The sequence below is a fragment of the Oncorhynchus mykiss genome, chromosome 27 (assembly GCF_013265735.2).
Source record: "Oncorhynchus mykiss isolate Arlee chromosome 27, USDA_OmykA_1.1, whole genome shotgun sequence".
Taxonomy (NCBI): Eukaryota; Metazoa; Chordata; class Actinopteri; order Salmoniformes; family Salmonidae; genus Oncorhynchus; species Oncorhynchus mykiss.
This window is the reverse complement of record NC_048591.1, coordinates 7942461-8014549: the sequence shown is the minus strand read 5'-3', so window position 1 is coordinate 8014549 and position 72089 is coordinate 7942461.

Here is a 72089-nt window from a genome sequence, read left to right as displayed (position 1 = left end):
CAGCCCTAGAATGTTTGGAAAAGGTCTACCTTCTATTCACGTGTCACTCAAAAGTCAGTGAACGATGATAAAATATACACCCAACACAATGTATTTGACATTTGGCGAAAACAAAAGCTGATAGGAATCCCACGGCCAATGATGTGGTTGCGGTGAGAAAGCCAGGTTGGTCTCCCCAGTGCCCTAAACTAATTAGAGAGGAGAGGAGTTCTGCCAGGGGCGGGCCTTCCCTATTTATTTACATATTTAGGGAGCCTGTTTCAAGGCTGTGCGGGGGAGACAATAGATTTATGACGTTTGGGTCCTCCAAAATATTATATCCAAATAACCTTGACGCAGAGCTTACAAACCAATCACTGTTGCGAAGGGAGAGAGGAATCCTGCAGTCTGATACTAGTTGGACATTATTCAGTGGATTATGCAGGTGGGAGGCAACAACAATGCACAGCAGTTTATCATAATCGTCAAATTGCATTGTTTCTCTCCATATAGTCAACAAGGGAGAACGCGGGACATAGATCAACTGGTGACAGAATCAGTGACACCCCTCCCAACATTGAAAGGAAACCTGGCTATTACTAATTGTGCTGTTGTGTGACCAGAATATTGGTGCTCAGATAGGGTGTGTTAGGCAGAGGGTTTAATTCTGTGATTTATCGTTGAGCTGGGTCATCGCTCATTGTGTGGCCGTAGCCACTAAACTGAATGGATTTGTTTCTCATGCTCTGCAGTTGGGTTCACTTTAAATGGAACATTGGCGATGAGCCTTGGCAGCAGGTTCTGACAAAAAACATGGCTGCCAACATAATCTGGATTTGATCCAAGGGAGCTGTTTGTCCGCACTGTTCTCTATTCTTTTGAAAGTGCACAAATATACATGGAGCATAGCTGGAGTAATGAACACAGATTACTTAACGTCTGCAGTAACTGTTGGTGCAGAGAGGTAGAGCAACTGATTCAAACTCAAGACAATGATTTGGTGAAGTCAATGCACTTGCAAAGGCCTTGATTCAACAAGATTGATCTGGACTGAATGAGCATAACAGTCCTGCCGGCAGATACTTACAAGAATCTGTTTAATTGAGAGATAATAAGCACCATGTCACTATATATTGAAGTAGTTGGGATTAGACAATGAGTGAAGACCAGACTGAAAAGGGGATGAAGGTGTAATTTTTCCAACTGTTAGCTGCCTTAAAATCAGTGTTTCCTATACTTTTTCAGTGGTTCTCTATGCTTTGAATCAATAGTTTGGTTTAAATTCCAATTGGCGAATGATTTTGATGAGAATATTCAAAATTCTGAATAAAAAAACGTGCATTTACATCAAACGGACTTGTTGCGGATACAATAGTGTGCGTAATAACATAATGCACATCAAAAGCATTTTTGGGCTTAAGTTTCCGTGTACCAAATAGGAGCAGAAGTGCAACGTTATTCCATCACATTTTCAACTCTATCCAATAGTTTGTTCAGAAAAACTGTTGCGATAAATAGTCAACTTTCCCAATCTGGTTTTGTTGCATATTCTCTAGACAACAGTTTGCTGATAAAGTGGACAAGGTAGGTTATATGATGAGATAAGGATAAGAGCAATATCATTTTATTTGATAATTGGCAGCCATGCATCGATCATAGTATTGATCATTATGTCACCGCCATTCAAATAAAACCCTAGATATTTATTGGATATTTGCGTCAAGCTCATCACCATCCATCATGAAGTTCATCATAACTTATTTTATCTGCCTTTAAACTCTTAATACTTCTCCACGCAGTAGTGGTAGTACAATGTAGCATATCGTCTCGTATCATATATCATAGCATATGATGGTTTATTATCAATATTTGTGCATCAAGGAGTTTCCAGTGCAATTGTCGCATAATTCATTTTTTCCAACGCAAAAAAAAATCCCACCATGTCGAACAATCAAATTGTCGTTGGAAATTTATGGAATTGTACTGGCACTTCATGTTTCCATCAAACCTGTCGTCATTTTCTTTTTATTCGACATGCCTCGCAATAAAACTGTGGATGGAATTGTGGTTACTGTGTACTTCAGCTACATACAGAATACAGTACAACTCCTACTGCTCCTTAGCGATTACCTTCTCAATATTTACTTCAGTTACTGTTCTTTGAAGTGGTGTTTACAAACCCTCCCCCTATGGAAGCAGAATCTAGGAATGAGCTTGAGATGTACTGCATTTCCTGCTCTTGTGGGTGGAGGGTTTGAGAGGAGAGTGTGGAGAGAGAGAGAGAGAGAGGTAGAGGATGAGAAAAAAGCATATCATCCATCATACTGACTGCTACCAGCATGTTGTCACAAAGCTCCTGATTTTATCTAGCCTTCCTCCATTGTACGGCACTGGGTGTGAATGGTAGCACGAGGGTGGTTTATTAAGGGGTTGTAGAGACTTACCAAATAAGCTACAGAGTATTGACGAATGTGCAAAATCCTTTGTGTTTTTGCAATGCATATATGTAGGTAACTCTATTTCACAAGCTTGCCTCTCCTCAATATTGTTCTGCCTGATTATATTATAGTGTGGTAGAAAAGGATCCAACAGTGTTGGTTCTAGTAGTGGTCTGTCGGCACATCATTATATCTCACCAGTCACAGTCAGGCAGCTTTGTTGTCTGTAAAGTCCAACACCATTACTCCCTCCTGATATGTGATGCATGGGTCTAACAAGTAATTTGAGGTTGTACAGCACTTGTCTGCCTAGCAAACCATTTTATAAGATGGGCCTGTAGACGTCAACAGTGGAAGTCTTGTGACTGTTTTATGATGTGCAGTTAAGCATTTAATTGTCCCTGCTTTCTTTATCAGGGGGTTATTTGGCTGAGAGAGAATTAGCCCTGTAGTCTCTCTACGTGGATTGGCTGTTCCAGTCTGAATACATAGCTAAACTAAGTGAGTTGCAAAAATCCACTCCCCGACAGCGATGTTAGCATAGACCTTGGAGATGGTGGTCCATGCTGCATTGCATGCACTAGCTGACGCAGAGTGATAACTCCTGTAAACTGAGCTGCCCAAACATGAATCGGGTGGTGTTTTTTTTAAGCCTCTTGATAGTGGCAGAGCCTGTTTTGCTTTCCCTATAAGAGATAACTGAATGTCGGAATAGCACTCCAAAAGTTCAACAAAAACAGCATGCACTTTGAGCAGTGGTGGATTTTTGGGGGCGGAAATTTGCATTTGCCACATTGATTATTCTTTCACACCATATCATTATGGGGTGAATTATTGGTCAGGAGAAATGTTTGTTTGATGGTTCCTGACCTGAGATCATTGTCAGACAGCATACTTTTTTTTCAGAGGTGATGGGACCTTGGCCTGTGAGCTGGCTTCAAACTACATCACCTCTCCCTTCAAGTAGCTGGAGGTGGTGTTTCTACCAGGTTAACTCCAGGTCTTATGGGGCAATGCCACATTAATGGAATGGCGTTGGGACTCCAATTTTTCACTTAAAATGTTTGCCAAACTGAATAAATGTATTTCAAAGTTTACCAAACCATACATCTCAATGCACAAGGACCACTTTTTACACTGAACATTTGACAACAAAAAAAAACTGTTTAAACATCTGCTCTGAACTAAGAAGCAAAGATGTCTACAGAAAGAATGGGCTGTCAGCTATGACATGACACCTTGAGTTTGAAAATCTCTGTTGGTTATGGAACTACAGTAAGTGAAGGGCATTTACAGGCGGTCACAGAATTGCAGTAATGTCATTTCATCCTAGGTCCCTGATCTGTACTACAAAGAAATGCTTACTTATGGATATGATTGTAATTGGCTTCATGGTGATATATCCTAAATAGGTACACCGATGGTAGAAATATGAATGATCATCCTTTGCATATTTGGGTATTATTCTGCACACTTGCTATTATTTTGCTACAGTGGAGGCAGAATAATGGGCAGTCGTTAGGGGATATAGAGAGCAGTTGTTGCTTTGTGAGGTAGCTCTACCTGAAAATACATGATCTAAGTCATTGACAGTTGGTATTCAGCAGTCATAAGAGTATGCCTTTATTTACCTTGAAGAACTTCAAAATGGGGATTTTTATCAGACAGCATATGCAGCAGCTCTATAGAGATGAGATGATGACTTGGAATGAAATAATAAAGTCATACATTAAAACAAATGTAATACACACAACAACTAAAATACTTAATTAAAATATGTATAAATTATTGTTAAAGTGATAAGCATTATTGGGCAGTCACTACCATGTTATTAATTGTTTTATTCCATGTTACACCATTCAACCCAAATAATAGAAATCCAAAAACATATATGTTTTTTATAATAATCAAACTGATACCAAACCGACCACAAAAATCACTAATCGCTTAGCACTAACAGTAGAGTACAGCAAGGCATTATGATTTCCCAATGTATGCAATTCTGTTACCAATTTGGTAATATAATTTTTTGTTTTAATCACTTAATAATTAATTTTAAAAAAATGTATATCATCAAAAACAATAACTTATTGATAGGTGTACCTTTACTTGTTACCTCATGAGGGAGCCAAATTAGAACATATCTTAAAGCTATGTGGGTTTTTAGTAACGGAGTTTCAAGGCACAAGGCAATGTTCCTTAAACTTACAGAAGGCAGATAAAAATGATCCTAAATTAAATACAAGTGTTGATATTAGTTGGCAGGGTTCTTTACTTCAACATTATTGTGTTTTGATGTATTTCTAATATCTGTTAATACTTTTTCTGGTTGTTGTGAAAATAGGCCTTGAGGCTCAGCATTACCCCCTTCTTTATATTCATAAATTAATTTTCTAAGATTTTTCAGAATACACATGTTCACTTACACAATATTTTGCAGATGCAAGCAACTCTCCAAGATGATTTTAAAACCAAAAATGTTTTCTAGAAAATAATTTGGTTTAAAATCAAACTATGTCCGATATCATTCTGTTTGGTACAAGGCAAAGAACAAACTCCATTTGTGAATTAATGGAACAATGCTTGAAAGTGTTGATTGTTTAAAATATCTGTGTTTGAAGATATATTCAGAATTATATTAAGGATTTTTTTTTACTATAATCTTGGCTTACTATTTAGATCTAAGAATTTTTTGCTGTATCTATTAGAAAGACCTTAGTAACTCAATTCCTGCTTCCTATCATAGACTATGGTGACATCATATATCAAAACACAACCAAGACCTTACTTGAATTAGATTTCATTTATAACAATATTTGCAGATTTGCTCTTGGATGCCATTATAAGACACTTCATTGCACAATGTAGGAACCACTAATTTGGCTGTCACTCCCAAACATAAAACATCTTCATTGGTACCAATTTATTTTAAAATGTATCAACTAAAGCCTAAATACGTTCAGGACTAAAATAAAGACACATAATAAGTTGCATGGACTCACTCTGCAATAATAGTGTTTAACATGATTGTTGAATGACTACATCCTCTCTGTACCCTACACATACAATGATTTGTAAGATCCCTCGGTAAAGTAGTGAATTTCAAACACAGATTCAACCACAAAGACCAGGGAGGTTTTCCAATGCCTCGCAAACAAAGGCACCTATTTAATGCCTCGCAAACTGACATTGAAAATCCATTTGAGCATGTTGAAGTTAATAATTACACTGAGTGGTGTATCAATACACTACACCCAGTCAAAACAAAGATAAAAGGCGCCCTTCCTAACTCAGTTGCCCGGGAGGAAGGAAAGCGCTCAGTGATTTCAACATGAGGCCAATGATGACTTTAAAACAGTTAGAGTTTAATGGCTGTGATAGGAGAAAACTGAGAATGGATCAACAACATTGTAGTTACACCACAACTTAATTGACAGAGTGAAAATTAGGAAGCATGCACAGAATAAAAATATTCCAAAACGTGCATCCTGTTTGCAACAAGTCACTAATGTACTACAGCAAAAATGTGGCAAAGCAATTAACTTTTTATCCTGAATACAAAGTGTTATGTTTGGAGTAAATCTAATACAATACATTACTGAATATCACTTTCCATATTTTCAAGCATAGTGGTGGCTGCATCATGTATGGGGTCTTCTTGTAATAGTTAGGGACTGGGGAGTTTTTCCAGATAAAAATAAATGGAATGGAGCTAAGCACAGGCAAAATCATAAAGTAAAAGTTGGTTCATTCTGCTTTCCACCAGACACTGAGAGATGAATGCAGCTTTCAGCAGGATAATAACCTAAAACAGAAAGGCCAAATCTACACTGGAGTTGCTTACCAAGAAGACAGTAAATATTCCTGAGTGGCCGAGTTACAGTTTTGACTTAAATCTACTTGATGTATGGCAAGACCTGAAAAGGGTTGTCTAGCAATGCTCAACAACTAATTTGACAGAGCTTTATACTTTTTCAAAGGATAATGGGCAAATGTTGCACTATCCAGGTGTGGAAAGCTCTTAGAGTCTTACCCAGAAAGACTCACACTAAAATCGCTGTATTGGCTCAGGGGTATGAGTACTTATGTAAATGAGATATTTATGTTATTTCTTGTCAATACATTTTCAAAAATGTCTAAAAATATGTTTTCACTTTGTGATTATGGGGCATTATGTGTAGGAGGGTGAGAAACAAAGTACATTTCATCAATATTGAATTCAGATTGTAACACAATAACATTTTCAATAAGTCAAGGGCTATGCATACAGTGCCTTGCAAATGTACTCACCCCCTTAGCGTTTTTCCTATTTTGTTGCATTACAACCTGTAATTTAATTTAATTATTATTTGGATTTCATGTAATGGACAAACACAAAATAGTCCAAATTGGTGAAGTAAAATTTTAAAAATGACTTTTTTCATAAAAGTATTATTATAATTTATTTGAAAGTGGTTCACCCCCTTTGCAATGAAGCCCCTAAATAACATCAGGGGCAACCAATTACCTTCAGAAGTCGCATAAATAGTTAAATAAAGTGTGCAATCTCAGTGTCACATGATCTCAGTATATATATACACCTGTTCTGAAAGGCCCCAGAGTCTGCAACACCACTAAGCAAGGGGCACCACCAAGCAAGCGGCACCATCAAGGAGCTCTCTACCCAGGTCAGGGACAAAGTTGTGGAGAAGGACAGATCAGGGTTGGGTTATAAAAAAAATATACAAAACTTTTAACATCCTTTGCAGCACCATTAAATCCATTATTAAAACATGGAAAGAATATGTCACCACGACAAACCTGCCAAGAGAGGGCCACACACCAAAAATCAGGGACTAGGCAAGGAGGGCATTATTCTGAGAGGCAAGAAGGAGCTGCAAAGCTCCACAGTGTGATTGAGTATCTGTCCGTAGGACTACTTTAAGCCATACACCACAGAGCTGAGCTTTATGGAAGAATGGCCAGAAGAAAGCAATTTCTTAAAGAAAAAAATAAGCAAACACATTTGGTGTTCACCAAAAGACATGTGGGTAACTCCCCAAAAATATGGAAGAAGGTACTCTGGTCAGATGAGATTAAAATTTAGATTTTTGGCCATCAAGGAAAAACTATGTCTGGCACAAACCCAACACCTCTCATCACCCCGAGAACACCATCCCCACAGTGAAGCAAGGTGGTGGCAGCATCATGCTTTGGGGATGTTTTTCATTGGCAGGGACTGGGAAACTGGTCAGAATTGAAGGAATGATGGATGCCGCTAACTGCAGGTATATTCTTGAGGAAAACCTGTTTCAGTCTTCCAGAGATTTGGGACTGGGACGGAGGTTCACCTTCCAGCAGAACAATGACCCTAAGCATACTGCTAAAGCAACACTCGACTGGTTTAAGGGGAAACATTAAAATGCCTTGGAATGGCCTAGTCAACGTCCAGACCGCAATCCAATCGAGATTCTTTTGTATGATTTAAAGATTGCTGTACACCAGTGGAACCCATCCAACTTGGAGGATCTGGAGCAGTTCTGCCTTGATGAATGGGCAAAAATCCCAATGGCTAGATGTGCCAAGCTTATGGAGACATACCTGAAGTGACTTGCAGCTGTAGTTGCTGCAAAAGGTGTCTCTACAAAATATTAACTTTGGGGGAGGGGGGGGGGGGGGGGGGGGGATAGTTATGCATGCTCAAGTTCTGTTTTTTTTGTCTTATTTCAAAATAAATCATATTTAGAATTTTCAAAGTGGTAGGCATGTTGTGTAAATCAAATGATTCGAACCCCCAAAAATCTATTTTAATTCTAGGTTGAACGGCCACAAAATAGCAAAAATGCCAAAGGGGGTGAATACTTTCGCATGCTACAATATGTTATCCCTGAAAGTAATTATTTATCATGAGATGACCATGAACAATAACTAGTAATGCTATATACTCCAAGAAAGGTTAAAATCTCACCTTTCTGGTAAAAAATAGTTATACAGTTGAAGTCAGAAGTTTACATACACCTTAGCCAAAAACATTTAAACTCAGTTTTCACAATTCCTGACATTTAATTATAGTAAAAATTCATTGTCTTAGGTCAGTTAGGATCACCACTTTATTTTAAGAATGTGAAATATCAGAATAATACCAGAGGGAATGATTTATTTCAGCTTTTATTTCTTTAATCACATTCCCAGTGGGTCAGAAGTTTACATACACTCAATTAATATTTGGTAGCATTGCCTTTAAATTGTTTCACTTGGGTCAAACGTAGCCTTCCACAAGCTTCCACAATAAGTTTGGTGAATTTTGGCCCATTCCTTCTGACAGCTGGTGTAACTGAGTCAGGTTTGTAGGCCTCCTTGCTTGCACACACCTTTTCGGTTCTGCCCACACATTTTCTATAGGATTGAGGTTAGGGCTTTGTGATGGCCACTCCAATACCTTGACATTGTTGTCCTTAAGCCATTTTGCCACAACTTTGGAAGTATGCTTGGGGTCATTGTCCATTTGGAAGACCCATTTGTAAGCAAGCTTTAACTTCCTGACTGATGTATTGAGATGTTGCTTCAATATATCCACATAATTTTCCTTCCTCATGATACTATCTATTTTGTGAAGTGCACAAGTCCCTCCTGCAGCAAAGCACCCCCACAACATGATGCTGCCACAACCGTGCTTCATGGTTGGGATGGTGTTCTTCAACTTGCAAGCTTCCCCCTTTTTCCTCCAAACATAACGATGGTCATTATGGCCAAACGGTTCTATTTTTGTTTCATCAGACCTGAGGACATTTCTCAAAAAGTAAGATTTCTTTCCCCCATGTGAAGTTGCAAACCGTAGTCAGGCTTTTTTTATGGCGGTTTTGGAGCAGTGGCTTATTCCATGCTGAGCGGCCTTTCATGTTATGTTGATATAGGACTCGTTTTACTGTGGATATAGATACAGGAAATTGCTCCCAAGGATGGACCAGACTTGTGGAGCTCTACAATTTTTTTTCTGAGGTCTTGGCTGATTTCTTTTGATTTTCTCATGATGTCAAGCAAAGAGGCACAGAGTTTGATGGTAGGCCTTGAAATACATCCACAGGTTCACCTCCATTTGACTCAAATGATGTAATTTAGCCTATCAGAAACTAAAGCCATGAAATAATTGCTGTCTAAAGGCACAGTCAACTTAGTGTATGTACACTTCTGACCCACTGGAATTGTGATACAGTGAATTTTAAGTGAAATAGTTTGTCTGTAAACAATTGTTGGAAAAATTACTTGTGTCATGCAGAAAGTTGATGTCCTAACCGACTTGCTAAAACTTTAGTTTGATAACAAGAAGTTTGTGCAGTGGTTAAAAAACGAGTTTTAATGACTCCTACCTAAGTGTATGTAAAGTTACGACTTCAACTGCGCATTGCTGAGATGTTGTCACTTTCGAGGACACAAGCTCAAGTACACAGTACAAATATGAAAATATGATGTATTTCCTACTCAACAAAACTTTATGAATAAAGTTGAAATGACTGAATGCTTTCTAATTGAATGATTTCTAATTATTTTTCTAACAATTGTCATACATTCACACGACAATGCCAAAAAGTCTACCTACTATATTGACCAGAAAGTTCCTCAGGTAATTCAACTTTATTACATCTTAAGGAAGCTTTTTCGGTAAAGGAGAGAGGATGATGCCATCGGACAGGGGCCTCTGATGCACTGTCCTCGGGCAGATGGAGGAGCTTGACTACAAACGAAGGCACTTAAAATAACAAAATGAAGATGATGACCAAACGCATGGCTGCATGTGGCCGGAAGGTGACCAAATAGCATCTCTGTTAGCTCATGCAGCAACCTGCTCCTGCAAATGGAGGGGTTGTTGTGGTAAAATCAGAGCAGAGCAAGATGTTAGCGAGAGCTTTTCTGATAGCTCTAAAACTACAGGCCTGCCGTCGGGACTGCTAAAAACAATCTGTTCAAAACATACCATGAGGAAGAAGGAATAGAGGAGTGAGACAAAAACAGCAACCTCTCTAGAGTGCCGGACTTAAAGAACCAGTTCAAGGGTTTTGATTGAGGTGGGACTCCCTTGACATGCTACTAGTTGAAATCATTTTGTGCCATGCATTTAAGAGGGGAGCCCTAGCAGCACTGCAGGCTGAGGGAATAACAAGGAGTATGACATTAAAGAGCCCTTTTAAATGAACGGTTACCTGGAGGTCTCAAAGCCTGAATGCATAGCCAATAGTGGACATCATGGTAATCACATACACATTGGCCATAAGGCCATAAAGAATGAAAGGTCTTCCATACCGAGTTTGAGCGATGGGTTAATGGGGAGGTCTGAGGAACCACACAATGAAAGCTTTGCTATTTGTTGTCTGTTGTCGCTGTGTAGTTACAATGCTGTCACTGTTGTATATTACTATTGTGTATTACACAGGTATAAGAACAAGTCTTACTAAATAAAGGAATGTGCTAGAATTAGTAAACATATACAGTGCCTTCGGTAAATATTCAGACCCCTTGACTTTTTCCACATTTTGTTACGTTACAGTCTTGTATAAACAAACTACACACAATAACCGATAATGACAAAGCAAAAACAGGATTTTAGAAATATTTGCTAATGTATTACAAATAAAACACAGATACCTTATTTACACAAGTATTCAGGCCCAAGCCATGAGGTTGAAGGAATTATCTGTAGTGGTCTGAGACAGGATTGTGTAGAGACATAGATCTGGGGAACGGTACCAAAACATTTCTGCAGCATTGAAGGTCCCCAAGAAGACAGCGGCCTCCATCATTCTTAAATGGAAAAAGTTTGGAAACACCAAGACTCCTCCTAGAGCTGGAGGTGACCAAGAACCCGATGGTCACTCTGGCAGAGCTCTAGAGTTCCTCTGTGGAGATGGGACAACCTTCCAGAAGGACAACCAACTCTGCTGCACTCCACCAATGGGGCCTTTATGGTAGCGTGGCCAGACTGAAAACAATCTTCAGTAAAAGGCACATGACAGTCCGAGTTTTCCAGAAGACATCTAAAGACTCTCAGACCAGGAGAAACAAAATTCTCTGGTCTGATGAAACCAATATTGAACTCTCGAGCCTGAATGCCAATCATCACGTCTGGAAGAAACCTGGCACCATCCCTACGGTGAAGCATGGTGGTGGCAGCATCATGCTGTGGGGATGTTTTTCAGTGGAAGGGACTGGGACACTACTCAGGATCTAGGGAAAGATTAACAGAGCAAAGTAAGACTGTGGTAAAAGTTTACCTTCCAACAGGTCAGCGACCCTAAGCACACAGCTAAAGACAATGCTGGAGTAGCTTCAGGACAAGTCTCTGGATGTCCTTGAGTGGGCCAGCCAGAAACCGGACTTGAACCCGGTCGAACATCTCTGGAGAGACCGGAAAATAGCTGAGCAGCAACACTCCCCATCCAACCTGACAGAGCTTAAGAGGATCTGTAGAGATGAATGGGAGAAACTCCCGAAATTCAGGTGTGCTAAGCTTGTAGCGTAATACCCAAGAAGACTAAAATCAAATCAAACTTTATTTGTCACACGTGCCGAATACAACAGGTGTAAACCTTATCGTGAAATGCTTACTCACAAGCCCTTAACCAACACTGCAGTTCAAAAAAGAGTTAAGAAAATATTTACCAATTAAACTAAAGTTTAAATAATTATAAAATATAGCACAATAAAATAACAATAATGAGGCTATATGAAGGGGGTACCGGTTCCCGAGTCAATGTGCGAGGGCACAGGTTAGTCAAGGTCATGTGTACATGTAGGTGGGGTGAAGTGACTATGCGTAGACAATAAACAGCAAGTAGCAGCAGTGTAAAAAACAAATGGAGGGGGGGGTCAATGTAAATAGTCCGGTGGCCATTTGATTAATTGTTCAGCAGTCTTATGGCTTTGGGGTAGAAGCTTTTAAGGAGCCTTTTGGTCCTAGACTTGGCGCTATGGTATCACTTGCTGTGTGTTAGCAGAGAGAACAGTGTATGATTTGGGTGACTGGAGACTTGGACAATTTTTGGGCTTTCCTCGGACACAGTGGTGATGTGTCAGAGGAAAGGCGGTGATGCAACCGGTCAGGATGCTATTAATGGGGCAGCTGTAGAACTTTTTGAGGATCTGGCGACACATGCTAAATCTCCTGATGGGGAAAAGGTGTTGTCTTGGTGTGTTTGGACCATGATAGTTTGTTGGTGATGTGGACACCAAGGAACTTGAAACTCTCGACCCGCTCCAACAGCTCCGTAGATGTTAGTGGGGGCCTGTTCGGCCCACCTTCTCCTGTAGTCCACAATCAGCTAATTTGTCTTCCTCACATTGAGTGAGAGGTTGTTGTCCTGGCACCACACTTCCAGGTCTCTGACCTCCTCCATATATGCTGTCTCATCGTTGTCGATGATCAGGCCTACCGCTGTTGTGTCGTTAGCAAACTTAATGATGGTGTTGGAGTCATGTTTGGCCACGCAGTCGTGGGTGAACAGGGAGTACAGGAGGGGACTAACCACTGAGGAGCCCCAGTATTGAGGATCAGCGTCGCAGACGTGTTGTTGCCTACCATTACCACCTGGGGGCGGCCGTCAGGAAGTCCAGGATCCTGTTGCAGAGGTAGGTGTTTAGTCCTAGGGTCATTTGCTTAGTGATGAGCTTTATTGGCACTATGGTGTTGAATGCTGAGCTGTAGTCAATGAACAGCATTCTCACATAGGTGTTCCTTTTGTCCAGGTGGAAAAGGGCAGTGTGGAGTGCGATTGAGATTGCGTCATCTGTTGGGGCGGTATGCGAATATGAATAGGTCTCAGGTATCCGGGATGATGCTGTTTATGTGAGCCATGACCAGCCTTTCAAAGCACTTCATGGCTATAAACGTGGGTACCATGGGGCAGTAATTACTTAGGCAGGTTACCTTAACTTCCTTGGGTAAAGGGACTATGGTGGTCTGCTTGAAACATGTAGCTATTACAGACTCAGTCAGGGAGAGGTTGAAAATATCAGTGAAGACACTTGCCAGTTAGTCTGCGCATGCTTTGAGTACATGTCCTGGTAATCCATCTGGCCCCGCGGCTTTGTGAATATTGACCTGTTTAAAGGTCTTGCTAACATCAGCTATCGAGAGCTTTATCACACAGTCGTCCGGAAGAGCTGGTGCTCTCATGCATGCTTCTGTTTTGCTTGCCTCAAAACAAGCATTAAAAGGTGTTTAGCTCATCTGGTAGGCTCGCGTCACTGGACAGCTCGCAGCTGGGTTTCCCTTTGTGGTCCGTAATAGTTTTCAAGCCCTGCCCCAACCGCCGAACGTAAGAGCCGGTATAGTACGATTCAATCTTAATCCTGTGTTGACGCTTTGCCTGTTGGATGGATCGTCTGACGTCATAGCGGGATGTATTATCAGTGTCTGGATTAGTGACCCACTCCTTGAAAGCTCGATGCAGATGTTGCATGTCATCCATGGCTTCTGGTTGGGATATGTACGTACGGTCACTGTGGGGACGACATCGTCAAGGCTTTAAACGCTGCCAACGTTGCTTCATCAAAGTACTGAGTAAAGTGTCTGAATACTTAAGTAAATGTTATATTTAATTTTTTTATATTTAATATATTAGCAACAATTTTGAAAAAACTGTTTTTGCTTTGTCATTATGGGGTATTGTGTGTAGATTGATGAGGGTACAAACATTTTTTTTATCAATTTTAGATTAAAGCTGTAACGTAACAAAATCTGAAAAAAGTCAAGGGTGTGAATACTTTCCGAATGCACTGTATGCTTGCTCATCCCAGACCTAAAATAACCTCACATTTCCTACCTTGTGACAATGTGCAACCCCTTCAAACATGAAGGGAGCAAGAACACAGCGGTGATGACAGCCACATTACATGGAAACAGGTGAAAAGAACTGAGAGGAAGAGGAAAGTGGGTAAAAAAAGAGAGCATAAGGTTCTAAAATCAGAATCAGGGAGATAATTATTCACACTTCTGATTGATGATAATTGGACTTTAATGAAGTGGTTGATACGGAGATGATGGCAGAATCAGGAGACGTTGTGCAAGCTTATGTATTGTAAGGATTGTAATAGTGGCATCTGATGTGCACATGGCCGATTTGACAAGATTGTTTCCTTTGAAATATTTTAGCATGTTTCTAATGATGTCACATCTGTGAAAGGTATTTGTTCAATAAGCAATCAAAAAGCTTGATATGCATTTTGAAGAAGAAAACAATTGTTTTGAGTTCAAATGGGAAATGTGGTATTTTAAAATGAGGATAATGGAGAGTGTATTTAGAATTGGTATAAAACCACATTTCATATCCAATCAGGGTAGATCAGATTGAAGTACATTTTGTCTGATCTGATTTGAATAAGAGCATGCGTTTATCACAACGCACCGCTGGCAGAAACCATGTTTTCTAGAGATGGAACCTTCCTAAAGATTCATCCACCCATGCACCTTCCACAACAACCTCCGACTCCGATTCCATGGTGACACCTCTGAGTGACTCGCCAGCATGACTTCCCCTCTCCTGTCACCCTGTCACTGCTCTCTTATCATCCTCACATCTCCGTACTCCCCACTGGGAAAGACCTTCTTGGAACCATTTCCTTTTGATAAATGTTTCAGGGAAATGTCAGCGTGGGCAGTCTCAACAAGAAAAAAGTTTATGGAAGACAATTTTAAGCACTTCCTTTGGAGGGTAAAGGTCAGGAGAGGAAAGGAGGCATATTCTGCATGCCACTGCTCTTTTTATCACATCCAAGGGTGACAGCAGCTAAGGGTCCATGACAAGAATAACTGTGTTGCCTTTGTCCTGATATCTGGGTATACAGTGCCTTCGGAAAGAATTCCGACCCCTTGACTTTTTACACATTTTGTTAGGTTACAGTCTTATCCTAAAATGTAGTAAATTGTTTTTTTCCTCATCAATCTACACACAATACCCCATCATAAAATGTTTGCTAATTTATTAAAAATAAAGAATGGAAATTTCACATAGGTATTCCGACCCTTTACTCAGTACTTTGTTGAAGCACCTTTGACAGTGATTACAGACTCGAGTATGACGCTACAAGCTTGGCACACCTGTATTTGGGTAGCTTCTCCCATTCTTCTATACAGATCCTCTCAAGCTCTGTCAGGTTGGATGGGGAGCGTTGCTGCACAGCTATTTCAGGTCTCTCCAGAGATGTTTGATCGGGTTCAATTTCGGGCTCTGGCTGTGCCACTCAAGGACATTCAGAGACTTGTCCCGAAGTCACTCCTGTGTTGTCTTGGCTGTGTGCTCAGTGTTTTTGTACTGTTGGGCGCTCTGTAGCAGGTTTTCATCTTTGCCTCAATCCAGACTAGTCTTCCAGTCCCTGCAGCTGAAAAACATCCACACAGCATGATGCTCTCACCATCATGCTTCACCGTAGGGATGGTGCCAGGTTTCCTCTAGATGTGATGCTTGGCATTCAGGCCAAATAGTTCAATCTTGGTTTTACCAGACCAGAGAATCTTGTTTCTCATGGTCTGAGAGTCTTTAGGTACCTCTTGGCAAACTCCAAGTGGGCTGTCCTCTGCCTTTTACTGAGGGGCCACTTCCGTCTGGCCACCATAAAGGCCTGATTGGTGGAGTGCTGCAGAGATGGTTGTCCTTCTGGAAGTTTCTCCCATCTCCAAAGAGGAACTGTAGAGCTCTGTCAGGGTGACCATCGGGTTCTTGGTCACCTCCTTGACCAAGGCCCTTTTCCCTCGATTGCTCAGTTTGGCCGGGCGGACAGCTCAAGGAAGAGTCTGGGTGGTTCCAAACTTTTCCATTTAAGAATGATGGAGGCCACTGTGTTCTTGGCATTCTTCAATGGTGCAGAAATGTTTTGGTACTCTTCCCCAGATCTGTGCCTCGACAGAATCCTGTCTCGGAGCTCTGCGGACAATTCCTTCGACCAAATGGCATGGTTTTGGCTCTGTCAAATGTGGAAAATTATATAGACAGGTGTGTGGCTTTCCAAATCATGTCCAATTTAGCACAGGTTGACGCCTTGACAGGTTGACTCCTTGACTGAAGTTGTAAAAATATCTCAAGGATGATCAATGGAAACAGGATGCACTTGAGCTCAATGTCGAGTCTTACTTAAGGATAAGATATTTCAGTTTTTTTTTTTTATAAATTTGCAAACATTTCTAAAAACCTATTTTTGCTTTTTCATTATGGGGTATTGTGTGTAGATTACTGAGGAATTTGTGTTATTTAATACATTTTTAGAATATGTCTGATTCGTTACAAAATGTGGAAATGTTCTGTATGTTCTGGGGGTTTCCAGGTTGCCCTGTTGTTTTCTGGGTTATGCTTTTTCCAAGCAGAATTGCTCCGCCATTTCCTGGTTGTTTGTCTAATTTCAGTTTGTGACAAAACAAGCAATTATAGTGTAAAGAATAATTGTACCATCTAAACTGCTGTGTAATATCTTTTCCATAACCAAAACATTGTAATTTTAGCCGTTTGAAGCCGGTGTACTAAACTGAACGTAAAAGACAAAAAAACAAAGCTTAAGAACGGGAAGCATAGAAATAGCGCACCTAGAACAGACCTACCGCTTATTAGACTTGTTTTTGTTGAGAATGATAGATCTATAACACACATTTCTATGTGACTTCTGTCTTGTCACCCAAATTTTTATTTTATTTTATTTTTTTACATATTGCAACTTTAAACATCACACAGATCTCGATTCATTTGGGTTTTTGTACACACGGCGATGCGCACGATCAGCTAAAACATCGAATATCCACACATATACTCCATGGAACCATGTAGCCTTAAATACAACTATGAGAAAGATATTTCCACCTAGCCTCTTGATGATATCTATGGACACCTTCCTTTTTAGATCAGAAAGGACTTTTGGTGAACGATGCAACCACATTTTCATAATCTGCTTTCAGATGAGTGTCACAACTTTTTCATGTTCCATTGTCTTCCGACACACCTGGTTTCAATCCCATTCATTACCCGTTGTGTATTTAACCCTCTGGTTCCCCTCATGTCCTTGTTAGAGATTGTTTGTTGTTTGTATTGGTGCACGACGGGTCCTCGTACCCATTTTGTTTTATTGTATTCATGGTTTCCAAGTTATGAAACAACTCCATTCCACTAAGTTTGATTCTCCTGTGCCTGACTTCCCTGCCACCTATCCACACGACACTAACAATGAGACATATCACTTTGGTTTGTGTGGGAAAAAATCCTGCCAAATTTAATAAATGAAACAGAATCTGCAAACCAAGGTGACATTCTCAAGTACGTTAAACAAAAATACAAACGAAACATGTGAAGTGTTGTTCCCATGTTTTATGAGCTTAAAAAAAAGATCCCGGAAATGTTCCATACGCACAGAAATGTTGTGCACAAATGTGTTTACATCCCTGTTAGTGAGCATTTCTCCTTTGCCAAGATAATCCATCCATCTGATAGGTGTGGCATAACAAGAAGCTGTTTAAACAGCACGGTCATTACACAGTTGCACCTTGTTCTGGGGACAATAAAAGCCTAATCGAAAATGTTGCCACAGATGCTCTTGATTCGACATGTCCAACAGCGTGTTCCGGTTCCCGCCAATATCCAGCAACTTCGCACAACCATTGAAGAGGAGTTGGGCAACATTCCACAATCAACAGCCTGATCAACTCTACGCAAAGGAGATGGGTCTCGCTGCAAGAGGCCAACGGTGGTCACACCAGATACTGACTGGGATTCTGATCCATGATCCTACTTTTTTTAAAGGTATCTGTATTCCCAGTCATGTGAAATCCATAGATTAGAGCCAAATTAATGAATTTAAATTGACTGATTTCCTAATATGAACTGTAACTCAGTCAAATCTTTGACATTTTTGCATGTTGCATTTATGTTCAGTGTGTTTGTGAAAACACTTCAAAGCGTAAAAAAATCTAAATTGATTATAAACAAATGAGTGAATATAAGCTGACAAAGGCTTGGGACATTGTTGCTTGTGTCATATGAGGACACCAGTACTAGATTCCCTACCATCCTCATCTCACACTCTGTAGGAAGAGAGCATGGCGATTTATATCAGTCGTCAGGTCACAATTCGGAGAAATCCAATGAGCTCAATCAGAGCGTTCTCATCTGGTGGACACCAAAGAGATAAATGATAACACAATAGAGTCCAGCTTTCTGAATGATTCCCACCTGCAATATATTTTTTTCACAGTTCATTTTTTAAATCACGCTGTGCAATGATTTGGCCTGATGCACGTGACATTTGATTAGAACACTATGACGTAGTCTGCACTGGTATGATCACCCTTGGACAAATAATTGTCTGAGAAAACCGTCACCTTCTGGTCTGAAAGTGGTTGTGATGGGCACCACCGCGCGAGTGATGCGGTACGGACTTCAACAGAGGAAGGTGCCTGCATAAACATGTCACATCTTTTCCCTTTGTCCTCTGATGGCTAGGCCCACACCGTAGCCTGTGTTAAACATAGCCACCAGATAATACTCATCCCTAATCTCAGCCTCTCCCCAGTGTCAACGTAAAGAACCAGCGTCTGATACGTCACTGTCGAGGACTGACCCTCAATTCACTTCCATTCGCTTCCTGACAGACTCTCGACGCCTTCTCAGGGCCTATCTGACCATAGCAGACGTATTCAGGAGCCGGGACGGAAGGCACCAGTCAATTATCTCCAGCGAAAACCTGTTTTTGTGTCCCGGCCTCTCTTTTCATACTCTATGTGACATACATGCAGCATACTGCTGTCTGACACGGCCAGAGACAAAGGGAAATTGGATGGGTTTGCAGTCAATGACAAGGCTCCCAAAGAAATTCACCTATCGCTTTCATGAAAATATCCCTCCAACCGAATGAACACTAATGTAGGGTTGACTTTGATTGCCTCATGTTGGATTCTGGTTCTGTCAAAATACTGGGGGTTTCACCTCTGTTTTGCCAGTTAAACTGCTTAATGTATAAAGTAAGACAGACAGATAGACTTGAAATGCTACATATTCACAATACACCATATCAATACTGGTCGGCAGTAGAGCCATCCACTCTCTCTCTCTCTCTCTCACGACGTGGATTATTTTCCAACAGTAGATAAACATGATCTTTTTTCAACCTGGTCTTTCTGATCCTGACCCCGATTCATTGACTGACTGGCAGCCAAGTCACTAATCTCGTAGGTTTGGCTGTAGTTTTAGAGCATGTCATTGCTTCTCTTATGAGCCATATGGCACAGGTTTGACTCCCACAACCCCAGAATCTTCAGTCTGCCAATGGGGCCAAGTAGGCTGCTTCGACTGCTCTGAGTTGGGCAAAGGGCCACGGGCCTGAGTGATTCTCTGTGTTTCAACCACTGTGGGTAACTGAATTTGTTCCCTTTGACCCCTCGAGGGGACAAGCCACACAGAGTGTATTCTGGCAATCCCTCGCAGACTGATTTGATTGTGTCGCAACATCAGCATGAGTAAATAATGAGTTCCAGTTCTAGGCCATGTTTTACAGGAAAAGCATCCTTATGGGTCATTTTATCCATGCCTAGAAGCATTCCATAAATGTATCAAATTATATACACTTGGTGTACAACGCGCGTGAGAATTTTTGCGGAACAGTTTCATTTATAACGTTTAGTTTCCGCAAATCGTTGGCATGTGTTTAATCCTAAAAATATGAGGAAAAACAGTAAAAATCTAAAAATAAAAATTCAATTAAGGTGAGGGCACAAGCCTCGGCCCTATGGACACTGACACACTGTGATCCATTGGCAGAGTGCACAATAGTAAGCCTAAGAGTGCACAATAGTTAGAATGAGTGCATAATAGTAAGCCTATAACTAAAAAAAAATAAGAATAGAATATATTTCACATTCATCTCTCTTCCCCCACCTGTCTGCCTCCCTTTCTACATGTCTTTACTTGAGCTATTGCTAGTGAAGTGCAACATTATATCAGATCATCAACTGGGTCGGCTGGAAGCTGTCACTAGTGAACTTATAACATATTGACTAGCCTATTCCGGGCCCTCAGAATGTGCTGCGCCAGGACAGGCCGCTGTTTTTTTATGACGTTTCTACTGGATATATGTGTAATGTAGACACTGGGAGTCGGGAAGCATGTGCAGGTGGGGAGTTTATTAATAAACGAAACCATACAAGAACCAAGAGTAGCGTACAGACATGAAATATCAATACTGCCTGGCAAATTAACCTAAGTGAGTGCCAGATATAGGGGAGGTACTGTGTGAGGAATGATTGATGCCATGAGGAGCAGGTGCGCGTAATGATGGTTGCCAGCACCGGTGGTTAGGAAACCGGCGACGTCAAATGCTTTGTTGTCTTACGTTGGGAGGTGAAGGAAATGATACCGAAGAGGGGGAGCAGGAGTAGACATGACAGTACTACCCCCCGATGTGCGGTAGCAGCCGCGAGACAGCCCCGAGGGTGAGGAGCAAGCGAGTCCAGATGGCGAATGAGGAAATCACAAATGATGTTGGTCCACAATGTCCTCCACCAGAACTCAACACTGCTCCTCTGGACCGTACCCCTCCCATTCCACCAGGTACTGGAGCCAACCCCGACGACTTCGGTAGTCCAGGAGGGATCTCACGGCATAGTCGGCACACTCGACGTCCAAGTGAGGCGAAGGGGTGTCTTGGGGGACAGCCTCAGCCAGGTGACCAGGAACCAGCGGCCTAAGAGACATGAAAGGAGGGTGATCTATATGTAACCTCGTTGACCTTCAGGAGAACCTTGAACGGCCCCACAAACTGGGGGCTCAGCTTCTTACAGGGCAGGCAGAGTGGGAGGTTCCTGGTGGAGAGCCAGACGCGCTCACCAGGATGGAGCACAGGCGCCCTACTGCGGTGGCGATCCGCTAGCCCTTTCTGGCGACGGACTGCACGCTGCAGCCTTACAGTGGGGCAAAAAAGTATTTAGTCAGCCACCAATTGTGCAAGTTCTCCCACTTAAAAAGATGAGAGGCCTGTAATTTTCATCATAGGTACACTTCAACTATGACAGACAAATTGAGAAAAAAAATCCAGAAAATCACATCGTACGATTTTTTATGAATTTATTTGCAAATTATGGTGGAAAAAAAGTATTTGGTCAATAACAAAAGTGTATCTCAATACTTTGTTATATACCCTTTGTTGGCAATGACAGAGGTCAAACATTTTCTGTAAGTCTTCACAAGGTTTTCACACACTGTTGCTGGTATTTTGGCCCATTCCTCCATGCAGATCTCCTCTAGAGCAGTGATGTTTTGGGGCTGTTGCTGGGCAACACGGACGGGCCTGGACATGTACTGGCTTAAGCAGGGGGACACGTCTAGCACTGCAGGATTTGAGTCCCTGGCGGCGTAGTGTGTTACTGACAGTAGGCTTTGTTACTTTGGTCCCAGCTCTCTGCAGGTCATTCACTAGGTCCCCCCGTGTGGTTCTGGGATTTTTGCTCACTGTTCTTGTGATCCTTTTGACCCCACGGGGTGAGATCTTGCGTGGAGCCCCAGATCGAGGGAGATTATCAGTGGTCTTGTATGTCTTCCATTTCCTAATAATTGCTCCCATAGTTGATTTCTTCAAACCAAGCTGCTTACCTATTGCAGATTCAGTCTTCCCAGCCTGGTGCAGGTCTACAATTTTGTTTCTGGTGTCCTTTGACAGCTCTTTGTTCTTGGCCATAGTGGAGTTTGGAGTGTGACTGTTTGAGGTGTCTTTTATACTGATAACAAGTTCAAACAGGTGCCATTAATACAGGTAATGAGTGGTAATGAGTGGAGTACAGAGGAGTATTTTTAATGGTTTTATTTAGACAGGAGTAATTGGAGCCTATAATTCTGGCTAAACCTCAATTTACTTTTGCAGAATCCAGCATTCGAACAGTGCACCTACCAACTTTCCTTTCCATTTTGCAAGAGGCTGAAACCAGAGATCTGTATATAACGATGAGATGCCCTAATAATGGGAGTCTTTTCTCAAAAGGTGGGAAGGCAGGAGACGAGCTTAGGTCTGCATATTATGCCTATAGAAACGCATTGGGCTTAATCTTGTCACGACTTCCGCCGAAGTCGTCTCCTCTCCTTGTTCGGGCGGCGTTCGTCGATCAAAGTCACCGGCTTTCTAGCCATCACCACTCCATTTTTCATATATCCATTTGTCTTGTCTTCATACACACTTGGTTTTCATTTCCCCAATTTATTTTTTTTTTATTATATTTTTTTTTTTACCTTTATTTAACCAGGCAAGTCAGTTAAGAACAAATTCTTATTTTCAATGACGGCCTGGGAACAGTGGGTTAACTGCCTGTTCAGGGGCAGAACGACAGATTTGTACCTTGTCAGCTCGGGGGTTTGAACTCACAACCTTCCGGTTACTAGTCCAACGCTCTAACCACTAGGCTACCCTGCCGCCCCCCAATCAATCTACTTGGATTTAACCCTCTGTTTCCCATCTTGTTTTGTGTGTAATTGTTTCATGTTATTGTGGTGTTTCGTTACGCGCTTTACTTGTTATGTTCTGTGTTTTGAGCGCATTTGATTTATGTAGCGCTCTCGTTGTGGAACTAAAATAAAAGTGCGCCTGTTTACATCACTCTACTCTCCTGCACCTGACTTCGCCTCTTATACACCCGTTGACAAATCTGAACAGATTTTTGGCGAGAGTGAGCCTTCTCGCTTCTCCTCTTCCTCCCTGATGAAATTATATCACTGGAGAAAGAATTTAAGAGAGCGAAACAGCTCCCTTACTAAATGTAGCCCATGTATCTGATGCTGTCTGGCCAGAAATAGATCCTTTTCCAGTACATGACACGCTGATGTCACTCGACTCTTGGCCGAGGTAAGAAAGCCATCGCCATCTGCACCCATTCAACAGTCTAGATTTAAGTTTTTTAATACTTTTAAACAAAACGTACAACGATGTTTTGATTCTTGCTTATATCTGGTTGATCTTTGCAAGATAACTTTTCGATGCAGCAGTTGTTAGCTAGAATGCTAACGCTTTATTGATATAGGCTGGAGCAAAAGATAGCCAAAGAGCCATTTTATCGGTAGAAGTTAAATATGCAGTTGATTTGCGAATGATGACACAAATGTTATATTAAGCAGGACATTCATACGAGCCTTGGAATCAAATTATAATCCAAAAGTAGTGTGAAATGCACTCATGAGCAACATGTAAATGCAGGCCTTTCTTTGCTGACGTTCTATAAGAACCCCCCCCTTGTTCTGTCACCATCTTGCGCGCATTGTCCCCTTGCAGCAATGTTTGCATAGTATGACATGCCATACTCTTTTGGTCCAGACAGCATCGTATACATAGTCTATACATCAGTGGAGGCTGTTGAGGGGAGGATGGCTAATAATGATGGCTGGAACGGAGCATTCGGAATGGCATCAAACACATGGAAACCATGTGTTTCGATGTATCGGATACCATTCCACTAATTCCGCTCCAGCCGTTACCTTGAACCCGTTCTCCCCAATTAAGATGCCACCGACCTCCTGTGCTATACATACTGAGACAGAGGAGCGCTGTCACGCTCGGCTCGGATGCTTTAACTGAGATTGATGCATTTTTCTGTAGTCGCCCGTCTCAGTCAAATAAGTTATCAATATTTAAATATTGTATTTGGACAGGCGAGGAGGTGCAGTAGGGCCGCCAATAACACCGGACAAACTTACTGTACATGCATACAAATAGCCTAATGATGTTTTACAGATGCCATTGCATTTCTCGAAAACAATTTCCGGTATATGCATCCACTTAAAATGTAATTATTTGTATGTGCAGTTGATTTAATCATGTTTTATCTGGCTGCACGACCGGTTTAACCCAAACAGATGCAATTCATTCCAGGAGGCACTCAGAAATAGACAGGTGTTATCTCTGTCTGGAGCTTAAGACCTGGCGACCCCTGCTTACAGAACAACGTTCCCCTGAGCTCGCTGTACACATTTGCATTTGGCTGATAGGAAAAATTCATAATCCCCATTGGTCCCAAAAAAATAAGAGGGAACTGAATGTTATTATCAAAACATGGTTTGTGACCGTGCTTAGGGGTATTTAACAGACTGAACAATGTAATGTGTTGATGTGTCCTGAAATAACCACTCCGTGGCTAACTGGTTCTGTAGATAATTCAACAAGCATTGATCATGCACAATGCAAGAACAGTTCATCCATAATCATTAAACTACTGTAAAGCCTCTGTGTTATCCTGACAATCTGACAACTGGAATCATCTAGCCTTTCTCCGTAGGCCCTCTGGTTCAGATGGCTGGAGGACATGCTGCTTCGATCAGCAGATGTCTGTGGATGGATGACATGGCACAGGGATCACAGCGGTGTGTTTATGTCAAGCACTCACCGGAGCAACACTCAACATTGTGTTAATTTAAATCGTTGGCGAGAGATTACTGCGCATATATAAGTAGGCATTTTGTCAAAGAAGTCCCAATGCTGGTTGGAGATGTCTTTACTTTTAGCAGATGAAATATTGATTTCCCTTAGTCGTCTCTGAGGCCTCCATCTTTCTAATTCAGGTGCTGGATGATTGCCAGCTGTAAGCAAGCCTCTAAATACACCTCTGCTTCAACCAGGATCTCAGCGATCTGCCGCATTGCCTGCGTCCGTAATGGGTCCGTGGTCAAACGACCACCCCTCATCACTGTCAAACGCTCCCTGAAACACTTCTGCGTGCAGGTCTTTTCTAATCGACCTGGCTCGGGTATCCTGGAAGGATATTGACCTCATCCCGTCAGCGGAGGATGCCTGGTTATTCTTTAAAAAGTGCTTCGCTCACCATCTTAAATAAGCATGCCCCATTAAAAAATTTTAGAACTAAGAACAGATATAGCCCTTGGTTCACTCCAGACTTGACTGCCCTTGACCAGACCAAAAACACCCTGTGGCGTACTGCATTAGCATCGAATAGCCCCTGCAACTTTACCAGGGAAGTTAGGAACCAAAATACACAGTCAGTTAGGAAAGCAAAGGCTAGTTTTTCGAAGAGAAATGTGCATCCTGTAACACAAAATCAAAGCCTTGGGACAATGTAAAGTCCATGGAGAATAAGAGCACCTCATCCCAGCTGCCCACTGCAATGAGGCTAATAAACACTATCACCACCGATAAATCTACGATAATCAAGTATTTAAAAAAAAATTATACGGCTGGCCATGCTTTCCACCTGGCTACCCCTAACTTGTCAAAGAGTTGGTGGAATGATAAAGTTAGCAGAAAAAAATATTTGTATGAAAGGGGCGTTAGTGAAATTGTGCAAAACATTTTTTGCACTCAACTACCACTGAACAAAAATATAAATGCAACATGTAAGGTGTTGGTCCAACCGGCCTCACAACCACAGACCACGTGTAACCACGCCAGCCCAGGATCCCAACATCCGGTTCTTCACCTGCAGGATCATCTGAGACCAGCCACCCGGACAGCTGAGGAAACTGTGGGTTTGCACAACCGAAGAATGTCTGCACGAACTGTCAGTAATCGTCTCAGGGAAGCTCATCTTGACCTGACTGCAGTTCAACGTCGTAACCGACTTCAACTGGCAAAATACTCACCTTCAATGACCACTGGCATACTGGAAAAGTGTGCTTTTCAAAGATGATGTAACTGACCGATGGCAGACGTGTACGGCGTTGTGTGGGTGAGCGGTTTGCTGATGTCAATGTTGTGAACAGAGTGTCCCGTGGTGGTGGGGGAGTTATGGTATGGGCAGGCATAAGCCAGAGACAACGAACACAATTGCATTTTATCGATGGCAATTTGAATGCACAGAGATACCGTGACGAGATCCTGAGGCCCACTGTCGTGCCCTTCAACTGCCTCCATCACCTCATGTTTCAGCATGATAATGAACAGTCACATGTCACAAGGATCTGTACATAATTCCTGGATGCTGAAAATGTCCCAGTTCTTCCATGACCTGCAAACTCACCAGACATGAGCAAGTTTGGGATGTTCTGGATCAACGTATATGACAGCTTATTCCAATTCCCACCAATATACAACACATTTTCACAGCCATTGAAGAGGAGTGGGACAACATTCCAAAGACCACAATTAACAGCCTGATCAACTCTATGTGAAGGTGATGTGTTGCACTGCATGAGCCAAATGGTTGTCACACCAAATACTAACTGGTTTTCTGATCCACACCCCCTACAGATGCATATGTCTATTCCCAGTCATGTGAAATCTATAGATTAGAGCCTAATGAATGAATTTAAATTGCCAGATTTCCTTATAAATTGTAACCCAGTTAAATCTCTGAAATTGTTGCATGGTGTTTATATTTTTGTTCAGTGTGTTTTTGTCTGACTTTTGACGCGAAAGAATTTGAACGGATGGCAAATGATGGCATAAGGACTACTCTACTTGGCATAAATGTATATTAAGAGTGCTATGGATTTCACAGAGACACCTCTCTCTAGCGCCACCTCAACTTTTAATCTAACACGTCCCACAACTATCAGTCGACAATACTGTAATCATATATATATATATATATATATATATAGAGAGAGAGAGAGTTTTGAGTTTTTATAAAACCTTTATTTTTTACTCAAGTGTTAACATAAATAATGACACACTGTCTTTTCAGAAATGAAACAACAAAATGTAATTCCTAAACAAAAATAAATACATAACATATACATTCAACTTATTTCATCAGCAAAAAATAATTCCCCCTCCTCTACAAAACAAAGCGCTCCTTCATAGGCCCACTTCTCCTCAAATAATAGGAGATCTTTTACAGCTGAAAATAACTCAAAATCTACTTTTATTCTTGCTTTCACTAAACCTTTAAAAACACATCTTACATCCTGCCCATATCCCGTTTCTATCTTATGTTTCCTACTCAGAAAAAATTGACATCTTAGCTTGTCCCAAAATACAATTTAACATTTGACATTTTATTTTCTGTTGTTTACTATATTGAAACCCCAAAATAAAAACAGTGTTATTGAAAAACTCCCCTACAGCTTTAAACAAAGATTCCAGTATTTCCAATAGAGGTTTTATCCTCTCACACTCCATAAATCAGTGAAAAATGGTTTCTCTTATATTACAAAAAGGACATCCATCTCTAACATCTGAGTTAATAACAGATACAAAAGCATTAACTGCAATGATGCCATGTAAAACCCTCCATTGCATATCACCAACTACATTCTTCCACTGAACACCCGGCCGCAGCAGGAATCTTTACCCCATGCCTCCGACTAAGTTTTTCAAACTCTACACTTCCGCGAGTGGCCATTGCAACCAGCCCCACCCGCTGGTTGTGCCCTCGCGAAAAACCAACCTCAAAGATCCCACCACCCCTATACGTGCTTAGTGATAGTTAAACAATATACCCTTAAAACAACTAAACTAATCAATATATATATATACACAGTGCCTTGCGAAAGTATTCGGCCCCCTTGAACTTTGCGACCTTTTGCCACATTTCAGGCTTCAAACATAAAGATATAAAACTGTATTTTTTTGTGAAGAATCAACAACAAGTGGGACACAATCATGAAGTGGAACGACATTTATTGGATATTTCAAACTTTTTTAACAAATAAAAAACTGAAAAATTGGGCGTGCAAAATTATTCAGCCCCTTTACTTTCAGTGCAGCAAACTCTCTCCAGAAGTTCAGTGAGGATCTCTGAATGATCCAATGTTGACCTAAATGACTAATGATGATAAATACAATCCACCTGTGTGTAATCAAGTCTCCGTATAAATGCACCTGCACTGTGAGTGTCTCAGAGGTCCGTTAAAAGCGCAGAGAGCATCATGAAGAACAAGGAACACACCAGGCAGGTCCGAGATACTGTTGTGAAGAAGTTTAAAGCCGTATTTGGATACAAAAAGATTTCCCAAGCTTTAAACATCCCAAGGAGCACTGTGCAAGCGATAATATTGAAATGCAAGGAGTATCAGACCACTGCAAATCTACCAAGACCTGGCCGTCCCTCTAAACTTTCAGCTCATACAAGGAGAAGACTGATCAGAGATGCAGCCAAGAGGCCCATGATCACTCTGGATGAACTGCAGAGATCTACAGCTGAGGTGGGAGACTCTGTCCATAGGACAACAATCAGTCGTATATTGCACAAATCTGGCCTTTATGGAAGAGTGGCAAGAAGAAAGCCATTTCTTAAAGATATCCATAAAAAGTGTTGTTTAAAGTTTGCCACAAGCCACCTGGGAGACACACCAAACATGTGGAAGAAGGTGCTCTGGTCAGATGAAACCAAAATTGAACTTTTTGGCAACAATGCAAAACGTTATGTTTGGTGTAAAAGCAACACAGCTGAACACACCATCCCCACTGTCAAACATGGTGGTGGCAGCATCATGGTTTGGGCCTGCTTTTCTTCAGCAGGGATAGGGAAGATGGTTAAAATTGATGGGAAGATGGATGGCGCCAAATACAGGACCATTCTGGAAGAAAACCTGATGGAGTCTGCAAAAGACCTGAGACTGGGACGGAGATTTGTCTTCCAACAGGACAATGATCCAAAACATAAAGCAAAATCTACAATGGAATGGTTCAAAAATAAACATATCCAGGTGTTAGAATGGCCAAGTCAAAGTCCAGACCTGAATCCAATCGAGAATCTGTGGAAAGAACTGAAAACTGCTGTTCACAAATGCTCTCCATCCAACCTCACTGAGCTCGAGCTGTTTTGCAAGGAGGAATGGGAAAAAATGTCAGTCTCTCGATGTGCAAAACTGATAGAGACATACCCCAAGCGACTTACAGCTGTAATCGCAGCAAAAGGTGGCGCTACAAAGTATTAACTTAAGGGGGCTGAATAATTTTGCACGCCCAATTTTTCAGTTTTTGATTTGTTAAAAAAGTTTGAAATATCCAATAAATGTCGTTCCACTTCATGATTGTGTCCCACTTGTTGTTGATTCTTCACAAAAAAATACAGTTTTATATCTTTATGTTTGAAGCTTGAAATGTGGCAAAAGGTCGCAAAGTTCAAGGGGGCCGAATACTTTCGCAAGGCACTGTATATATATATGTAATACCAAAACCCAATAGAGTGAAAAGAAATTCCATTCGCTCTCACAATCACTCCTGCTTGACGACTCACTCCCAGCATGCACTCCGACGAGAGAGAGAGAGAGAGAGATATGTAAATCTCCCATATATCCAATGTATGATTGTCTAACCGAGAAGACGATGAAACATGAGAAGAGAGAAGGAAAGACAAAAAGGCAGTAGAGGGATGTGGTGTGCCCGTTCGTTGGCAGCTGCTTCGAGGCACAGTTCGCTCCGCTGACACAGCAGCTTCAATTACAGTGCCTGAGAACAGCAGCTCATATCAGAGTGGCCGAGACTGAACACAGATTCGGTCAGAGACGAATAGACAGAGACGGAGAAGTAGAAGGCGAGAAAAGATAGATTAGGGAGACAGGGAGACAGGAAATGAGAAGAGTTAGAAAGGGAAAGAGAAACTGAAAAAAAATGTCTCCGACAGATTCCGCTTTAGAGAAAATCAGAGAAAGAACTCTTGAATCAGACATGGCTGGGCTTGACTGAGAGTATGTTGCATGCTGTCCCCTGGTCATGGTCCTGGCTGTCCCCACGTGAGTCTCTGTCAGCTTCCTGTCAGTCCCTCTTCCCCATGTAGACCTAATGGTCTCCCCCTGTCAGGCCTCACATAACCCCGGCTGACTCACACAGACACTGGCCCTTCAGCCCGCCACCGCACAGAGATATCATTAGAGGACCAAGGAAAAGAGGCAAGTCACAAATACAACTTTACTATAGCGTGGTAAATCTATGACCACTGTGGCTGAACTGTGTGCAGTTAAGCCTACATGTACAGCATATTGATTGAAGTTCATGGTTTCTCTACACTATATAGACAGCAATTATTTACTAGCACAGAGAAAACACCGGCAGCTGAATGAAGGCACCCAGCAGTGGTTCATTAAAGTACATCACCACATCTCCCAATTATGAAACATAACACACATCTAAAGAAGTCACCCAATCCAGGAACAACACGACTGCTGTCTTGACCTATTGTTTTGCAGGAGAAGAACATGGAATGCCTAGCATCTAGGGCTGTGACGATACCAGTATCGTGACACTCATTAGTAAGGTGGCAAGGAAACAAAACACAAAGGGTATTTAACTTGCTAACAAACATCATTATGTTGTCATCCAGAATCACATGTATTTAATTCCCAAGCTGAAGCACATAATGTTTTACATACAGGTGGGTTTTTAAAGGACAAAAGAGTTTGGTCTGCTTCGTGTTTCCAATTTTGTCATTGAAAAATATCGCCAGTGGTGGGAAAAGAAGCCAATTGTCATACTTGAGTAAAAGTAAAGTTAGTTTAATAGAAAATGACTCAAGTGAAAGTGAAATTCACACAGTAAAATACTACTTGAGAAAAAGTCTCAATTTTGGTTTTAAATATATGTAAGTATCAAAAGTAAATGTAATTGCTATAATATACTTAGTAGGGATGATCAGGGATGTTCTCTTGATAAGTGTGTGAAATAGACACTTTTCCTGTCCTGCTAAGCATTCAAAATGTTATGAGTACTTTTGGGTATCAGAGAAAATATATGGAGTAAAAAGTACATTATTTTCTTTAGGAATGTGGTGGAGCAAAAGTAAAAGTTGTAAAGAATATAAATAGTAAATGTAAAGTACGAATACTACTTAAGTAGTATTTAAAAATATTTTTACACCACTGAATATCGTGATATTGTTATCGTCCAGGCCATAATAGCATCACTCCTTTCATTGAGATTCTGCCATTTCAACTAGAGGAAAAGTAAGCGTTCCACTTCATGAGATATCTAAGAAGAAAGTTTGGTTGAAATCTGAGACATACTATTTGTGACATGGAAATTAAACTACAATGATATTCCTGAAAACTATACAATCTCTCCCTCTGGCAGAGGCTTGTTACTATGTTGACAACATCCAGAGAGCTGTACTGTGTGCATGCAATAGATGTTTTTACTTTTCTGTTTTTTTTTTAGAGGTTGAAAGATAAGAAAAAAAGGTTCAGTTATTCAGCCCAACTTGGCTGACCTTACCGCCTGGTGAAGCATGGGAGTGGAAAGGTACCCGGACCTGTCCAGTCACAGAGAGAGCACCGGAGAATCCCAAACATAAAAGGCAGAGATGCCCGTCTGTCACTGCTGCTCTGCAGCCTCTCTGTGTGTCTTCTGGAGCAAAAAGAAAACTCATTCCCCTCATTACCTCCTCTAGCCTCCCCTCTCTGATTCTGGGCCACCCTAGCCAACCACAGACCAGCCTGTGGAGATTCTCATACAGCAATTAGGGAAGGAGAGGAGAGCAGTGGAGCTTAACAGTGGAACTGTCCTGTGTGTGTGTGTGTGCGCATGCATGCGTTGAAGTTTATGGAGTCCGGGTATGCAGGATTAGGTGTGTGTGTCCGCTCAAGAGATAGAGCTCCACGTGAGTTATTCCCTCTGCAATATACAGTCGCATGGAATTGCTAGTGGTTCGCACGGCTGCCCCAGATGTAATTACTGGCCAGTAGTACTGCTCTCTCCCTTTGCACAACAATGCTCCCAGAATATAGAGGACAGCACAGGCTCCGTGTACACAAAAAAAATAGAAAACCGCTGGAGAGGCTTACATGGACATGACTCATCTGGTAGATAAGGGAGCTCAATGTCCTGTTATTACAAAGCACACATCATGTTGTACATCTGTACAATATCATGGAATGATTCAGATAAAGCAAGGTGTTGGTTATCCAAATGTAGGAGACCGGGGTTCGTTGTATCACTCTCACCTTTTCATCAGTTTCTCAAAAATCATTTAGGTTAGTGTATTCAAACAACCTGCACCTGTCCTTTCCAAATTGGTGTGGTTATTATATATGTAAATCAAACTGCAAATGTATGGTGTTGTCTTAAGTACAAGGAGTGAAGTGTTCCAATTTACCCCATGGTCTGGGTTAGTTGTAACAGTGCGCGGGGCGAATTGTAACCGAATGAAAAAAGTGCATAAATCATGACATGCAACTAATTATTGTACGTCTTTATTCAGATCATGAGAGCAACATTGCCATGTTCAAAATGTCTTTTGGCAGAATTAAATATAAATAATAAAATGTTTATTATTTTCCCCTCGACTAAATGGTCTTTCCCAACCAAACAACAACCAGGCTAAACTAAACGCCTGAACGTTCGCGGTGTGTGGCGTGCGCGTGCTTGTCTGTGACTGAATGTTCACATAATCAGAGTTACAGCTGTGACAGTGGTACGGCTGTCCCGGCTTACAGACTTGGTGGGCCCATCATTTGCATTCACAGCACTGCACCCAGACCTCCTTGGACTTGGAATTGTTTTAGTGCTCCATGCACACAACGCGGAAGACTTCCTCGTTGGAGGAATCTGAATCTTCTGGTTCAATGTGCTTTGTTTTGGCTCTTTTCTTTAAGCAGGACAGTTTTTTGTGGTTTTCCTTGGCTTGCTTCTTTTCAGCTGTTTTTTTTTCTTCCAGGCAGGGCAATTTTAATTTTGCCTTCTGAGTGCTTGAATTTTATGCTCTTCCAGTGCATGCTTGACGGGTGTGTCCATCAAAATGTTCCTACCACTTGCTGTAATTGTCCTGGGCCCTGGTTTTTTGGAAAGGGCTTACATCAACTGGGTTGAAATCAGAAGAGTAACCGGGGTGTTTCCCAGCCACAGCCTGATACACTTGGGGAGGTGCCCGGAGAGGTGGGCTGTTATGGCGCACACCTGTCACCGTCGTTACGCGCACCTGTCACCTGGACTCCATCATTTCCCTGATTACTTTCCCTATATACATATATATATATATATATAAGTCACTCCCTTTGGTTCCTTCCCCAGGCGTCCTTGTTTCTGTTTCAGTTTCACATCTGTGTGCCGTGAGTGTTTCTCGTTTTGTATTATGTTCCGTGTGTTTTATTAAAACACTCTCTCCCTGAACTTGCTTCCCGGCTCTCAGCGAATATGGGTTACAGCTACATCATGTGACACTCTTTTCAGAGTGTGGAGAGGCACTCCCCTGTCTGTCTTTCTTTTGCACGATCAAGTGCATGCTGAAAGGAACAGAAAACGCGGACCAAAAACATTCCGTTGTACCCTGGGTTGGTTTTAACATTTTCTCACAAGTTGTTAGAACTCACCATGGCCCTTGCAGCCATTAGCTAGATTACACTTCAGCTAAATGTTAAAACGTTACATCACATATCTCTACATAGACTGGTTCTACATTTGATGTAGGTTTGGTGAACGGAACTACAAAAAACTAATTTGGTCAAAGGAATTACTTTCTGACCTCGATCACATTTCTGTCAATAGAATCTGCAGCGTTTATCACATGGACTTGCTTTTCACACGAGGGTTCAGGACTAAACTGAGCATGTGCTCAGTGAGTCACACCATTCTACCTGGCTTCTGATTGGAGGAATTGCAAGTGTTACAACCAGATATGGAGAAGAAGAAGACAAAAAAGAGGTCAGTTTCCCATAAAACTCAATCTAGGTCAATCACAATGAATTAATTACAGTTCCAAAAGAGGAAACAGACTTGCCCATTATCATGTACAGGTGTTCTCTGAGCAGCTGGAGGTGTCAGACCTAACACTTCGGAGGACACATAGTGGCATTATATACAGACATCTGGGCCTCGACCGTTGTTGATTGTTTGCCCAGCTTCTTAAATGACTGTGTGTCGGTGATCTCTGTAAGTCGGATGCCCTGCGGCGCCAGACGTCCACGAAGCGCCGAAAGCTGCCAAAATGATGCAAAGGTTTGGCCAGAAGAAGCTAATCACAGCGCTTCCCGCCGAGCATCCTCTTTTCAGGTGATATTTTTTCAGCCCTTTGTTGAGGAGCACAATTTGTTCAGTGTAACAGTAATCCTTTGAGAATGCTCTTTGTTTCTCCATTTAAAAAGATGTCAAGCCTGCTCCATAATCGTACACCAACTGGGAGATCATTTCTTCCAGAGGTGGCGGGTAGCCCAGCGGCAAAAAGCTTAGTAACTGAAAGGTTGCTGGTTCAAATCCCAGCGGTGAAAAATGTGCCCTTGCACAAGGCCCTTAACCCTAATTGCTCCTGTGAGTCGCTCCGGATAAGAACTAATCCTAATAGGATTTAACTGTAAAATGAGTCACACTCTGGGAACTTTTCTGCTAATGCGTTTTTAGATGTTTCAGATGAGGCCATGGTCCAGTCCACAAAGGTGAAATCTATGTACAGTATCATATGGACTCATTATCTTGTCATTGTCAACTACTGTAACATACAGTGCCTTGCGAAAGTATTCGGCCCCCTTGAACTTTGCGACCTTTTGCCACATTTCAGGCTTCAAACATAAAGATATAAAACTGTATTTTTTTGTGAAGAATCAACAACAAGTGGGACACAATCATGAAGTGGAACGACATTTATTGGTTATTTCAAACTTTTTTAACAAATCAAAAACTGAAAAATTGGGCGTGCAAAATTATTCAGCCCCCTTAAATTAATACTTTGTAGCACCACCTTTTGCTGCGATTACAGCTCTAAGTCGCTTGGGGTATGTCTCTATCAGTTTTGCACATCGAGAGACTGAAATTTTTTCCCATTCCTCCTTGCAAAACAGCTCGAGCTCAGTGAGGTTGGATGGAGAGCATTTGTGAACAGCAGTTTTCAGTTCTTTCCACAGATTCTCGATTGTATTCAGGTCTGGACTTTGACTTGGCCATTCTAACACCTGGATATGTTTATTTTTGAACCATTCCATTGTAGATTTTGCTTTATGTTTTGGATCATTGTCTTGTTGGAAGACAAATCTCTGTCCCAGTCTCAGGTCTTTTGCAGACTCCATCAGGTTTTCTTCCAGAATGGTCCTGTATTTGGCTCCATCCATCTTCCCATCAATTTTAACCATCTTCCCTGTCCCTGCTGAAGAAAAGCAGGCCCAAACCATGATGCTGCCACCACCATGTTTGACAGTGGGGATGGTGTGTTCAGCTGTGTTGCTTTTATACCAAACATAACATTTTGCATTGTTGCCAAAAAGTTCAATTTTGGTTTCATCTGACCAGAGCACCTTCTTCCACATGTTTGGTGTGTCTCCCAGGTGGCTTGTGGCAAACTTTAAACTACACTTTTTATGGATATCTTTAAGAAATGGCTTTCTTCTTGCCACTCTTCCATAAAGGCCAGATTTGTGCAATATACGACTGATTGTTGTCCTATGGACAGAGTCTCCCACCTCAGCTGTAGATCTCTGCAGTTCATCCAGAGTGATCATGGGCCTCTTGGCTGCATCTCTGATCAGTCTTCTCCTTGTATGAGCTGAAAGTTTAGAGGGACGGCCAGGTCATGGTAGATTTGCAGTGATCTGATACTCCTTCCATTTCAATATTATCGCTTGCGCAGTGCTCCTTGGGATGTTTAAAGCTTGGGAAATCTTTTTGTATCCAAATCCGGCTTTAAACTTCTTCACAACAGTATCTCGGACCTGCCTGGTGTGTTCCTTGTTCTTCATGATGCTCTCTGCGCTTTTGACGGACCTCTGAGACTATCACAGTGCAGGTGCATTTATACGGAGACTTGATTACACACAGGTGGATTGTATTTATCATCATTAGTCATTTAGGTCAACATTGGATCATTCAGAGATCCTCACTGAACTTCTGGAGAGAGTTTGCTGTACTGAAAGTAAAGGGGCTGAATAATTTTGCACGCCCAATTTTTCAGTTTTTGATTTGTTAAAAAAGTTTGAAATAATGCAATAAATGTCGTTCCACTTCATGATTGTGTCCCACTTGTTGTTGATTCTTTACAAAAAAATACAGTTTTATATCTTTATGTTTGAAGCCTGAAATGTGGCAAAAGGTCGCAAAGTTCAAGGTGGCCGAATACTTTCGCAAGGCACTGTAATAATGTTTGTCTTTTGTTTTGATGGAAGCGCTAGACAGTGTTTTGACCAGGGCAGAAAGCAGTGGTAGACGGGGCCTGGAAAACAACTGTTAGACAGAGAGAAGGCTGACGGCAGGTGATGAGGAGAGGGAGGTGGGGACAGAGTGGGAAGTTTAGCTACAAAATAATATTGAGTTGACATGATATTTTCTCTTAGAGCCTACTGGTGGCCTCTCATCCACCACAGCTTCCGTTCATGCTTTATCTAAGACATTGGAGTGGTGCAGTGTGAGGCAGCTGAGCTGGTAGCTCTGGTATCCAAGTGCTTCAACACAATACAGACATGATAATACTAAAACTACTACTACTAATAATAATAATAATAACCATAATAATTGATATGACTTTTATAGAGCTATTCATTAAATAAAGACATCTCAAAGCGCTGAAAGCAACAACAACAAAAACAAGCAAATTAAAAACGACAGTATCAATCATTATGAGAAGGTTGAGAATGTTCATTGCTTGACTGAGGTCAACAGAGGAGGTGATCAATGGGGAGAGCTAAGAGCAGGCAGGCAACACGTCGTCATCACTGTGTCTCGCCGTCCACGTCGTCTGTGGCTTCGTTGTGTAGGAATAAGTCTTGGTGAAGTTAGAGTTCCGTACTAGCCACTGGATTTCACTACTACCAAAATCACGTTCCAGAAAGCCAAGCTCACTTCAATAGTGATTCAGGGGTGGCCTTATAACTTAGCCATGGTCATCTGTCATCACTGTACACCTCTGTATTCGGGCTTCTCTCCATCACCAACCTCGGGACAATTGTACGCTAGCCAGCTTAACGTTAGCTAGCCAAAAAAACAACCGGCAACAGTTCAAGGCTGAAACCGTCAGTCTTGAAAATGTGCTGGATTCAAGCTAATCAGACTATAATAAGTTAAACCACATTCATTCATAAAACCAACATTTTGTTCGGAAAAAATGCAATAACAATTTATTATTGCAAATGTTTACTAAATGTACAAAATGTAAAGGCACTATGGTGACCTCATGATATAGATATATAAAAAAAAGAGACACATATGGCACAGAAACGGACACAAACACAGACACATATTAAGCACATGTTCAAATTCAAGGAACGTATATAAAGGCTATCAGTATGCTCTATCATCACCCCCCATGATCCTTGAGAATGTGTCTTGCACAGAAATCATGAAGAGACTATGCCAGACCGTGATTGCTAGTTTGATTGAGCATGCTTTCTTCAGCAGTGGCTGTGGAATACATTGACTGAGCTGATTGCTTTCAATAATTAAAATGCATATTGCGCTGTGACAATGACTGAATTAAGTGACATTATTCCTTTTGTCTGCACCACAAGTGTGAGTGTGACCAATCTTTTAAGATAATAGAACATTCCTAATTGCCTCTTTAGATTAATCTCACATAAATTACTGTTCCAACATATAGAATAGTGTTTGCACTTCAATTTGACTAATGCATAAAATGAAAGATGATAGATTGCATAATGTACCATGAGGTTATGCTGAGACCTCTACATGATGGGACTTAATAAATGGGCAAATAAGTAGAAATGCTTCACGCTGGGCAATATGTGGATACATTACATGGTACAGCAAGAGTATGACATAGTCTTTTCCATCACAATAACTTATTCTTCATGTCACTTGGAAAGTGACCTATGCTTGGTTTCGTCAATTATTTCATTAGTGTCTTTACTTATTGTTCAGTTGCTAAGAGACACACTTTCCTGTTGCCCCAAAACAAAACAATTTCTCCCGAGTTTGGTCTTAGAAGGGTACTGTAGCACTCTCTCATCTCTCGACTTCGATTTGGATTTTCGGGATATACTTGTCGTGACTTAGGAGGAAGAATTCTTCTGAGTCTGACTAAGACAATACTTCCTGTCTGCTGCGACATTGACTCCTAACTCTTAGAATTTATGAAACTCCAGCCTTCATCTCTTTCACAGCCTATTGATCGAAAGAGATAACTGTCTGTGTCGTGATGTACTGAGCTTCTTCCTAGAAGGACATTTGAGTGATCACATCTGGCTTTGTATTCAAGTTACACAGTGCATATCTATCACTGGTAGGAGGCTAGATAGAGTATATCAAATGTCTGTGGATTATCACAACTTTTATTGTACAGCCGGCTGGTCATAGCTACAACACACTCCGACCTTTACCTGTATTCTGGAGGTGAAAGGGGTTTAAACATTGACAAAGACGAAACACTGGTGAACTTGATCTGCAAATGCTCGTCCACACAATACAGTGAGTTGATGTCAGCCCAGAGCAGCTGATGGGGGAGGACCGAAGGCAACATCTTCAAGGGTTAGAGGTTAAACAGAGAGAGCTCTGGAAGGAGAAAAAGCTTCAGTGGCCCTCATTTTCCTCTCAAACGCATTGGCCAAACCTGACACCCGACACAAGCAAGCTTGACAGCCTCTAACCAGGGCCCTGCAATCCAAATGCCTGCTAATCCCTCTCCACTTCATCTGGTGGGGAGGAAGTTTCCCATGGGGACAGGCACTCTACAGCAAATTTTCAACAATGTTCTCTAAGCGTTTTACAAGCATATCCTCAAATGACCAACCAGAGCCAGGTGGGTTAATGTGTTTCTGTTGCTGGTTTTCCTCCTCCCACTGCCGCACACAATCTCGAGTGAAAAGCCTAGATTCAACATATGTGTATGCAATGTACTTGCTTAACCAGTTGCCAGTATTACTGGGATTACTTTCACAGAATGCTTGCCATTTGTAGGTGGTGCTGCAGAATTTAAACCTGATCTGTGGATTACGTTAAATTTATTAACCATAAGTTTGAATGGTAACCACTGAGCGTTGCATGCAAACTTGATCATACATATCTGGCAAATGCAGACAATGTAACGTGCTTGATTGTGTGCATAATGTTGATCATATAGATTTCCATATGAAACCATAAGTGACTACACAATGTTAAAATGAAGTGCTTTGCCACACCAAAACTAAGTGCGTTGCCACCAACTTGAAGGAGATGAAACCTTAACACTTGCTGGAGTTTTGAAACATTACACGGTGTGTTTGTAACACCACAGAATGGGAACACTAACAGCAAAGTTTGAAAACACTATCTTGGTGTTTCGAGTCCTGTTTAGTGCAGAATTAGTGACCTTCTCTTTTGGTGTCGCTTCCTCTCTCTCTAAAGCTTCTAAACACTAACGATGTGCAGTTCACGTTAATTATTTTTGAACAAATCTTTTTACTGAGAGTCATGATTTGTTTTTTTCTGGAGTGACTCGTTCATTTTAGTAGTTCGTTTGACCTGCGGGTGTTGGCCACAATGAGTCCTGCAGCGGTATTGATACACACTCCTCCGGCTCAGCGGCTACAGAGATGTGCTCCGACCACCAACCCGTCTGTCGTATGCACTCGGGAAATCAGATCATGAGCATAGACAAGAAAAATACATGTTTAGAACAGATAATTGATCGCATGGTATAAGAATGACTGCAGTTAATGAATTATTGTTGAATGTTGCGATGGACAACTTTGTAGAACCAAAACATACATAGCCTTTGCTCAACAAACTCGAACTCGGGAACAAATTGGGGGGGGGGGGGGGGGGCTGGAGTTCGTGAACGACTGTGTTTATCACCTTGCCTGGCTACCCAGACACACCCGCAGACCTTAGTTTCTCCTCCTCAATAAAGTGTTTAGCAAATGAGCAGTGGAAGAATTTAGTGCGAGTCATCAGGCCACTTATCACCCTCGCGGCAGTCAAGCAATGCCTTCCCAAATCTTGTCCGGTTGCGGCCACAACTAGACATCGTTTTCAAATGTATCAAGAAATGATCTTATTTGTATGCCTAGCGATCAACAAATGTTCATTGTTTAAAGCCCACATTTACAAGTCTCAGTCACAAATGAAAGCTCCAATAAGCCCCCTAATGGTGTTCCAGATATAAACGAGAGGCTCGTAGAATCATGCCTCTTTCAAGTTTTCAGGTGATAATTGGCCAGTAGGGGATCATGCGTGTTCTGGGCATTACTGACTCGAATGAATTAAATGAGTCGAAACATACATTATTTTGAGGTAAAGAGTCAAAGATCAGAGTCAGCAGAAAGACCCGAACTTCCCATCACTACTAAACATCATTAGGATGTTTTCAATCCTGACTAGTGTAGAATTAGATCATTTTTCTGCAATGTCTTAATGTTAAACATTGTTTTATGTATTTAATCATTTGTCATTTTATACTGTTTTGGCGTGCATGGTCAAGCATCTTACTGTGCCTTACACTTACTATTATTGTCTCTATTACTCCTGTAATCTCTGCCTTGTTTCCTGAAATATCCAGAACAGCTGCTTGTTTGATTTTAGGCCCTATAGTCCCTAATACTCTGTTTGCGACTGATTCTACAGGCTATCATATCAGTACATCATTTTGCCACCATAATCTCCATTATTCATTCATACTGTACATTCATTGCTTTAACCTGGTTATTTTTTAAAGTAAATCTTCTTTGATTTTGTAATATATCTACTGTCTCCAATAATAAATTGCCATGTCATTTTAAGAACTTAATTGCCTTCAGAATGATAAATTAACCGCAGTTATAATTTGAACTATTTTAGACTTATCGCAGGTGGTGCCACATAAATCATTTCATAGTTAAAAGTGTTACAATCATAAAGTCTAAACATTTAGAATTTGCCACATCATTTATTTTTACACTTTATTGAAATTAAGAAATGATTTAAACAACTTGCATCATTTATTTTTACACTTTATTGAAATTAAGAAATGATTTAAACAACTTGCATCATTTATTTTTACACTTTATTGAGACAGTTTTGAAATTGAAGGGTTGGCGTCGGAAACTTTACCCTGGTCTTCGGTGGCGAGACGGGTGACATGTGTCTGAGCCGGGTACGTTTCTGCTAGACCACGGACTCTGCACCACTTGCATTCATTTTTATTAAGTCTGTTGTTTTTTATGTGTCAATTTCAATTCACACCAGAATCATTTCTTACGGTGTGGTTGAGTGGGTAAATGTTACTGCCCTCCCGTTGCTAATCTGTCTAAATAAAGCATTGAAAAAACAATTATACAACAAATATTCTCATTTATATCATCAATCAATATTAAGGCTATAAACCATGTCCATTTCTAAACCTTTTATTGTATGTGAAACACCCTTTTTGTGTTTTGATGCTACCTTTTACATGTACTGAAACCCCCCAAAAAGTGTTTTCACAACATTCTCTTAAAAACACCAATGTTCAGGTTAAAGAACCACTTCGGGTGTTTCCGAGTACTTCATTTCTGTTTTAAAACAAATTATTTGTATTTAAACATTTTACATTGGGTTAACATTCAAACACCCTCCAAACACCAGATCTGAGCTTAGAGGCATTACCTTTCATGGTTCCATGACACAATCATGGTGTTTTGAGACTTTCTATTATTACTGTGTGAATAGGAATGCCTAGCTACTGGTTTGGTTTGTGGGCTGTGTTATCCCATCCAGAGTTCGTAAGTAGCAGCAGAAGGATGCAGATTTTTATACAGTACCAATAACTCCCTGATATTGGGAACCCCTGCTGCTGCACACATTGATTTAAATGAAGGTGATTACATGGTATAACGCAAATGTTCTGCTGACAGATGTAATGTTTCTGAAAAGCTCTGAGCAGTTTTGAGGTAATGATGGTGGTAATTAACTAATTACCTTCAAAGGCTGGGGAGGGGGGGGGGGGGGGAACCCATCAAACTCGGCACACTCAAAGCGCTCCAGGAAATGTAAAAGTCTCCAGGACACTTGCTCAAAATGAAGGGGATTTAGTGTCACTTGTGCTGATTCATTCAACACCATCAGTATAAACGTTATATAGTAGGTTGTGGAATGGCACTAAAAAAATGGAATGACTTTCCTTCACCATTTCAAATGAATGTAAATTCTTCATAACCGCTGCTTTATCTACCGATCTCTACTTGAGATCATTTCTTCATTTCAATAGGAACCAGGTTGGCCCCTATTTGTCTGTATTCATTGAAACAGACATGATATCCAGCTTAAAGTGACAGTCTTCTGTCATTTCATCTGAAATCATGTTGGCAATTTAGCATCAGCCCTCCGTCTCCCTGTCGCTCCATCTTCCGTTTTCTCCCTTTCTGCTCTCCCCTGCCCTCCTCCCCTTCTCGCATGCAATACGTTTGCTTCTCTGCACCGCAGTCTCTATTTTTTCTTTGCTTGATTGCACTTTGGATTTCTCTTCCACTTGTCGAGTCTCACCGGGGTGTAGATTTGTGGAGCCGGGGGAGTGAGAGAAAAATAGCTTTTTCAGACCCCATCCTCTCCTTGGGAAGCCAGGGCTGTATTAGCAGCACTGTGCACATAATTGGCTATCCTTATTATTTGATCCCTCTCCAGAGATAATGTTCTAAAGCAATCTCTCGTGTGTTGACTTTGTTTAAGCAATCCTTATCTAGAGCATGTGTTGTAGGTAGCTAGAGAATGGGACAGAAGGTGGCTGTACAAAGCTCCGGCCCAGTGTGTGGCCTAGTGCAGCGCTGAATGACACTTCCTCAGTTGTATAACACCCATATTCCATCTCCGGGACAACAGAAGTCATGTTTACAATTCTCTTTTATAGCTTCCAGTCCATGTCTGCTCTCCTTCATAACTAAATTGCCTGGAAGGACCTGATCGCTAGCAGAGGTGCTGCCACAAACCATCCCTCATTGCAACTCTTCGTTCTAGCAGGCAGTCAAATCAGTCAAGGTGGACTAGGAACTAGGGATCAGGACGTAGCTAATTAAGTTGAGTATTTGGACATAGCCAGGAGTTTGGTGATTATTACACCTGACTCATCATTGAATGGACGAGAGCAAAGCCTCCTGCTCCTCTTTATTACTCACCGACGGGAGGGAGGGCCAGATCTCACCCACCTGTAATAAAGACAGACTGAAAGATATTGTCCGGGACTGGGACGCAGACAGAGGTGTGCTGCAGAGCCTCTATTGTAGTTAGATGAGGATGAGGCTGGTTTAATTAAAGATAAGATTTCTGTGATGCCCCCCCCCCCCCCCACACACACTAACCACCTCCACTTTTGATTGCTTCAGAGAAAATTAGAGCTTTGAAGCCCGTACCACCGCAGAGATTGGTCTGGCATGCCAAGGAAGGGATTTGTTTTTGAGTATTATGATGAATATATGTGTCGCAAAGGAAAAGGAATCCTTATTGCAACTTGGGTATTTCTCTCAGCTTGTTGTTGGTAAATGCTGTGTTTGACATTATTTCTGACCGTATTATACAGTGTTGAAGTAATGGATCCTCATCACAGAACACAACACATTAAAGTTTCACACTTTTAACATTGTGGCCGTTTGTCCTTTCCCAATCCACTGGACAACTTACGAATGTCACCTTACAAATGCTGTGGAGCAATCCCCGAGCTCTTCAGAGAACTGAACACATTCATACTAGCCCCTTGGCAAAGGCGACAACTCCTGATGGGCTAAAAAAACATTCCGGAAATTACACAAAATGTGGGTATTTTGGAGTGGGTGTACAGTGCAGTCACCACGGTGTCACAGACCGTTCCAATTAATCTCGACTTGTTTACAACTACCTAATTAACAAGATGGTCATTTACCAAGGGGAGGTGAACACACTAACATTTAACAGAAAAAAAAAATTTGTATGCATGTTTATACTAGTATGATCTATTCATTTGTACATGAATTGACTGCGCACATCAGTTGAAATGCATCAACCATGGCAACAACAATCTACTTTGATGGGGTTACTGTCAAATCATTTTGTTAATTGCCTGGCATAGTATGCGCAGACACACTTAAAAAAAATAATTGCAGTGCATAAAAATAATAAACCTGGTTTATTATTAATGGAAAATTGTCAACAAATACAATGACACGCTATTCCATTTCTCCTAGTCTTGACTCAGATTTGTTATTGTGGTTTGTTTTGAAATATGCTTTTTTTTCGGGGGGGGGGATTTCCAAGCCTTTAAAGGTCAGGGGTCATGCAAAACAAACTTGTTTTTGTTTAACTAAAAATCCCTCTCTGGTGATCTGACATTCTGTTGTTTACTCTAGCCCATTTAGTCTGAGCTGAAGAGCCTATGAACTCACTAATTAGGTCTGTGGTAGTGGTAGATGCTAATTGTTCATGACAATAAAATAATCTGAACACGACTCCTGGACCGAGGTGTTACCTGATCCTCTCAGATGTGGGGGGCGGCAGGGTAGCCTAGTGGTTAGAGTGTTGGAGTAGTAACCGGAAGGTTGCAAGTTCAATTCCCCGAGCTGACAAATCTGTCGTTCTGCCCCTGAACATGCAGCACTGTTCCTAGGCCGTCATTGAAAATAAGAATTTGTTCTTAACTGACTTGCCTAGTTAAATAAAGGTAAAAAATATATATAAAAAAATGTGTCTCCAACAAGGGAGAATGACTGTGAGGACAGCATCTTGGCTAAAAGGTGGGTCCACAAAAGGCTGATCATCTCACAGGAAAGGTCACTGTCCCCTCCCTCCAGCCCATAAGTCTGATCGAGTGTCGGGGCCCGGAGATGAAGGCCTGGACTGATTGTTTCATTAAGATCTTTCCTGATGGCAGGACTAATGGCACACAGACGTTGTCTGTAATTAACTGGCCCCATACATAACGAAGCAATAACTGAACCATAGAGGCCCTGCTTCCTTCTCTGGATCTACATAGGATGTACCGTTTGTGGGAACAGAACATGTTAAATTGATTAGGCAGTTCTCAACATTTTACTAAATGAAAGACCAAAAATTAAGGATTTGATGTAGAATTTTTGCTGTCATTCAATGCAATGTGAGACATATCCATTAGAGTAACATTGATTAAACAAAAATGCAGCGTGTGTTACTGTATCAAATGTATCCTCTACAAGAGAGCCTGTTGTTCTGGCTATTTTGTTCCCCTTTGATCCGTGTGGACACTCTCCTGCGCTCCACCACTAATGGTGTAGGCTTTCAGGACAGACGGGGAGATACTGTAGCTTAGTTGCAGAGCGAAGAGCAAATTATTAAGTGAATGGCCTGCTACAACTCTGTGGATTCAGACTAATGGGGTGGTTGAGGAGAAAGGTGGCGAAAGCCTGAACCACACACACAGAGACACAAACACTCCTGCATTAAGACTCACCATGTGATATCAAAGCCTTTCCAGCCTGCCTGCATGGATTTATTTCTCAAATTCTGGCACTGATATTTTCTTGCTACAAAACAACAGTACAACAAAGAAACCTCCCGAAACGTCATTATCTTCTCATTACAAACGGTGGAGAAGGGAGCAATAGTGATCCTCTGTCAGCCTGCCTATGACAAAATGCAAATCCTTAAAAAAAGGGAAGATTATTCACATTCACATTTACAGGACCAAGATATTGTGCAATTTCACTCTGAGCTGTGTCGGCAGTATAGTGTTGTTTAATATCACTGTTGCTGAGGCACATAATGTGATTAAGCCATCAAATCTATTGCTGTTTAGATACAGACCAATAAAACAGAACTGTACTCAAGACGCTTGACTTCGTCCTGGAATATAAATGGTATTAAAAAGCCATTTCCTTGCTCTTTGTTTTTGCAAAAGCTTCTCCAGCTTCTGATTAGGAGGAATCCTTTCAGGGAGTCGTCTTGTGTTGTCAACTCAAACCAATGGAACTAATGACTGTCAAAGGGAACTTTAGTGTTGAGTCTTGATGATCTGTCCTCTCCTCGACTAAGATGGTCTTTACTAGCTGCAGCTTTGCTGTCTTTGGGAAATTGCTTGGCACACTTCATGCAGAGGGTTTTCAAGGAGAAGCCAGTTATTCTTACCTAACCTCTGGAGGAATAACTTGAGTGGGTGTGAGTCTGCTTTTAATTCCTCTTCTCTCCTCCTCTCTGCTTTTACCACACTGTCCCAAGCGTGGCTAATGCACATTCTCATGCATCATTGTAACGGAGGAGTCATATCATCAGTAAAGGACATGGCGCCTGGACACCGCCTCTCAATGTCGCCCTGTTACATAATGGAGAGGTCTGAAATGGAGGTGTCTAGCCCTAGACATACTACAACGTCACTTACACGGTTTTAGAGGTTTCAAAGCAAGATCTTTACAGGCGGATTAAATATATATTTCTGCCCACTTTTTACACACAGTTGCCATCCAGCTCCGGCTCTCTTGAACTGTCTGTCTCTCAAAAGTGCACTAAAAGCAACCTGGACGCATTGTTTCACAGACAGGGCAAGATCAGAGAACCACTTAATAGCATATATGAGAGCATCACTTTTTGTCTGGTGAAGTTGACAGAATTGTCATTGGGACATAAGGTTAGATTTCCTCCACCTACTCTTCTCACCATGAGTGTAACACTTTTGAGATTTTTATAGATTTAAATGGGATGTTTTGGCTGCGCTCCACAGACGTGGGGGTTAAAATGGTTCAACTAGCAGTGTTTTCTCTCTTCTCTAGCTTTGTATTGAGAAAGGGTTGGAGGTGAGGGGTGGACTGGAATAGCAGACTCTGCAAAAGGATATGATATGCACCTACTCTCAGACTGGCTAGATAGAGAAGACAAATGTGTTTCTCTGTTCATATCATCCAACGATAGAGAGGCGAACTGTGGTATCTGTTTTTTTGATCATTCCTAGATAAGTCCTCAATAAACTAAGGTACTGGGGGCATTTAGGAGAAAGCTAATACACAGAAACTTGGAGAGAACATCCTTTATGTTTTCATTTTCTTATCATGTAGTTCAGAGCCAAAAACATTGATCAAACTCTTTCTTCTTCTCTCTTTGTCCACATGGGCCTACATCAGTCTTGTGTTAAAAAGGAATCTTCTGTCAAAAGAAAACAAACCCAACATCCACTCGTAGTAATGATTTATAGTATTTCTAATATTAACTATATACTGCAAAAAACAAAGCATATTATTTTAAATGTTTTCATTCGCTGTCTTAAAAATAGATATTCCACCTTGTATGACTATGGTAGTTAAATGTTGGGTTTGTGTTAGGGGTCTTAGCCACTAATGTCTTTATTTCACCTTGGTTAAATTTGACAGTATTACTGAACTTGGCTTCCTCTTCTATTAGCTGACATTTTTGGCTATGCTGGTTCAATGATAGTACGCTGTAGGAACTCGAATGAACATGCCTACATTGCTTGCCCGAGACACAGCGGGGCTTTTTATAATTTCAAGTATTTTAAGGCTAGATTTAGCCCCCTGGCGCTTAATTATGTTTCCTGATAAGCCGTCATTGAGTCACAAGTTGTACAGTTAACACTTTTGTCTGTATAGAATTTTCACAGTGTTGAGTGCTTTATTCATTGAGTGTTCATTGTAGATTTCACCATGTCACTGTTGTCACATCATGTGTTCAGTATTCAGTGTTCTCCTCATTTTTTTTTTTACAGCATCTTCCTCAGTAATTAGCTATAAATGTTTCAGGGACACGGGTAGCCTGGGGCTCAGAGGCCCATTCCATCACCACAGAGGTCAAACACACTAAAGCAGCCAGATACACAGAGCAGAGCAGACACATATTCTCCATTCAGCGGGTGCACAGTACTCTGTTTAAATCTACTGGAACTAATAAGTAATTAAAGGACACGGGCATGTTTAGCTACAGGCAGTAAGACTGAGGAGGTTACAACAGTTCAGCACCAAACATAAACCAATCTCTCTTTTCTTAACATAGAATATCCCAGACAAGACTTCATTGTACTCAACTCAAGTCTACTCCCCTGATGCTCTCATTCTTCTTATTTTTTCCCCACATGAAATCAACATTTAAAATTCAGTTTGTAGAGTTCAAAATAAGGTGAGGGGGAAAAAGTACAATGAAGTCACCTGGGAGACTAAAACAATGGCTGAGACTGGAAAGGATTAAGCATGGCCTATGGCATTGAGGAACTCTGATGTGCCGCAAAACTTATTTTGGGGGACACTCACAAATAAATGTGCCCTGTGGAATGCACATGGAGTTTTGACTTGGTAGCACCAGTGTCGCTCAGATAAAACATTGAATGGCACATCATCATTGTTGTTTTAAGTCGGGTGCACTCTAGCTGTTATTGAGTTTGCATCATTCGAGGGTGTCACGCCCTGACCTTAGAGTTTTTATGTCTCTATTTTGCTTTTGGTCTGGGTGGGCATTCTATGTTCCTTTTTGTTTTTGTATTTCTTTGTTTTGGCCGGGTATGGTTCTCAATCAGGGACAGCTGTCTATCGTTGTCTCTGATTGGGAACCATTCTTAGGTAGCTTTTTCCCACAGGGTTTTTGTGGGTAGTTATTTTCTGTTTTGTGTTTCTGCACCTGACAGGACTGTTTCGTTCTCGTTCATTCTCTGTGTTATTTTTGTTATTTTAGTGTTCAGTGGAAATAGAAGTATGAACACTTACCAGGCTGCTCTTTGGTCCACGCCTTCTTCAACAGACGATCGGTACAGAGGGACGTGCATCACAATGTCACTTGTATATCATTATACTTTGCCTGTGAGCGAAGTACAATAGCTTATAATGTACAAAACATGAAGAATACTTGCACATTCCATGACCGACTGACCAGGTGAAAGCTATGATCCCTTATTGATGTCACCTGTTAAATCCACTTCAATCAGTGTATGAAGAGGAGGAGAAAGGTTAAAGGAGGATTTTGAAGCCTTGAGACAATTGAGACATAGATTGTGTATGCGTGCCATTCAGAGGGTGAATAGGCAAGACAAAACATGTAAGTGACTTTGAAAGGGGTAAGGGGGGTTTGGCTATCCTCAAACATTTGCCTAGCAAATTGCCTAGGGTCCTTTTTGATCCCCACCAAGGAGAGAGTCGTGACAATAGTTAGCACAGGCAAGGCAAGTCTTACTAGGCTTAGCGCTACCAAAGCCTCTTCCATATAAACAAACTGGGCATGGCTTTCTGTCCATTGGTTGTTCCTTTACAATGCAAAAAACAGCTTGCCTGTTGCCCAAATCGTTTAAAACTAAATACCTATTTTATCTAACCTAAAAATACATATTTCTAGCTTGATTTACAGGATGCTCTGATATGAATACACACATTAATCATCATGGAACTATGAAAATAGTTCAAATAAATAAAGTTTTGTCGCTGAAAATGTATGATTTGCAGTAGGATCAGATGAAATGGAGGTCATTAACATTAAATTAATGAATTGGGACATTTTAGATGTGCCACAGAATTTTGTATCCCATCAAGGTGTGCCAAGTTTCAAAAAAGGCTGTGAGGTATGGCTGCCATATTTGAAAGCACGATACGGTCTGTTGTACTTTCAGATGTTCCCCAGTGATTTTGTTACAGTACATCAAATGTATTTATAAAGCCCTTCTTACATCAGCTGATGTCACAAAGTGCTGTACAGAAACCCAGCCTAAAACCCCAAACAGCAAGCAATACAGGTGTAGAAGCACGGTGGCTAGGAAAAATTCCCTAGAAAAGGCCAGAACCTAGGAAGAAACCTAGAGAGGAACCAGGCTATGAGGGGTGGCCAGTCATCTTCTGGCTGTGCCGGGTGGAGATTATAACAGAACATGGCCAAAATGTTCAAATGTTCATAGATGACCAGCAGGGTCAAATAATAATAATAACAGTGGTTGTTGAGGGTGCAACAGGTCAGCACCTCAGGAGTAAATGTCAGTTGGCTTTTCATAGCCGATCATTCAGAGTATCTCTACCGCTCCTGCTGTCTCGAGAGAGTTGAAAACAGCAGGTCTGGGACAGGTAGCACGTCCGGTGAAAAGGTTAGGGTTCCATAGCCGCAGGCAGAACAGTTGAAACAGGAGCAGCAGCACGGCCAGGTGGACTGGGGACAGCAAGGAGTCATCAGGCCAGGTAGTCCTGAGGCATGGTCCTAAGGCTCAGGTCCTCCGAGAGAGAGAAAGAAAGAGATTGAGAGCATACTTAAATTCACACAGGACACCGGACAAGACAGGATAAATACTTCAGATTTAACAGACTGACCCTAGCCCCCCGACACAAACTACTGCACCATAAATACTGGAGGCTGAGACAGGAGGGGTCGGGAGACCGACGATACCCCCAGACAGGGCCAAACAGGCAGGATATAAGCCATGACATGACAATGATACATACAAAAAGAGCTTTAGGCAATAGCTGCTTACCATGCAACCCTCCATACTTCAGCCATTTGCAAGGAATTAATGTAGCAGCACATCTTTCACCCACCCCCACACCTTCCTGCCGCTGTGTTGGTCCCAGCCCAGGTTCTCTGTTACAGCACCTCTCCTGTCTATACTCCCATCCAAATGTATCTGACTAGTTGAGGTCATCCAGAAGCCTGTTGTCTGGAGCTGGCAGATCCATTCTCTCCTCACCTTCACCTGGGGCGACCCGTCTGCAGTTTCTCCACTGCTGCCCAGTCTCAGAGCTGTGATGTTGCAACCAGTCAACAGTTGGATCATATCCTAAAACAAGGGTCAACTCTTACCCTATGAGGTAAAGAGCTGCGTTTATGGGTCTTGGAGGATACAGCCATCATACATACCCCATCTACCTCTTTGTCCCAATGAAGTTCCAAGTAACAATCATTCACTGGCTAGCATTCCAAATTAATTCAGTCCTGTGGGCACACTGTCTACATGCAGTTTGAAATAGATGAATCTGCTACTCCGTGGGATATTTAAATCTTTGTCACCTTCCGCTCACCTTCCCCCCCCCCCCCCCCCGCGGGACTGTTGAACTAATGTAGGCTAATGTGATTTGCATGAGGTTGCAAAAAAACATTTCCAGGACATAGACATATCTGATATGGGTTGAAAGCTTAAATTCTTGTTAATCTAACTGCACTGTCCAATTTACAATGGCTATTACAGTGAAATAATACCATGCTATTGTTTGAGGAGAGTGCACAATGATGAATTGAAAATGTATTAGATATAGATATACAATGATACAGATACAGAAAATGTATTAGATACAGATATACAATGGTTCATTGGATCAGTCGAAAACATTGCACTGCTGCCATCTAGTGGCTAAAATCTAAAAATCTCCTGGGCTGGAATAATACATTATGGCCTTTCTCTTGCGTTTCAAAAACACATGATTTTTTACCAGATCTAACGTGTTATATATTTTCCGACATTCATTTCACATTTCCACAAACTTCAAAGTGTTTTCTTTCAAATGGTATCAAAATTATGCATATCCTTGCTTCAGCTCCTGAGCTACAGGCAGTTAGATTTGGGAATGTCATTTTCGGCGAAAACTGGGAAAAAAAGGTACGATCTTTAACCTCTCTAGGGTACGTGGGAAGCTAACGTCCCACCTGAGCAACATCCAGTGAAAGTGTAGGGCGCCAAATTCAAACAACAGAAATTCCTCAAACATACATGTATTATACACCATTTTAAAGATAAACGTGTTGTTAATCCCACCACCGTGTCCGATTTCAAAAAGGCTTTACGACAAAAGCAGACCATGCGATTATGTTAGGTCTGCACCTAGACACAAAAAACACAGCCATTTTTCCAGCCAAAGAGAGGAGTCACAAAAAGCAGAAATAGAGATAAAATTAATCACTAACCTTTGATGATCTTCATCAGATGGCACTCATAGGACTTCACAATACATGTATGATTTGTTCAATAAAGTTCATATTTATATCCAAAAATCTCTGTTTACATTGGTGCATTATGATTTGCCTCAAACATCCGGTGAAAGTGCCGAGAGCTACGTCAATTTACAGAAATACTCATCATAAATGTTGATGAAAATACAACTGTTATGCATGGAATTACAGATATACTTCTCCCTAATGCAACCTCTGTGTCCGATTTTCAAAAAAGCTTTACGGAAAAAGCACACCATGGAATAATCTGAGTACAGCGCTCAGAGACCAAAACAAGCAAAGAATGATGAAGATACCCACCATGTTATGGAGTCAACAAAAGTCAGAAATAGCATTTTAAATATGCACTTACCTTTGATGATCTTCATCAGAATGCACTCCCAGGAATCCCAGTTCCACAATAAATGTTAGTTTTGTCCATCATTTAACACCTCCTTTTTCTTTGCACATTTAGTACAGTAATCCAAATGCGCAGGCACTAGGTCCAAACAAAGTCAAAGTTATATTACAGTTATATTACAGTTCGTAGAAACATGTCAAACGATGTATATAAATAAACTTTAGGATGTTTTTATCATAAATCTTCAATAATGTTTCAACCGGAGAATTCCTTTCTCTTTAGAAATGAAAGGGAACGAAGCTAACTCTCACGGGTGCGCACCTGACTGAGCACATGGCCTTCTGGCAGACCCATGACTCAATCAGCTCTCATTCTCCCACTTCACAGAAGAAGCCTGAAACAAGGTTCTAAAGACGGTTGACATCTAGTGGAAGCCTTAGGAAGTGCAATATGACGCCACAGACACTGTATATTGGATAGGCTAAGACATGAAAACCTACAAAACTCAGATTTCCCACTTCCTGGTTGGATTTTTTCTCAGGTTTTTTATATAGTTCTGTTATACTCACAGACATCATTCAAACAGTTTTAGAAACTTCAGATTGTTTTACTAATAATATGCATATCCTAGTATCTGGGCCTGAGTAGCAGACAGTTTACTCTGGGCACGCTTTTTATCTGGATGTGAAAATACTGCCCACTACCCCAAAGAAGTTAAGAGGTTTTTTAAGATGTTATTCTTGTTTTGTAGCAATGCATTTTGTTTGTGACAATAAAATACCAATTAGATCGCAACAAGTTTTTTTGTTGATGAGACAAAGTTTTGTTTATTTCATTGGTAAACAATAGATACCTTTGCCATTTAATGAAACAATTAGTGGTGATAGACTGTAAGGCTCCATAACATATTAGTACTATAATTGTAATTATAGTAAAGTCTTGTTCAAACAATAATACTAATCACACTATATACACAGCAATAATTGTGCATATTGAAAAGCTACTTGTTAAATTATGCGACATAATTTAGTTATTCCATTCACGCTGATTGTTTGTCTGTGAGAATCATAAATATAAATATTTATATTACATAGTTATGTAGTCATAACAATCACACATTGCAATTTACAACAGAATTTCCTTCAAACCCAAGGAGCCATGGCAATAATATCTATGAGTGAGTGCTTAACGGAAATCATCTAATATGTGCCTACAAGTTATGAATAGGAAGTGATTATACCTCAGCTGGCTTCTCCTGTGGGAACCTTCAGGGCGTCAGAACATAATTCACCACAATTTGCATTTATATGACACTTTGGGAAGAGGGCACCTGGAAAGAAGCAGCATCAAAACAAAATGCTGCTATCAATCTCTGACATTGTGGCACTGAGATCAGTAGGTATGACAAACTGTCAGGCACACTAGTCAACGTAGACCCTCTTCAGAGTCCACGTTCATTTCCCCCTTAAGCAAGTCACTGATGTTTTCAACTTGTAAGTGAATGTACCTTTTGTAATACTGCTTTATCTGGGCATATCCATACCCCAGTCCTGAAAGACCTGCAGGCATCCATAAACAATTTCATATCTATACTCCTATTAGTGAAATTGGAATATTATCTAGGCCTACCTACAATCATGGATTTGAAAGTCATTTCCTGCTTCTTAGATATAAGGGAAAACTGAGCACGTCAGTCCGATATATATACCCTTGAGCCTGCGTGCATGTGTGTGTGCATGCGTGTCTCAGTATGTATGTGCTTGTGTGTGTCTTAGCTCATGTGCATGTGCCTCATCATCCATGTTATTGCCCTGAGGCAACCAGGAAAAAAACAATTAAAGGGCCCAATAATAACAGCGGCCCAACTCTTCCAGGCCACATGGAATAGTGAAGGTATTTCATAAACAGACTTTAAAGTCAAACAATGTGTAATAAACATATTTGAAACACGGCTAGAACAATCTACAGTACCACATCCCAAGTCACAATTTAAAATAGGCCTAAACAGTGATTTTCACTTGTTACGTTGCATCGTTGTTCCGGTGTGTTCTCCTTAAAAACCTCTTACTTCTACCCCCACCTTTTTTGAAAATTCTGTTAAAAATCTGACTTGCTGGCTAGGTTCACAACGAGTGTAGCTTTAATTCAATACCCTGCTTGTGAATTTTGATCAAGGTTTGAGTTTTAACGAGTACATTTAGCATTTAGCGTAGCGCATTTGCATTTCCAGGTGCCTACTTGAGACATATGCGTCTCAAGTAGATTCAAGAAGTTAAAGGGGCAGTGCAGTCGAAAATGTGGAATTTTATAATAATGCACTTTTACTGTAAGATCTGTTTGGCTCTGTGGGGCTTTTTGGTGTTGTCAACAGGTGGTATAAGTTAATAGACCAAAGAGTTTTCCCTCCTCTTTGCCAATAACAGCTAGTTTTCAGTTTATGCATACAGTTGAAGTTGGAAGTTTTACATACTCCTTAGCCAAATACATTTGAAATCAGTTTTTCACAATTCCTGACATTTAATCAGAGTAAAAATTCCCTCTCTTAGGTCAGTTAGGATCTGATTTGCACTTTCCCCACCAAAGTACGTTTATCTCTAGGAGTCAACACGCGTTTCCTTCCTGAACGGTATAATGGCTGCGTGGTCCCATGGTGTTTATACTTGCATACTATTGTTTGTACAGATGAACGTGGTACTTTCAGGCATTTTGAAATTGCTCCCAAGGATGAACCAGACTTGTGGAGGTCTACAATTTTTGGGGGCAGATTTCTTTTGATTTTCCCATGATGTCAAGCAAAGAGGCACTGAGATTGAAGGAAGGCCTTGAAATACATCCACACACACACCTCCAATTGACTCAAATAATGTCAATAAGCCTAACAGAAGCTTCTAAAGCCATAACATAATTTTCTGGAATTTTCCAAGCTGTTTAAAGGCACAGTCAACTTAGTGTATGTAAACTTCTGCCCCGCTGGAATTGTGTTACAGTGAATTATAAGTGAAATAATCTGCCTGTAAACAATTGTTGGAAAAATGACTTGTGTCATGCACAAAGTAGATGTCCTAACTGACTTGCCAAAACTATAGTTTGTTAACAAGAAAGTGGTTGAAGTGGTTGAAAAATGAGTTTCAATGACTCCAGCCTAAGTGTATGTAAACTTCCAACTTCAACTGTAGCTCCCATTAGGCTCCTCTCAGACCACTCCCAGACAGTCCTAGCAAAATTCTTGCTTGAGAAATTACATTTAGCTAATAAGCTATTTTTGTTCATTTTTGATCATTTTAATTGAAAACAATCACAGGTAGGTATTTCATTGTTACCCAGAAATTCTTTAATATTGAGATCAAATCAAATTTTATTGGTCACATACACATATTTAGCAGATATTATTGCGGATGTAGTGAAATGCTCTGGGCTAATAATGTAAAAATAAAAATAAAAAAAATAATAAAATCAACAGCTGCCAAGGAACTTTATATCAGATCATGAGTCTGTGTTGAGATAATTTCTGGAGGTATGCTTTCAGAGTGGGTTTGTCGCCACTCATTTTCAATATTAATCTTGATAAGTAACTGCAAATGAGAAACAGCTCGAGCATTCTGCTGACGCAAACGGCAGCTAATTTTTCTGCACTTCTCCAAGCTCGCCACACTATAATTGACTCAATATAATGAGAATTTGTATAACTAATGTTGCACATTAGGTGGTAAACTGTTAAAGCTGGGGTGAGATAGTGTGAAGAGCTACTGTGGAAGAAATTAATATTCATTACATACTATACTGTTTAATTTAAGAATTGTCCATTGTTATATGCTAGTATGTTTTACTGGTACAAACTTTTATTGTGTCACTGAGCGTAAATCTGAGCGTAGAGCTTTATGAGCCGGTTGGGTAACTACCACAGTATGTGACCTCCTTTGTTTATGACTGGTAGGAATTTAGCTATGTGGGAGTTGCAGGGAGAAACATAGCTGTTCCCAGTTCCCAGTCCTGTTTCTGCACATCTGCTAAACAGCCACGTAGAGGATGTACCTTTCTATAAAAGCTGAGACCAACTCTTGTTCGTTGGGCTTTGAGCATTGAACTACTATTTTTCTACAATAAGTTTCTTCATGCTCAGTGAAAGAACCAAGGAGAAATAGTATATCTGGTCTCTGGACACATTGCAAGTTGAGTCACCTTCTTCATCCGGTGTAGTAAGTCGCTGAATCTCTCAGATGCAGTGTGGGTAGAGTGGGCAGCTGGACGGGATACACACAACCTGACTAACACCGACTCACGTTCAATATTCATCTCCATACAACACAGGAGAAAGCCTACTGTCCTGCCATTGGTTGAGGCAACAGAGTGAGTGGTTTAAAGAGATAAGTAACTTAATTCCCAACCAGTGAATTGTCTGGCTCTTTAGAGTAATTCCTTAGTTTGGTCTACACATCTGCGTTTTGATAATAAATGCTTCATGAAGAGAGTATCATCTGCTCGTGATAAAGCATATTATCTCAGTCACTAATCCCTTGCGTTACCCGGTGAGCAAAATGTCTCCGTAGGTCTTTCAAGGACAATACCGCCTCTGCTTGGTACAACATACAGTATATATTGTACATTGGGGATCCATAGATGATTGTGTTATTCCCTTTCCTTGGGGTTGATAAGACATTGTATCTCTCCGTGCTGGCGCCAGAGTTGGCTCATGTGTCATAGCACTGGCTCTAATCTCATTCAGCGAGGAGGAAGATCACACCCTCGCTTCTGGCAATGGACCGGGGGACTCTGTGGGCGGTTCAATGCACTGGATTAATTTAGCAATTATTAATTCCTGACAAGCATAAACATACCTAATATGTTATTCCAAGCTGCTCCATTGTGAATGAGATTCATTAAGAGAGACTGGAACACATCATCCGTGAGGAGACGCAACTGACACAGCTCAACGTACGACACATTACTGTCATAGAATATTTTAGGTGGGCAAGGCTGGGGGGTGGACTGGGAGGGGGAGTTGGAGAGGGACAAGCTTGGCCTGGGAAAGGGGAAGGAAGGAAGGAATTATCCATATTACAATGTACTTTTATTTATTTTTTGTGACTTGCAAACCTGCTGTAAAATGAATGAGTTCTGGCCAAATTAGGAGAGGACTTCAGGTCATTATTATTCCTCGTTTGCCATTATATGGTGGTTATTGGCGATAGTGGAGATGGGCTCTATCTGAGGGATCGGGATCGGGTAGCATCAGACACTTCCCTGAAATATGTGTGGCGCCTCCACTCATCTCACTTCTATCTTTCAGTGGACCCACTCCCCCCACGTAGAGCCACACCAGCCACTATACTTTGATTTAATTCACACGGTATTACAAACTGACCACCATATTTCTGTGGCGGTCTTTCTCCATTGTGTTTACAATGACATAATCCACCAATTTGTAGTGAATAAGGGGATGGGTAGGAGCTTAAATGCCCCGAAAAGACAGAACGCCCCAAAGTACAAAAAACGTATTTGCTTAATTTTTTTGTATTCTCTGTGAAATGTTTGCTCAGCCTTATAGATGGAATGTATACAATAACTACACTGAACAAAAAATATAAAGGCAATGTGTAAAGTGTTGGTCCCATGTTTTATGAGCTGAAATAAAAGATCCCAGAATGTTCCATATGAACAAAAAACGTATTTATCTTAGATGTAGTACACATTTGTTTACATACTTGTTAGTAACTGGTCCAATAGACAGTAGTCCATAGACATACAGTAGCCCAAAAGTGTTAAGTAATTGTTACATGAGCACGTCACACCCTGATCTGTTTCAACTGTCCTTGTGCCTGTCTCCACCCCCTCCAGGTGTCGCTCATCATCCCCGGTGTATGTACCCCTGTGTTTTCTGTCTCTCTGTGCCAGTTCATCTTCTTTGCCAAGTGAACCAGCGTTTTATCTCCTAGCTCCTATTTTTCCCAGTCCTCCTGGTTTTGACCCTTGCCTGTCCTGACACTGAACCCGCCTGCCTGACCATTCTTCCTGCCCTGACCAACGCCTTGTACTGTTTGGACTCTGACCTGGTTTATGAACTCTCGCCTGTACCCGACCTGCCTTTTGCCTACCCCTTGTGTTAGAATAAATATCGGAGCTCAACCATCTGCCTCCTGTGTCTGCATATGGCTCTTGCCTTGTGACCTTATAGAGCATTTTTCCTTTGCCAAGATAATCCACCCACCTGACAGGTGTGGCATATCAAGAAGCTGATTTAACAGCATGATCATTACACAGTGTCATTACTTTACTTTCACTAATCTAATGACTTATTTATCTAATCAACTAACTCTGTCTAATTGTTACCCGATTAAATTAATAATTTAACAATTAACTCATTAGGATTTAGGACACCACGAGAGCGGCTGTTTAAAGAGCTACCATCTCCTGAATTAAACTTTACCTATCACATCCATAAAACAGTCAACATATTAATCATAACCTCGTATCATATCTTTCTGAACAGTCGTAACCTCTTGCATTATCAAAAAACCCAGTCTTACTTATGATTCAGTAGTACACAAATTGGTTCATTTACAAACTAAATGGTAACACATGATAAACATACACACTTAATATATTAAAACTGGTCCCTAGTGGACTGACACAATATGCCGGCTTGTTACAAAGGAGATAGAGAGAGGGAGGGGCAGAGACATACTACGTTGGTACATTTAGAAACTACTCTCACAGTAATCATATACTTTGCACACGAACAGCCGCCCGTTTGGAGTAAGAAATCATGAATGTGTGAACGTTCTGGTCCTTCGTGGCTTTCTTGGAAAGGTTTTTGTGCCTTTTTGTGGAATGCTCTGATTGTTCTAAAGGGGTCCCCACCCACCTTCTTCTGTTGTCCTCTTCTGCCGTCGTCCGGTATCCGTTGACTTATCGTGTAGTCCTGAACAGGACTACAGAGTTTATTCTACTTTCCACTCGCTCCTGAAGCTGCCTCTTTGAAGAAAGGCCAGCCAGCCGTGTCGATGGTTCCCAGTGGGGCGATGAGAGTAGTGTACTACGGTGATTTGAGAAGAGTAGTAGAATTGTCCCACTTAAATTTGCTTTTCTAGATACTTTACTTAGGACAGCTAAATCAGCCGTGCCAGTGATTGTCCGGGAGGTAACGTTATCATCTCTACCTCGAGTTGAGATTTCAGACTTCAAACGACTTTGGACGTGAGTCGCAGCGACACACGTCTCTCGTCCGACATGTTAATTCTTAACCCCTCGTTTTGTAAAGTCAATTCAAAAGGGGTGGTTCATGAGGCTGACACGCTCTCTGACCTCACTCAGGGGGTGGTGACTACTCACTTGTATAAAGTTATAGAAACCACTTCCTCTTATAGTTTCTAAGATTTACATCCCTCTGTTAACAAAAACATTTTCATACTTTCTCATATTTCATACACACCGTAGAGGATGGAGACTTCGTACTTGTAGTGAGCATACTTTTCAAGTTACACTACTTCCTCTATAACATGTTTAATGACCTCACAAAATAACCAACAATATGACATTAGTTTTCTATAGCTCGCCTCTGACCATTCCCCAAATTCGCTGTTAGAAATATTGTTCCATTATTCGCTTTTGAACGTGTTAAAATTTCAGCGGGAAAAGTCTCTGAAGACAAAGCACATTCCTTTGTGAATTTGGAGAGGGAGACCCTGGATCATACACGTAACAATAGCTAGGAAGCCAGTCAGCTAACATTAGCTAGCTAGCTAACAGTACCCCTGAACCTATAGCGCTACCGCCAGCGTTTATATTTACCATTGCGTTAGGTTTGTTAAAATAGAGCCCCCTATGTCACATACTGTATGCAGAAAATATATACTCCTGTGTCCATGAGAACCAGGGCTACGGCTCAATGCAAGCTATTTCTATCTACGGTGTCCACAGGTCGATTTATAAGCAAAAAATGTTGTTTGGAACAAGTACCAGAACCACGCAAGTCCCCTAAACAAGGGACTTTATATTTAAGAGGTTTTTAAGGACACACCTCAAATATATCCACTCCTCCCTCCTCAGTGTAAGCATGCTGATGTTAAACAGGTAAATTGACGAACCTTGGCGTTCTTACATGCTGAAATTACAAACTAACTTGTGTTTGACAGTTGCCCCTCCTTAGTGCCAGACAAAAATAGAGCTCCAAGTGTGATTTATAAACTCTCTGTGGCACATATATTCTCTCTTTAATGTTATTGAGACATGCTTGTGACTTATAAGTGTTTAAACTTGGGCTTTGGGAGAGTTTAGGTGGTTCATTAAATACATTTAATAAGGGAAGCAATTATGTCGGCTATGGAGCTAGCTGATGGATTTGTTAATTATTAAATTACTTCAATCTTGATTTTATCATGGATATCAAATGGCCCATAAGAACATTAAACACGGATATATTTGTCAAATGTATTTCCTTTATTAAATGCTTACCTTAAATTTGCCCTCCATTTTACAACAAGTTTCACACATTTCCTTCACTCGTCTGTGTCCTTCCAATATTTACATGAATCCTGGACCACCCACACTTCTACCAAATTACCTTGCTTTCATCTTCTTTATGTGAGAGAAATTGTCATCCCTCAAAGAAAATTGCTTTGTCTTACTGCATGGAAGGAAAATGTTAACCATTTATTTGTTATCTTGTCTGTCAGATGTAGGCCTATAGAACATGTAGGCCTATAGTACGTCATCCAACTACTGGAACCTGTCAAATAAATAATCATAGCATTCATTTACAATGACCCTTATGTTACTGTTTTTAATGATATATACCATAATCATATTCAACAGTGGATTCAGAAAGTATTCAGTCCCATTGACATTTTCCACAATTTTCCATTTTATTCTAAAATTGATTAAGTTTTTTTTTTTCTCATCATCAATCTACACACAATACCCATAATGACAAAGCAAAAACTATTTTTGAGGATTAAAAAAAATAATAATAAACTGAAATATCACATTTACATAAGTATTCAGATCCCTTTACTCATTACTTTGTTGAAGCACCTTTGGCATCAATTAGGGCCTTAAGTCTTCTTGAGTGTGGCGCTACAAGCTTGGCACACCTGTATTTGAGGAGTTTTCCCCATTATTTTCTGCAGATCCTCTCAAGCTCTGTCAGGTTGGATGGGGAGCGTTGCTGCACAGCTATTTTCAGGTCTCTCCAGAGATGTTAGGTCGAGTTTAAGTCTGGGCTCTGGTTGGGCCACGCAAGGAAATGTAAAGCCAATCCTCTGTTGTCCTGGCTGTGTGCTTAGGGTCATTGTCTTATTGGATGGTGAACCTTCGCCCCAGTCTGAGGTCCTAAGCAATCTGAAGCAGGTTTTCATCAAGGATCTCTCTGTACCTTGCTACCGTTCATCTTTCCTTTGATCCTGACTAGTCTCCCAGTCCCTGCCAATGAAAAAAATCCCCACAGTGTGATGCTGCCACCACCATTCATCACTGTAGGGAAGGTATTGGCCAGGTGATGAGCAGTGCCTCTAGACTTGATGCTTGGCAATCAGGTCAAAGAGTTCAATCTTGATTTCATCAGACCAGAGAATCTTGTCTCATGTTCTGAGAGTCCTTTAGGTGCCTTTTGGCAAACTCCAAGCAGGCTGTCATGTCTTTTACTGAGGAGTGGCCACTCCGTCTGGCCACTTTACCAAAAAGGCCTGATTGGTAGAGTGCTGCTGAGATGGTTGTCCTCCCCGATTGCTCAGTTTGTCCGGGCGGCCAGCTCTATGAAGAGTGTTGATGGTTACAAACTTCTTCCATTTAAGAATGATGGAGGCCAGGGCCTCCCGAGTGATGCAGCAGTCTAAGGCACTGCATTGCAGTGCTAGCTGTGTCACTCCAGATCTGGGTTAGATTCCAGGCTGTGTCGCAGCTGACCACAACCAGGAGACAGCTGGTTGTCAGCTGCGCACAATTGGCCCAGCGTCGACCGGGTTAGGGGAGGGTTTGGCCGGCCAGGATGTCCTTGTCCCATCGTGTCCTAGTGACTCCTGTGTCGGGCCGGGCGCATGCATTCTGACACGGTCTCCAGATGTACGGTGTTTCCTCTGACACATTGGTGCTTCTGGGTTAAGCGAGCATTGTGTCAAGAAACAGTGTAGCTTGGAGGGGTTGTGTTTCGTAAGGCTCTCGAACTTCGCTTCTCCCAAGTCCGTGCGGGAGTTGCAGCGATGGGACATTACTGTAACTACCAATTGGAAATCATGAAATTGGGGAGAAAAAAAATGATGGAGGCCACTGTTCTTGGGGACCTTCAATGCTGCAGAAATATTTTGGATATTTTGAAATATTTATATTTCTCCAGTTCTGTGCCTCGACTCATTCCTGTCTCTGAGCTCTACGGACAATTCCTTCGACCTCATTGCATGTTTTTTTCTCTGACATGCATTGTCAACTGTGGGACCTTATATAGGCAGGTGTTTGCATTTCCAAATAGTGTCCAATCAATTGAATTTACCACAGGTAGACTCCAATCAAGTTATAAAAACATCTGAAGGATGATCAATGGAAACAGGATGCACGTGAGCTCGGTTTCGAGTCTCATAGCAAAGGGTCTGAATACTTATATAAATAAGGTATTCCTTTTTTTTATTGTTTACTTTTGCAAAATGTCTAAAAACGTGTTTTTGCTTGGTCTTTAAAAAAAAAAATATCCCCTTTATTTAACCAGGTAGGCCAGTTGAGAACAAGTTCTAATTTACAACTGCGACCTGGCCAAGATAAAGACACAGAGTTAAAACAACAACACAGAGTTATACATAAACAAACGTACAGTCAATAACACAATAGAAAAATCTATGTAAAGTGTGTGAAAATGTAAGGCAATATATAGGCCATGGAAGCAAAATAATTACAATTTAGCATTAACACTGGAGTTATAGATGTGTAGATGATGATGTGCAAAAGAGCAAGAGGATAAGTAACAATATGGGGATGAGGTAGTTGGGTGGGCTATTGACAGATTGGCTGTGTACAGGTACAGTGATTGGTAAGTTGCTCTGACAGCTGATGCCTAAAGTTAGAGAGGGAGATATAATATATTCATATATTTTTGCAATTGGGTCCAGTCATTGGCAGCATAGAACTGGAAGGAAAGGCAGCCAAAGTAAGTGTTGGCTTTGGAGGTGACCAGTTAAATATACCTGCTGGAGCATGTGCTACAGGTGGGTGTTCCTATGGTGACCAATGAGCTGAGATAAGGCAGTGTTTTAATTAGCATAGACTTATAAATGACATGGAACCAGTGAGTTTGGCGACGAATATGTAGTGAGTGCCAGCCAACGAGAGCATACAGGTCGCAGTGGTGGGTAGTATATGGGGCTTTGGTGACAAAACAGATGGCACTGTGATAGACTACATCCAATTTGCTGAGTAGAGTGTTGGAGGCTATTTTGTAAATGACATGGCAGAAGTAAAGGATCGGTAGGATAGTCCGTTTTATGAGGGTATGTTTAACATGAGTGAAGGAGGCTTTGTTGCGAAATAGGAAGCTGTTTCTAGATTTAATTTTGGATTGGAGATGCTTAATGTGAGTCTGGAAGGAGAGTTTACAGGCTAACCCGACACCTAGTTATTTGTAGTTGTCCACATATTCAAAACCAATCAGAGTAGTGATGCTAGTCGGGTTGGAGGGTGCGGGCAGCAATCGGTTGAAGAGCATGCAGTTGGAGGCCTCGGAAGGAGTGTTGTATGGCACTGAAGTTCGTTTGGAGGTTTGTTAGCACAGTGTCCAAAGAAGGGCCAGATGTATACAGAATGGTGTCATCTGCGTAGAGGTGGATCAGAGAATCACCAGCAGCAAGAGTGACATCATTGATATAAACAGAGAAAAGAGTAGGCCCGAGAATAGAAACCTGTGGCACCCCCAAAGTGACTGCCAGATGTCCAGACAACAGTTCCTCCGATTTGACATTATCTGAGAAGTAGTTGGTGAACCAGACGAGGAAGGCATTTGAGAAGCCAAGGCTATTAGGGTCTGCCGATAAGAATGCGGTGATTGACAGAGTTCAAAGCCTTGACCAGGTCGATGAAGATGGCTGCACAGTACTGTCTTTTATCGATGGTGGTTATGGTATCATTTAGGACCTTGAGCGTGACTGAGGTGCACCTATGACCAGCTCAGAAACCAGATTGCATAGTGGAGAAGGTACGGTGGGATTTGAAATGGTCTTTAATCTGTTTGTTAACTTGGCTTTCAAGGATTTTAGAAAGGCAGAGCAGGATGGATATTGGTCTAACAGTTTGGGTCTAGAGTGTCTCCCCATTTGAAGAGGGGGATAACCGCGGCAGCTTTCCAATCTTCGGGGATCTTAGACAAAACAAAAGAGGTTGAATAGGCTAGTAATAGGGGTTGCAACGATTTTGATGGTATTGTGGGGTGTTGTGTGTAGATTGATGAGGGGAAAAAATTATTGAATCCATTTTAGAATAAGGCTGTAATGTAACAACGTGGAAAAAGTGAAGGGGTTTGAGTACCTTCCGAATGCACTGTATACAGTGGTGTCCGAAATGATTGACACCCTTGATAAAGATAATCAAAAATGAAGAAAAAAAAATCTCAAAAAGGTAAGAGACAAAAAGTTTGAACAAAATTGTTTTATGAGTTGTAGAACTCATTGGAAGTGATCATAGAACATTACTCTATACAGAATCCTTCCAGATCCTTGAAATTCTTCGTTAAGTTTCAGCCTCCTGGCAGAATGTATAAAAGTTGTGTAAAGTTGATGATGCCGTTGACCTTTACAAGGGCCCTAGGATCAGTGAAAGCAAAATAGCCCCATAACATTAAAGCTCCACCACCATTACAGCAGAAATTGGGTTATTTTCTGCTTATGGATTCTCATTTCAAAGCCAAACACAACACTGGTGTGCATGGACAAAGAGTTCTATTTTCATGTCATCCAACAAATGTTAACTTCTGGAGTTTGCTAAATGGGTAGGAACTTTGATTGGAGCTGGTGCTTTGGTCAGATGACATGAAAATAGAGCTCTTTGGCCACGCAAACCAGTGGTGGGTTTGGTGTCAAATTGAGTTTCTTATTACATTTATAAAAAAAATAAGACAAAAAAAACATTAATATACAGTGCCGTGCAAAGTATCCATCCCACTTGGCGTTTTTACTATTTTGTTGCATTACAACCTGTCATTTAAATTGATTTGGGAGAGTTTAGGATTTCCTGTAATGGGAGAGTTTAGGATTTCATGTAATGGACATACACAAAATAGTCCAAATTGGTGAAGTGAAAAAAATAACTTGTTTCAAAGAACTATAAAAAATAAAAAACAGAAAAGTGCTGTGCACCCCTTTGCTATGAAGCCCCTAAATAAGATCTGGTGCAATCAATTACCTTCAAAAGTCACATAATTAGTTAAATAATGTCCACCTGTGTGCAATCTAAGAGTCACGGGATCTCAGCATATATACCTGTTCTGTAAGGCCCCAGAGTCTGCAACACCACTAAGCAAGGGGCACCACCAAGCAAGTGCAACCATGAAAAAAAAGGAGCTCTCAAAACAAGTCAGGGACAAAAAAAATATATAAAACTTTGAACATCCCACAGAGCGCCATTAAATCCATTATTAAAAAATGGAAAGAATATGGCACCACAACAAACCTGCCAAGAGAGGGCCGCCCACCAAAACTCACGGACCAGGCAAGGAGGGCATTAATCAGATAGGCAACAAAGAGACCACAGATAACCCTGAAGCAGCTGCAAAGCTCCACAGCGGAGATTGGAGTATCTGTCTATAGGACCACTTTAAGCCATACACTCCACAGAGCTGGGCTTTACGGAAGAGAGGCCATAAAAAAGCAATTGCTTAAAGATAAAAATAAGCAAACACATTTGGGGTTCGCCAACAGGCATGTGGGAGACTCCCCAAAAAATATGGAAGAAAGTACTCTGGTCAGATGAGACTAAAATAGAGCTTTTTGGCCATCAAGGAAAACGCTAAGTCTGGAGCAAACCCAACACCTCACATCACCGCGAGAACACCATCCCAGTGAAGTATGGTGGTGGCAGCATCATGCTGTGGTGATGTTTTTCATCGGCAGGGACTGGGAAACTGGTCAGATTTGAAGGAATGATGGATGGTGCAAAATAGAGGGACATTCTTGAGGGAAACCTGTTTCTGAGATTTAAGACTGGAGGTTCACCTTCCAGCAGGACAATGCCCCTAAGCATACTGCTAAAGCAACACTCGAGTGGTTTAAGGTGAAATATTTAAATGTCTTGGCATGGCCTAGTCAAAGCCCAGACCTCAATCCAATTGAGAATCTGTGATATAACTTAAAGATTGCTGTACACCAGCAGAACCCATCCAACTTGATGGAGCTGGAGCAGTTTTGCCTTGAAGAATGGGCAAAAATCCCAGTGGCTAGATGTGCCAAGCTTATAGAGACATACCCTAAGAGACTTGCAGCTGTAATTGCTGCAATAGCTGGCTATACAAAGTATTGATTTTGGGGGGTTGAATAGTTATGCATGCTCAAGTTTTCAGTTTCTTTGTCTTATTTCTTGTTTGTTTCACAATAAAATATATTTTGTATTTTCAAAGTGGTAGGCATGTTGTGTAAATCAAATGATACACAACCCCCCAAAAATAAATGTTAATTCCGGGTTGTAAGGCAACAAAATAGGACAAATGCCAAGGTGATTTATACTTTCGCAAGCCACTGTATCTTGATGTCTTCACCCACCTGAGTCAATACTCCCGAGTGGCATAGCGGTCTAAGGCACCTCAGTACTATAGGTGTCACTACAGACCCTGGTTCGATTCCAGGCTGTATCACAACAGGCTGTGATTGTGAGTCCCATATGGCGGTGCAATTGTTCCTGAGTTTGGCCGGGGGAGGTTGTCATTGTAGATAAGAATTTGCCAATTTCAAGTCTCGATGCTACCACTTCCGTGCTTCATGGTTGGGATGGTGTTTTTCGGCTTGCAAGCCTCCCCCTTTTTCCTCCAAACATGACGATGTTCATTATGGCAAAACAGTTATATTTTTGTTTCATCAGACCAGAGGACATTTCTCCAAAAAGTACGATCTTTGTCCCCATGTGCAGTTGCAAACCGTAGTCTGGCTTTTTGATGGCTGTTTTGGAGAAGTGGCTTCTTCCTTGCTGAGCGGCCATTCAGGTTATGTCGATATAGTACTCGTTATACTGTGGATATAGATACTTTTGTACCTGTTTCCTCTACTACCTTCACAAGGTTCTTTGCTGTTGTTCTGGGATTGATTTGCACTTTTCGCACCAAAGTACATTAATCTCTAGGAGACAGAACGCGTCTCCTTCCTGAGCGGTATGGCGGCTGCGTGGTCCCATGGTGTTTATACTTGCGTACTATTGTTTGTGCAGATGAACGTGGTACCTTCAGGCATTTGGAAATTGCTCCCAAGGATGAACCAGGCTTGTGGAGGTCTACAATTTTTTTCTGAGGTCTTGGCTGATTTCTTTTGATTTTCCCAAGATGTCAAGCAAAGAGGCACTGAGTTTGAAGGTAGGCCTTGAAATACATCCACAGGTACACCTCCAATTGACTCAAAGTATGTCAATTAGCCTATCAGAAGCTTCTAAAGTCATGACATAATTTTTGGGAATTTTCAAAGCTGTTTAAAGGCACAGTCAACTTAGTGTATGTAATCTTCTGACCCATTGGAAGTGTGAAAGTGAATTATAAGTGAAATAATCTGTCTGTATACAATTGTTGGAAAAATTACTTGTCATGCACAAAGTACATGTCCTAACCAACTTGCCAACACTATAGTTTGTCAACAAGAAATTTGTGGAGTGGTTGAAAAACAAGTTTTATTGACTCCAACCTAAGTGTATGTAACTTCCGACCTCAACTGTATGTGGCCTTTGGTTTCTATCGGGTGGTTGATTATTACAATGATTATTACACCTGTGCCGTGTGTTTTGGCTTTCGTGCCATTGTGGATTGCGCATGTGATTACGGGTCTCGTCCCGTGAGTTAATCATTGTGCGCGTGTGATATTTATTCAAGGTACTCCTCGCTCTTTTGTTTGGGTTTCAACCCTGTTTTTGTACAGTGTTTGTTTGGTCTTCATCCCTGTGCCTTTACACGGCACATTTGGGTACAATAAAAAAATATTACGGATTTCTGCGTCTGTGTCCCGAATTATACCAGCATGACAGTGATGTGTTGTGTTGGATTCGCCCCAAACATAACACCTTGTTTTCGGGGGAAAAAAATTAAATGCAATTTTTTTTGCTGTATTACTTTAGTGGATTGTTGCAAACATGTTTTAAAGTATTTTTTCTTCTGTACAGGCTTCCTTCTTTTCACTCTGTTGTTTAGGTTTGTATTGTGGAGTAACTACAATGACCCATCCTCAGTTTTTTTCTATCACAGCAAATGACCTACTTAACTATTTTAAAATCTCAATTGGCCTCCTGATGAAATCCCTGAGTGGTTTTCTTCCTCTCCGCCAACTCAGTTAGGAAGAACACCTGTATATTTGTTATGACTGGGTGTTTTGATACACAATACAAAGCATAGTTAATAAACTATGTTTACCAATTTACCAATAAGTGACCTTCTTTGCGAGGCATAGGAAAAGCCCCCTGGTCTTTGTGGTCGAATCTGTGCTTGAAATGTATTACTCGGCTGAAGGACCTTCCCTCTGTCCAAAAGGTCCTGCAGAAAAACATAAAACGTTGTATACAGAGCACTGGTAAGGAATTATCTGTTTTTGGTCACAGCACTTTTCAAAAACGCACCAATTATTTCCATACAGCGAGCATGTAGAAGCTGGGGCCCTAGCACTAGCAATGTGCACCTCTCCTTGCCAGCATGATTTGATTTGCATCTTGATACATCAGGTCCGATATGATACAGGAACTACACTTTTGTTTGAAACGATTCGGTGCTATTGCATGAACACACTCATTTTCCATTCTAAATTAAAATACTGATGGAGCTCAGGAGCTGAGCTGGATCTGTCTGAGCTGGGTGTGGTGGGTGTGGTGTGTGTGTGTGTGTGTGTGTGTGTGAATTATGTAGTGTGTGAGCTGAGCTGTAGGGCAGACTGAGCATCTACGACTATCAGATATGTTTTTGTCCCTCCATTTTTTTATCTGAAATTCTCATCACCCACTGATTAACTTGTCATATAGCAGATTAAAATGTTTGAGCTAGTAATAATGTCAATATTTATCTTTAGAAATGAGCTATGACATACAGTGCTTTAGGGGAGTAATCAGAACCATTTTCCAATATTTTGTTACGCTACAGCCTTATTCTAAAATGTATAACATTTTACTCAACAATCAACACCTCATAATGACAAAGTGAAAACAGATTTTTAGAATTTGTAGAAAATGTATCAAAAATAAAAGCAGACATACCTTATTTACATAAGTATTCAGACCCTTTGCTATGAAACTCAAATGAGCTCAGCTGCATTCTGTTTCCATTGATCATCCTTGAGATGTTTCTACAACTTCATTGGAGTCCACCTGTGGTAAATTCAAATGATTGGACATGATTTGGAAAGGCACACCGTTGATGTAAGAGCAAAAACCAACCCATGTGTCACGCCATGGCCTTAGTATTTTGTGTTTTCTTTATTATTTTGGTCAGGCCAGGGTGTGACATGGGTGATTTATGTGTTTTGTCTTGTCTAGGGGTTTATTAGATTTATGGGGTTGTGTTTAGTAGAGTTGTCTAGGAAAGTCTATGGTTGCCTGGAGTGGTTCTCAATCAGAGGCAGGTGTTTATCGTTGTCTCTGATTGGGAACCATATTTAGGCAGCCATATTCTTTGGGTATTTCGTGGGTGATTGTTCCTGTCTCTGTGTTTTGCACCAGTTAGGACTGTTTTCGGTTTAGATGTTTATAAATAACCACGCTGCGTTTTGGTCCGTCTCTCTTTCACCGGAAGAAAACCGTAACAACATGAGGTCCAAAGAATTGCCGTAGAGCTCAGAGACAGGATTGGGTCGAGGCACAGATCTGGGGAAGGGTACCAAAATATTTCTGCAGCTTTGGAGGTCCCCAAGAACATAGTGGCCTCCATCATTTCTTAAAAGGAAGAAGTTTGGAACCACGAAGACTCTTTTTAAAGCTTGCCACTCGGCCAAACTGAGCAATCGGGTGAGAAAGCCCTTGGTCAGGGAGGAGACCAAGAACCCGATGGTCACTCTGACAGAGCTCCAGAGTTCCGCTGTGGAGATGGGAGAACCTTCCAGAAGGACAACCATGTATGCAGCACTCCACCAATCAGCCTTTATGGTAGAGTGGCCAGACGGAAGCCACTCCTCCGTAAAAGGCACATGACATCCCGCTTGGAGTTTGCCAAAAGGCACCTAAAGACTCTGTCCATGAAAAACAAGATTCCCTGGTCTGCTGAAACCAAGATTGAGCTCTTTGGCCTGAATGCAAAGCGTCAAGTATGGAGGAAACCTGCCACCATCCATACAGTGAAGCATTGTGGTGGCAGCATCATGCTGTGGGGATGTTTTTCAGCGGCAGGGACTCGGAGACTAGTCAAGATCTAGGTAAAGATGAACAGAGCAAAGTACAGAGAGATCCTTGATGAAAACCTGCTCCAGAGCGCTTAGGACCTCAGTCTGGTGTGAAGGTTCACCTTCCAAGAGGACAACCACCGCAAGCACACAGCCAAGACAACACAGGAGTGTCTTTGGGACAGGTCTCTGAATGTCATTGAGTGGCCCAGCCAGAGCACGGAATTTATCCAGATCAAACATCTCTGGAGAGACCTGAAAATAGCTGTGCAGCGACGCTCCCCATCCAACCTGACAGAGCTTGAGAGGATCTGCAGAGAAGAATGCGAGAAACTCCCCAAATATAGGTGTTTCAAGCTGGTAGCGTCATACTCAAGAAGACTCAATACTTTAATCACTGCCAAAGATGCTTCAGCAAAGTACTGAGTAAAGGGTCTCAATACTTATGTAAATGCGATAGTATTTTTTAAATATACATTTGCAAAAATGTCAACTTGTTTTTTCTTTGTCATTATGGGTTAGTGTGTGGAATGATGAGAAAAAAAAGATGAGCAAGTTTAGAATAAGGCTGTAACGTACCAAATGTGGAAAAAAACAAGGGGTCTGAATACTTTCCGAATGCACTGTACATAGCAAAATAATATAACACAGCTTTGGATTCACCCCTGTCTCAAAAGCGAATGGTTTTGACCGTTTGGAACTTTACAATTCTGACCAGTGTGGCTCGCAAAAATGACCACTGTCCTTGTTATGACATTACATATTTACCCTGTTCATGTAAAATTGACTAAAGGCATTTACTGTACTTTTTGCTGCATTTATTGATAACGAAATCTGAAAATACTCTGGATACATTCAGTAACAGGATAAGAATGTTCCTTGAAAATGTGTGTTAGGTGCCACAGGTGTGCCAGTGCTGAGACAGGGGCTGGGGCTATGCTCGCTTCCCCTTGCGCTTAGCTAGCACTTTCTATGTCTCCAAAAAACACCTAGAACAAAGTGAAACGTAACTTTCGTTCAACAGTTGGAATAGTGGCCTAGCTGCTTTGCGCAGTGCTAGCCAGAGAAACGAAACCTTTAATAATGTGAACTTATCTAGCATTGGTCACGTTGGCAAGTAGTCTAGCTGGTTACCACAAAGTTAGATGAAAGCTGATAACCCTGTTCACTGCAGGGTTGTTCACTACCCATTCAATGATAACCCTGTTCACTATCCATATATTTAGATATGTAATATGGTGTTATTTT